This window comes from Vespula vulgaris, chromosome 17 (genome assembly GCF_905475345.1).
Source record: "Vespula vulgaris chromosome 17, iyVesVulg1.1, whole genome shotgun sequence".
Classification (NCBI taxonomy): Eukaryota; Metazoa; Arthropoda; class Insecta; order Hymenoptera; family Vespidae; genus Vespula; species Vespula vulgaris.
In genome coordinates, this window is record NC_066602.1 from 1,753,472 (window position 1) to 1,825,560 (window position 72,089).

Below are 72,089 nucleotides of genomic sequence, written 5' to 3' on the forward strand. Positions count from 1 at the left end.
TGTTATTCCATCGATTTAAATTAAATAATCATTCGATATAATTAAAAAGGGAGAAGTACTGAATTCTATATTCACGACATATACATAAAAAATATTCGTAATACTTAATTAGAGTTTTTCTTAAGTATTGGTATTTGGATGAAATAATTTGGTGCGTGACGCTAATTACCCATTTAGTATGTTATGAAAGGAATTTCGTGATAGTGGATGTCCGTAATACGTTCTCCCATATTTATCGTCAAGTACCTTCGTTTAAACCTTTCTCCAGTATCTCTCTCCATGTACGTGTGCTCTGTTGCGCGTCTATCGGCATCGGGTCGAGTGGCTTTCATTGAGTGTGCGTGTGTACGTAGAATTCCTGCCTTATTTTGATATTAAGGAAAGTATTTTTTCATTTGTTTTCCTGTCATCAGACCAAGCAAACAATAGGAGATTGGCTGTATAATTCAATAACCTATTTAGATTCATTGTTTGATAACAAGCTTACTTATTTTGTAGAACAATAGCCTATTTTTTTAGGAACTAATTGATTTGGGACCTTATAAACGATATATTAGATAATTAGAAGTGTAATGGTATTATTGTTTTGCATTCTCCAATAGGGAGTAACTTTCCGGAACAATTTATCCGTTCATATTGAAGAATCATACCAGCCGTGGTATATCGATCCGCTAAAGACAAATGAAATCATACAGCTAAATAGATAATTTAATTATACCGCTAATCGTCTTATCGCATTGTCTGCTTGGTTTGATGAGGGGAGAACTAATGAAAAAATACCATCCTTGTTTTCAAAATAAGAGAGGAGATGTACGCAATCACGCGCACTCATTTCCATCCACTTGACTGGAGCACGTAAACGCGCATGTGCACGGAGAAGGGTAGTAATAAATCGTTCAATATGATGGTGCTGAACGATAGGTAGGAGAGAAGGTATTCCTCAACGAGCAAATCGTTAAATGCCGATCAATACCCGTTGACAAGGGAATTTGTAGACATAGAGGATCATATATTTTGCAAAAAAATCACAATTTTGTCCATTATAATTTTCCATGATGTCTGTGATAAATGTTGAATCAATTCTTTTCCAACATTATCATCGCTCGCATTATGCGTGAGGTCTTTCCGTTTTTTTGTTGGATGTAATGACTATCACTCCTATCGTTTTCTTCCCGATTTTTTTTTTTTTTTCTAAGATGTCTGTATTAATGTTTGTCTTGAAGCCAAAATTCCCCTTCGATATTACTTATAGCACGAAACTTACTCGTGTTTGGAAATTTTGCCATTCTCTTAATGAAAAAGATATGAGTAAGTAAACAGGTGGGAAGACTGAAATTGTATATTACGAAATCACGAAACGATATATACCAAAAGAATATTACTTTTCTGATTTTTTGACTTATTAGTCCAGTTATCTATCTATTCCACTAGAAGTTTCAATACGAAGTGAGTTTAGCTTCGCAAATCTCTCCTCAGTTTCATGATTGCTTGTTTACTCCATCCAATATCACTGCATCGTACGAGGCGTACTCGCCTACCATTGCAGACAAGTCCTTATCGCTCTCTTTATGTGGTTTAGTGAAGCCCTCAGACCGTTGTGAACGTACTTCTTTTTCATAAAATCGACTGACATTCTTTTCGTATAACTTGGTAATTTGACCATTTCTGTTTTAACTAACTGAGTGTTTCTCTCGAAGGGGAAATACGGGAAAGAGGGGAAGGTAATATTAGGAAACCATAAATGTGACGAAAGATTTTCTCCGAATTCGTTTTTTATTATTTTTTTTACGTAGTACGAAAATTGATTGTGATATCATTATGAATAATAGAATACTATATAGAATCATTATGCATAATAGAATACTGGTAATAGAATACTATTAAGTATAAGTCAGACTTACGAAAAAAATAACAGTGCGAATTTCCTATATTAATATCCGATTAACTTCATAAGAATTAGTCTTCATAATTACAATAATTATTATTCTAATAATTAATTATATTATTAATAATTACAGTTTTATGTGATTCTTTCAATTAAAAATAGACAAATTATTGTAAGATTCTCATTAGTAAATTCCATGATACATTACACAGATAATTTCGCGGGAACATAGAGTATATATACATATAATTTCATAACTATAGGAGAGGGGAAATTATTTATCCCCATGCGTTCTAGTTAGAGAATTAGATTTTAGGAAGCTTGATCTTCTATCGTAATGGCATGGGACTAATTTAACTAGGAGAAGTCATTTCTTCCGTGACTTTCGACCCAGTAATACGCAAGGGTGTGTTATACGCGAAATAATCCCTAGCTCTCATACGTCCGAAAGACAAGCTTATAAGCAATAAAAACGGTTGAAACACCATTATAGCTAGTCAATCTATTATTCCATCAATATACTTTAAATTCAGTAGTAGCCATTTGTGTAAGATTTATTAGAAAATTTCATTTATGTATTCTAGAAATTACCGGATAATTACTCCAATTCGGGTTTCATACCATTTGGAATATTTGTGATAAATTCACTTATAAATAAAAATACTTTCTTCGATTGTATACAATGTGCCAAATGTTTGAAAAATTAATATAAAATGTACCTATGATATAGATAATATATTCTACATTACATTTTAGAATAAAAAATATATCTAATCTCTTAAATATCTTACCATTAAATAAACACAGCATTGATTGATCTTCCATTCAAACATAAATGTAAGAAGGTTCGACAACTACCGAATGAATGACGTACAGCTTCATCGCCGTCCTCCGAACGGCGGTATTTATACCCCGCACAACGCTTTGGGATGTTAACCGAGCGAAAACTATGGCACCCTCTGCGCAGGGTTATTACACTTGACGTAGATTAATCAATATATGGAAAGAATCAAGATGGTCATAATCTATGAGGAAATGAATTTCTCTGTTGATCTCTATCAATTACATGTATCATTATCCTTTTTTTCTATGCTCTTCTGTCTTTTCTATTTTCTCCTCCTTCCCTTTACAATTTGAAATTAGAAATAAATTACAGAATTCTGAAAATTGCCAAATGTTTTTTCCTGTTTTTGTCGTTAAAAATATTTATGTATAAGATTTAATTTGGAGCAAAGAATATTGTTTGACAATTTTTTTGTAATATCATTTTCATTTCTTTTTCTATTACTGAAGATAAGAATCTCTTTTTTACACATCTGTGTTTTTTTATAACGCATTAGTAAAGAGTATGGATTCATACAAAATCATTTGTCACTTTTTTTTCCTAATATCATCTTTATCTCTTCTACGTATTTTATTTGGTCACCATTTACGTAAGTCAATCAAAATTTCCTATTACGCGATTGAATGACTCGGAAAGGCTTAATTGGATATGGATTGGGGGGAAATGAATTTCTCGATGAAGATAGATTTACCGACAGATAGATTTATTGAAGGGTCGTCCGACGTTGCACGAGGAACGTGGATCATAGAGTCTTTAAATGAACCTGAGGGTGGTATATTTTGCAAAATGATTCAACACGTAGGGACGATAAAAAGCTCTACCGTTGTTCGGGAGCTCGAATTCTCATGTAAAGATTCATTCGAGGTAAATGATATGCAAGTAATACGTCCATACTTAGCATCAAATAAGTTCATACCGAACGTATTATTATTATCTGTCTTCAGGCATGTATGTACATTTGCGCCTGCGTTAGCGTTTTCAAGTGCCCGAGATGATTGTGCGATCGTATGAGGGAGTGAGATTATACCTCCTCTCGTATTATGGAAAGGAGAAAGGTATTTTTTTATTTGTTTCCCTCTCGTCAACCCAAGCGGACAATTTAATAATACGATTACTTGTATAATTTAGTTATCTACTTAGATGGAACATTTAATTATCCTATTAGGTCTTTTACAGAGCTATGTACCGCGTGACTAATTCAGTTCTCAGGTAGATTCGTAGAATTATATCGTCTACATTTTCCTAAAGATTTACTCCTGATTGGTGAATTTAAAAAGTTATCAAATTATAATTTTAGTTATACAATAATTCCTGCACTGTGTTTTTCTATTAATTCACTCGCAGCAAAATGTTATATTCTTCCAATCGGTTACTTTTCATTGCGTATAACTGAGGATAACAATAATTTTATTCTATTTCTAGTAACATGATATTCGTATTATTCTAATATATTGCTGGAATCTTTTAATTTCTCAATAAGCGCATATTAAATTTAACATGGACATAATAATTCCCTCATTATAATAGAGGTTAATTATACTTATTAATATGATTATTATTATACTTATTATTATTGTATCTATTATTATATCAAAACATAAGTTATAAATGTTGTAGAAAGACAGCCTTTTCTTGAAATTTACTTTCCTTCTAAATACACTTTTTAAATCCTACTTTCTACGTAATGCCAACACTTTTCGTCATGAAAAATATGTATGTATGAATAATTACGTACCAAAAAAAAATTCCCTCCCCCAAAAGAAGTTATGTAAAATTATATTTTTACAAAGTAAAGTGACTGAAAGCAATGGAGAGAATCAAAAGAAGTGAAAAGATTCAAAAAGGGAAATGAATGCATCTACCTAAAAAGAAATGTCCACTTTACTGTAGTAAGGATCCGAAATTATTGGGAACATTTGGAAGGAATTACTAGGGATGATACCCTCGTTAATATACGAAAAATAATTAGTGGAGACAATGCTCGCTCCAGCAATTAGAGAGCTTACTACCTATATGTATATGAATAGGCGTTTATTCCGAATGGAATCGTTCAAACATGTTTGTAGGATTTTCTGAAGAGGGATGATGGAGAATACTATAAAATCTTCTAGTCAGTCACAATAATGGAAATCATTTATATAATTTTAGAAAATATGCTCTCGGATAGATTAACCATATTTGAATTTTATATCGTTTAATATAGACGCAAGAATTTATTTTCATAGGATTTTTTCTTTTATCATGTTTTAGATAATCACATAATTCTGTATAGATATGTATGAGCTATATTCGAGACGCTACAGTATAGATCGAACTATATATTTTCGTGTTTAATACTATCATATAACTACGTTTTATAATATACCATAGAAAGCTGTTTATTATTGATTATTATTTTCCACTATATTTTCTACTGTGCACTTCCTCTTGTGTATTTTATTGTATAATGTTGAACAGAAATGAAAATGTAATTAGAGTTACCCGATTTCGGACATGTTTGTTCATACCTTTACGCGATTTAATTGTATGATCGTATGTAGAGCCAATCGTTGTGCAGCTGTTGCCTCTTCCATGATATTTTATCGTGTTTGCTCTACCTATGATACTGCCTATTGTCGAGACCAACATGTTCGTTGATTTTTTTGGTTGATACTAATTGAATTGCTGACTTGTCGGTCAGTTATAATAGAGAAACATGATTTCTTAGAATAGAGATACATGATTCAATGAGAACGAGAATGCAAATTGACAAACGGAGAAACGACTTGTCCTCGAGGGATGCATATCGCCAATCGACATGGTATCGTTTGTTTTCGTGATTAATCCTATTACTTTTCGTTTTTTGATGATCATACTTTCCGCTTGCTTGAAGCGAAAATCCGTTTCAGAGATTTTGAAGTAGATTTGGACATGTTTTTCTGATAGAAATAAAACTCTGAATGTTGACCCAAATATTTAAATATATAGTTAGGTCTCTTAGAAATTATACTAAAAGATTAATTGAACGTTTTTAATATCCTCGGAAGATTCTGAAGTATGTTTAACAAAAATATAATATCAAAGAGGTCGAAATATTTTAAGGATTACTATTTTTCCATGCTAACGTGAAAATCGTTTAATTGTAATAACTATAATGCATTAGGAAGGAGCAATTTAAAGGTACTGCAGTGTTCTCTTTGATATGTTGACATTATTTTTCAAGAAATGAGACCTATGTTGAAAAATGATTTGTACGAAATACTTATTTATTATTCGTTTCTTGAAAAATTAATAACGTGAATCGAAGAGGATTAGGCTTGGTTTGACGAGAGGAAAATAAATGAAAAAACACATTCCTTTTTATCAAAATAAGGGAGGAGATATACGGACGCACGCCCACAGTACCGCGTGCGTATTCCCGCCCACATGACCTAGTGCGCATGAGTGAACAAACGAGCACTAGTGCATGGAGAGGGGTTATAACAAATCGTTTAAGCCGAAGGTACTTGACGATACGTATAGAAGAACGCAATGTGTACATGCATTTTCATTAAATCCCAATGGAAATGAATTTCTACTACGTAATAAATTAACTCGTCCAAATACTTATATTTCTGAAAATCCTCCGTTACTGATTATTTTTAATTACATGACCTGAATATTCTGATAAACAATATGAGAACATTAAATAATATACTTCTTCTTTAAATTTTATTGAATATTATTTAAACTGATGGTATAACGATGAAACGATAGATGGACGTACCCTGAATACTAAACGCATAATTTAACAGTGTTCCCCGGATAATAATACCATTTCAATAGATAACTCCAGAGAAACACGGTATTCCCAAGAAGTAGCATTTCAATCACCGTCCAAATCACTTACTAACTCTGTGGTTCTCTCGAATAGGAAATACGTGAAAGAGAAGATGGTGATATTAGGAGACAAAGATATATGACAAGAGATTTTCTCCGAATACTTGTTTTTTATTATCGTGCAATAACGGAAATGAATTCTAGGGTAACTTAAGCAATATATATATGTTTACAAGATAAGAAGGTGCTATTTGAAGAGAGTGTTTTTAAGGAAAATGGAAGTAGATGTAACTTCCTACGAAAAAATTTTTTAACAACAGAATATTTTACAATACGAATTACATAGTACGAAAATTGTAATATCAGTACTACCAAATAATATTAGAACACTATTTTTAAGTACAACTTGAACTTACGACAGAAGAAACATTACATATTTCGTATATGATATTATGATTAATTTCAAAGAAATTAATGTTGATAATTAAAATAATTATTATTTTTGATATTATTATTAAAATGATTTGAAATTATTAATACAAATATTATTAATAATAATGAATTATATTATAAATAATTACAGTTTTACGTGCATATATCAATTAAAAAAGAGAAACATAACTGTCAATTTCATTAGAAGATGCCAAGTTTTAGGAAATAATTTCATAAGTGCATAAAGTCATTCAAGTGCAACAAATAAAAATATAACTACATAGTTACAGGAGAGGGGAAATTTTTCATCCCCAAACTAGAAAATTGAAATCTAGGAATCTTGGTCTTCTAACGAGACGACGTGGGATTAACTTAACCAGGTGAAATCATTCCTTCCACGATTTTCGATCCAGTAATACGCAAGGGTGTGTCATACGCGAAATAATCCCTTGCTCTCATACGTCCGAACGACGAGCTTTATAAGCAATAAAAACGGTTGAAACACCATTATCACTAGTCATTCTATTATTCCATCAATATACTTTAAATTCAGCAGTAGCCATTTGTATAAGATTTATTAAAAAATTTCATTTGTATATTATAGAAATTACCGGATAATTACTCCAATTTGGGTTTCATTCCATTTGGAATATTTGTGATAAATTCACTCTTCGACTGCATAAAATCTGCGAAAATATTAATAAATTATTATGAAATATATAGATATCATATAGATTTTATATTCCACATTAGATTTTAGAATGAAAAATTAATCTTATCTCTAAAATATCTTACCATTCAATAAACACAGCATTGATTGCATTTAAACATAAATGTAGAAAGGAAAATGTTTTCATAAATTAATCTCGTTGATGGTCTAGCTTGATTTGTACTATCCAAATAGGACGTATCGTCGGATGTACGGAAGTACAGAAAGTGTCAATGAAAATGTGTTTCACTTTGGATGTGCAATGTTATATAATCTGGTGGAGCGTTGTTGAACTTTTTGTATCTTCTTTGGAATTACAATTCAAATATAAGTGAATTCGGCTCCTTTGCAATACATCAAGGCTCTTGGAACTGCTTTCGTCCTCGGTTGGTTTCGTATATCTCTGAAACAATATAAAATTCATAGATTAGTTAAGCCTTACGGAAGCCATTCAATTGTTCATCTAATTGTATTATCCTCAAAAATAAATTTTGTTACATCCCTTTAAGCTATATTAAGTACCTTTTCCGAAAGGCAAGAAACAATAATTTAGATATTATTGATCACGAAAATCAGTTTCATTTCCATAATACAAAATTGAAATTTTATAATAAATCACGAACTAATCATTACTAACAAATTTACCTTATATTGATAGCTTATACAAATGACTAGTAAGAATGAAGAAATTGCTTCAACTGCCTGAATTGCTTATATAACTGATCTCTGGGACGTATGAAGTATGCACGAACGAATATTTGTTGTACCACACTCGCTCGCGTATTACTAGTTCGACAACCACCGAAGGAATGACCTGCAGCCGCATCGCCGTCCACCGAACGGCGGTACTTGTACCCCGCACGTCGCCAGCAGTTTCATAATCGATCGAACACTATGGCGCTCTGCGCAGGTTTATTATACTTGATGTAGGTTAATCAATATAGCTAAAGAACCAAGATGGTCATACGTTACGAGGAAATGAATTTCTTTCGTTTCTTTTTTCCCCTCCTTCTCTTTGCAATTTGATATTAGAAATTAATTACAGAATTCTGAAAATTGGCTAATATGTTTCTTCCTGTTATTGTCGTTAAAAATATTTATTTTTATGTGTTAATTCCGAGCAAAGAATATTGTTTGACAATTTTTTTTGTAATATTACTTTCTGTTCTTTTTCTATTACTGAAGATGAGAATCTCTTTTTTACACATCTGCCTTTTTTTATAACGCATTAGGAAAGAATATGGATTCATAGAAAATCATTTGTCACTTTTCTTTCCTAATATCAACTTCATCTCTTTAACGTATTTTATTTGGACGCCATTTACGTAAGACAATCAAAATTTCCTATTACGCGATTGAACGACTCGGAAAGGCTTAATTGGATTTGGAAATGAATTTCTTGATGAATATTAATTTATCGACAGACAGATTTATTGAAGGGTCGTCCGGCGTTGCACGCGGAACATGGATCAAAAAAACTTGAAGTGCACCTGAGGGAGGTATACTGTGCAAAATGATGCAACACGTAGGGACGATCAATAGCTCCGCCGTTGTTCGGGATATTAGTTTCAGCCAGAGAACACTTTTAAATTATGCGTCGAATATTCACTGTACGTTTGCGTGACCTTGTCAACGTTATACCAATTTTAATAATTATTTAGTATAATTCATGAAAGAAGAAACGGTAAAATCATTGTTCCATATTGGTTATCATAATATTAACGACACGGACTTAAATAATATTTATAATATTTAATATACATCTTTAGTAATATAGGAATTTGGACCAATTAATTTGCTGCATAGCACAGATTCTCATGTTCATGAATGTTTCGAGGTATAATGATTTGCAAGTGCATAATACGTTCTCACATACTTATCGTCAAGTACCTTCATACTGAACCTATTACTATTATCTCTCTCCAAAGACCTATGTTGAAATGTGATTTATACGAATTATTTATTTATTACCCGTTTTCAGGATAATTAATAATGTGAATTGAAATTGTAAAATTATTCTCTTATAAGAATACGTGTACTTAATTTTAATTTTTCTCCATTTACTTTAAATTTATTTTTTAATCCTCTCCTGTTTAATAAATTAAAACAAATATTTGTTTAAGAAAGAGGGACGAAACATTTATCTATAGTCGAGTTTACACATATCGTTACAAGGCAAATATATGAAAATATGAAATCGATATGGGATGGTACACTTTCCAGATACATATTCCTCTGCTTTTTTTCTTAATATCTTCTTTTTTGTATATAAATTTTTTGTTTGATTACGTTTTATCTTTTAATTTTCTTTATTATTTTATTTTAAATCATATGCCTGATAATTCACAAATAGATATAGATACTTCATCAATATGTTGACGAATATATAAATAAATAAGGAAATAAATATAATGATTATGTTGCTGTACTTGGTTATAGGTAATGAGAAATAAATGAATCGAGAAAGATAATATTTTCCGTGGAACTATTTCGTTTGGAACATAATATACGAAGTATTTTATAACACGAAGTATAATTGGATCATTCCTTGAAATTTTCCAATGGGAAATAAATTTTTCGGAAAAAGTATTCGTTGGTATGAAAGAACTAAATTAGTCCTTATTTATCGATCTGCAAACTAATTAATACAGCTAAAGCGTAATTGAATTACACTGGTTTTCGTATTGTCGAATTGTATGCTTCTTTTGATGAGAGCAAAACAAATGAAAAAATACTTTCCTTCTTATCCAAATAATGGGGGAGATATACGTACGCACGCCCACAGTACCGCGCGCGTATTCCCGCCCACATGGCCTAGTGCGCATGAGTGAACACTCGAGCACTGGTGCATGGAGAGAGGTAATAACAAATCCTTTAAGCCGAAGGTACTTGATACGTATGGAAGAACGCAATGTGTACATGCATTTTCATTATATTCCAATCGAAATGTATTTCCGCCACGTAAAAATTAACTCGCCCAAATTCTTATATTTCTGAGAGACTTCCAATAATCATTACTTTTAATAAATGAATATTCTGACAAACAATATGGAATATTGAACCAAACATTTCTTTTCTTTTCATTTATGTTGAATAATAATATAAACTGACGGTATAACGATGACACGGGTAGGTAAACGTACACTGCATATTTAACGCATAATTTAAAAGTGTTCCCGAGCTAACACTACCATTTAAATAAAAAATTCCAAAGCCGCACAGATATCCCAATATGTAGCGGTGCAATTACTTGATCCGCCCAAATCACTTACTCACTGTGTGGTTCTCTCGAAGAGGAAATGCGTGAAGGAGAAGATGGTGATACTAGGAAACAAAGAAATATGACAAGAGATTTTCTCCGAATATTTGTTTTTTATTATCGTGCAATAACGGAAATGAATTCTAGGGTAACTTAAGCAACATATATATGTTTACAAGATAAGAAGGTGCTATTTGAAGAGAGTGCTTTTAAGGAAAATGGAAGTAGATGTAACTTCCTACGAAAAAATTTTTCTACAACAGAATATTTTACAATACCAATTACATAGTACGAAAATTGTAATCTCAGTAATACCAAATAATATTAGAACACAATTTTTAAGTACAACTTGAACTTACGAAAGAAGAAACATTACATATTTCGTATATGATATTACGATTAAATTAAAAGAAATTAATGTTATAATTACAATATTTATTGTTTTTGCTATTATTATTAAAATAATTTGAAATTATTAATACAAAAATTATTAATAATAATGAATTATATTATAAGTAATTACAGTTTTACGTGCATATTGCAATTAAAAAAGAAAAAAATAACTGTCAATTTCGTTAGAAGATTCCAAGATTTATGAAAAAATTTTTCAAGTGCATAAGGGAAATAAAAATATAACTACATAGTTACAGGAGAGGAGAAATTTTTCATCAGTAAACTAGAAAATCAAAATCTAGGAATCTTGGTCTTCTAACGAGACGACATGGGATTAACTTAACCAGGGGAAGTCATTCCTTCCGTGATTTTCGACCCAGTAATACGCAAGTGTGTGTCATACGCGAAATAATCCCCAGCTATCATATATGTCAAACACCAGTTTTACAAATGACAGAAACGATTGAAGAACCTTTATCACTAATCATTCTATTATTCCGGTAATAGTCTTTCAATTTAGCATTATATTTGCATAAGATTTATTAAAAACTTCCATTACCACATTATAGAAAATACCAGATAATTACTGCAATTTGGGATTCATACCAATTAGAATATTTGAGACAAATTCACTTGTAAATAATAATACTTTCTTCGACTGCATATGATCTACAAAAATATTCTATAAATTATTATAAAATAAATAAATATGTTATAGACTTTATATTCCACATTACATTTTAGAATAAATAATTTATCTTATCTCTAAAATATCTTACCATTAAATAAACACAGCGTTGATTGATTTTCCATTTAAACACAAATATAAGAGGGAAAATGTTTGCATATATTAATCTCCTTGATGGTCTGGCAATTGTAATCTCCATGTTGGAAGTATCGTCTGATGTACAGAAGAACAGGTTGTGTCAATGTATATGTGTTTCACTTTGGATGTGCAATGTTGTTTTATCTGGTGGAACGTAGTTGAAATTTTTTTATCTTTTTTGGAATTACAATTCAAATATAAATCGATTCGGTTCCTTTGGATTAGATCCAAGGCTATCGGAACTGATTTCGTCTTTGGTTGGCTTAGTATATCTCTGAAACAATATAAGATTCGTAGATTAGTTAAGACTTACGGAAGCCATTCAATTGTTCATCTAATTGTAATGTCCTCAAAAATAAATTTTGTTTCATCCTTTTAAGCGATATACAGTACCTTTTCCGAAATGCAACAAACAATAATTTAGATAGTATTTATAACGAAAATCAGTTTCATTTCCATAATGTATACTTGAAATTTTATAATAAATCACAAAGTACTAACTACTAACAAATTTACCTTGTATTGATAGTATAGACAAATGACTAGTAAGATTAAGTTTCCACCGCCTAAATAACTTGTATAACTGATGTCTGACACGTATGAATCATGCACGAAAGAATATTTCTTATACCACACTCGCTTGCGTATTACTAGTTCGACAACCACCGGAGGAATGACTTGCTGCTTCACCACCATCCACCGAACGGCGGTATTTATACCCCGCCGTCGCTTGGGTTGTTAACTGAGAGACCACGAGGGCGCCCTCTGCGCAAGGTTATTACACTTGGCGTAAATTAATCAATATATGGAAAGAACCAAGTTGGTCGTACGCTTGGAGGAAATGAATTTCTTTCGTTTCTTTTTTCCACTTCTTCTCTTTACAATTTGAAATTAAAAGTAATTACAGAATTCTGAAAATTGGCAAATATATTTCTTCCTGTTATTGTCGTTAAAATATTTATGAATAAGAATTAATTTGGAACAATGAATAATGTTTGACAATTTTTTTTTTAAATTACTTTCTGTTCTTTTTCTGTTACTTAAGATAACAATCTCTTTTTTACACATCTGTCTTTTTTTATAACGCATTAATAAAGAACATGGATTCATTGAACATCATTTATCACATGTTTTCTCCTAATATCGTCTTTATCTCTTTTACGTATTTTAATTCTTTTACATAAGTCAATCAAAATATCCAACTACGCGATTGAATGACTCGGAAAGGCTTAATTCGATATGTATTGGGGGGAAATGAATTTCTCGATAAATATAGATTTATCGACAGATAGATTTATTAAAGGGTCGTCCGACGTTGCACGCGCAACATGGATCAAAGAGACTTGAAATGAAATACCTACTGAGGGAGGTATATTTTGCAAAATAATTCAGCACGTAGGGACGATCAAAAGCTACATCGTTTTTCGGGATATTAGTGTTAGCCAGGGAACACTTTTAAATTATGCGTCGAATATTCAGTGTACATTTGCGTTATCAAGTCAACGTTATACCGGTTTAAATAATTATTTTATCTATTTAGTAAACTAACAATTAAACTGGTTATCATAGTCAGTTTAAATAATTATTTAATGTAATTTAAAAGAAAAGACACGTTTAATTAAATGCTCCAAATGGATTACCATAATATTAACGATACTTACTTAAATAAAATTCATAATATTTAATGTATACCTATAGTGATATAGGGATTTGAAGCAATTAATTTGCGGCATAGCTCGAATTCTCATGTTAACGGTCGATTCGAGGTAAATGATTTGCAGGTAATACGTTCCCCCATACTTATTGTCAAATACCTTCATACTGAATAATTATTATTGTCTCTATCCATCCGTGTGTGTACTTTTGCCTGCGCGAGGGCGTATTGAAGTGGACGGGATGATTGTGCGATCCTATGGGCGTGTGTGCCTATATCTCCTTTCGTATGGAATTGAGAAAGGAATTTTTCCATTTGTTTTCCGCTCATCAAACTAAGCAGACATTTGGATAATACGATTACCTGTATACTTCAGTTATCTACTTAGATAAATGATTTAATTACCCTGTTAGGTCTTTTATAGAGCGATGTACCTCGTAAATAATTTAGTCCTTATATTCAAACGTCTACATTTTTCTAAAAATTTCCTTCCGATTGGAGAAATTAAAAAATTATCAAATTATACTCCTAATTATTCAATAATTCCTTCACTGTGTTTTTCTCGAAGCAAAATGTTAAATTCCTCCAATCGGTTATTTTTCATTGCGTATAACTGAGTATAAGAATAATTTTCTTGTATTCCTATTAACATGATATTCATATTTTTCGAATATATTGTTGGAATGTTTTCATTTCTCAATAAGAGTAATTAAAACAGTAATTTAACAAGGACATAATAACTCCCCCAACATGATAGAGGTTAATTATACTTATTAATATTATCATTATTATTGCTATTATTATTATCATATTTATTATTATATCAAAATATAAGTGATAAAGGTTGTAGAAAGACAGCCTTTTCTTGAAATTTACTTTCCTTCGAAATACACTTTTTAAATCCTACTTTCTACGTAATTCCAACACATTTCGTCAAGAAAAATATGTATGTATCAATAATTACGTACCAAAAAAAATTCCTTCCCCAAAAGAGGTTATATAAAATTAAATTTTTACAAAGTAAAGTGACTGAAAGGAATGGAGAGAATCAAAAGAAGTGAAAAGATTCAAAACGGGAAATGAATGCATCTACCTAAAAAGAAATGTCCACTTTACTGTAGTAAGGATCCGAAATTATTGGGAACATTTGGAAGGAATTACTAGGGATGATACCCTCGTTAATATACGAAAAATAATTAGTGGAAACAATGCTCGCTCCACCAATTAGAGACCTTACTACCTATATGTAGATGCAAAGCCGTTTATTCTGAATTGAGTCGATGTTCTCGTCCAAGCAAGTTTCTAGGAGATTCTGAAGAGGGTTGATCCAGAATAATATAATTGCTCCCAGTCAGTCACGATAATGAAAATCATTTATATCATTTTAGAAAATACGCACTCGGATAGATTGACCATATTTGAATTTTATATCGTTTAATATCAACGCAAGGATTTATTTTCATCGGACTTTTTTCATTTACCATGTTTTAGATAATCTCATACTTCTATATACATATATATGACCTACATTCGAGACGCTACATTACAGATCTTATTATATAATTTCGTGTTTAATACTAGGATATACCGTTTTATAACATACGATAGAAAGTTGTATAGCTCTTGATTATTATTTTACACTATATTTCACACTGTGCAATTCTTCTTCGGTATATTATTGTATAATATTGAACAGAAAAGAAAATATAATTAGTGTTACCGGATTTGTGGTATGTTTGTTTATACATTTTTACAATTTTATCGTATGATCGTATATAGAGCCGACCGTAGTGCAGCTGTTACCTCTTCCATGATGTTATACCGTGTATGCTCTCCCTATTGACTCTAATACTACCCATTGACGATTCTAACATGTGGGTTGATTTTCTTAGCTGATACTAGTTGAATTGCTGGCTTTTCGGTCAGTTAGTCAATTAGAATAGAGATACATGATTCAAGGAGAACGAGAGTACAAAGAGGCAAATGCAGAATCTTTGAGAGATACATATCGACAATGGAACCGGTATCGGATGTTTTCGTGAATAATCGTATTAGTTTCTTTTTGGAATTATCATATCTTCCGCTTGCTTGAAGCGATAGTCTGTTTCAGATGGTTTGAAAGTGATTTTGACGTATTTTTCTGATAGAAATAAAATTCTGAATATAAACTCAAATATTGTGATAAATAGATAGGAATCTTAAAAAGTATATTAAAAGATTAATTGAACGTTTTTAATATCTTCAGATGATTTTGAAGTATGTTTAACAAATATAAAATATCAAAGAGATCGAAATTTTTTAAGGACCACTTTTTTCTGTACCACCGTGTAAATCGTTTAGTTCTAATAACAATGAAATATGCGGACAGAGCAATTTAAAGTTGCACGAATCTTCACTTCGATATATTGACATTATCATTATTGACATTATTTTCCAAGAAATTCGACTTAAATGGAAATGTGACTCATCTTTATCCTCACCTTCGCATTCTTCATCCCCTGTATCATCATTCTCTTCTCCATTTTCTTCAAAATTGATTCGCAGAACTTCCTTTTTGGTATCCTTCTGAATCGCCCTGAGATTTTCCTTATCGTTCCTAATCACCCGAATGGCATTGAAATAAACATTATTACGGTACATATAATTTTCTAGCCAATTGCTATCCAAATTAACATTAGTTCGATATTCAAAAACACTGTCAACGTTATTATATATCCTTATTTTCCCTTCTCGACTGCGTTGAATCCGTCTGAGGGTGGAACAAGATGGAATCAAAGAGGATTCCGGAATGAAATCTTCTTTTCTACGAAGGAATATTTCCCCATTAGAGAAAACATTCCACTTTGACCCACGATCTGCGTGTACCGTCGGACGTCTCTTCGACGAACCTTCTGAACGCAATCGATTATATCCTCTTAACGAAGCAGCTTACCTTTGGATCCTTTGAAGGGAGATATTTCCTAGCCTCCTACCACCGTTCGAGCTTTATAAAACAATACTACATCGGGATCGAGAAGGTTCGTCGTAATGACCTTTAATAATGTTGTCTTCTTATTTCTCTTTCTGGTTATTATCGATCACCTAACGAGCACGGTATAAAAGAAGGTATTACGAGTAAGTTAGGGACAATAACGATGTTTCAAAAGGAAATGTCTTGTTATTGATTCCTGCAGGAACATTTATGGTATTCTCTAGAAGCCCTAAAAAAATTTTGGAAGACGTTGAGAATTTTAGATAATACAATTTCTCCGACCTATCTGTAATTCAATGTATGCTCTACATGACGGAGATATATGCATATGTATTTTTTTTCTCATTTTTAAAAATTCGGCCTATAATATGAATTATCCCGTCACTGTCGATGAACTGTAACGAAAAACTGAAAATTTCAAAGGAGGATTAGATACTTCTCATGCTGATCACTTCGCCGATTATACAAATTTTTATTATGGAAAAAAGAAATCGGAAAAAAATATTGTTTTTCATAAATAACATTTTTGGCCGACGTTTTTTACAGATGGAAATAAAAAAATTTGGGTAATAACGCTCACAAGATATTTTTGTTATGAGAAAATTTCAACAATATAATTAATTCCTTTTCATTTAATATTAACGCTTCATACGGCGCGATGAATTGATCGAAGCAGACGCGTTTATCACAATATGCAGTTCTGTAATGTGGATCACTAGATATAGGAGTCAATAGGAAATGTCAACATTCAGTCGAATTGAAAGAGATTGGTCCACAAATCTGTTTCCCCCCACTCTCATCTCTTACGGAACGTTCGACCACGGAATAAGAAGTTTTCATTGACTGGCGTAAACCGCTTTCAACTCAATAATACGAAAAGTAAAATAAATATAACCAATGATTTTCTGTAAATCCATATTCTTCGTCATTATGTAATAAAAAAAGTGAGAAGCTTGCTAACTTAAATAATACAAAGAAAACAAAAGGTAATTTTACGAAACTAATTTTCAAGCAATATTTCTTGCTGGATATTTATATATATTTTTAAATATTTTAAACGATAAAACAGGGAAAAATATTAATAGTCGATTATCAAAATTCTTTAGTTAATTTCTAATTGTAAATTGTAAAGAACAGAAGGTGGGAAAAAAAGAAAAGATCAGAAACAAAAAAAGAAAAATTATTTGTCCAGTTAATGGAAGTATCGTTGAGAAATTTTGCTTACTAACTTCCGACCCACGACATTTCGGCTCTTTCTTTCACATAATACGTGGTATTGATTAACTGCATAGAATATAATAACTCCTTCCACCGAGCCACGCCTCAGAAATTAGCTAGTCACCCGACATGGCGGTTTGCGGAAGAAATTCTCCTGCAGAAGTCATCCTCTCAATAATTTTTGAAGGAGTAATACGCAAGTAAATGATAAAATTATCGCATATATATTTCTTTCGTCTCAAAAGAAACTTACAAGCTGTTCAAACAGTACTAACAATTTCTTAATTCTCACTAGTCGTTTGTTCGTAATCGATATAAAGTAAATTTATCAGTAGTCATTAGTATATAATTTATTATAAAATTTCATTTCTATTGTGGTAATGAAACAGATTTTCGTAATCAATGCCATCCTAATTATTATTTTGTTGCCTTTCAGAAAAGGTACTTTATCTGACTTAAATGGGCGTAACCCAATTTACCTTTGATGGCTGCATAATTAAATGAACAATTGAACGTCTATCCTAAGTCTTAACTAATTTACGAAATTTAAATTATGTCAGAGATATACGAGACTAAACGAAGGCAAAAGCAATTCCAACAGCTCCGAAGTATTGCAAAGGATCAAAATTGAACGATATCTGGATTCTACATCCAAAAAAGATATATGGATTTCAAGTAAGCTTAATATGATCATGAAACATTTGACATCTGAATTGAAACGCTCTTCCATTGGTACTTCCTGTTTTTCCTCAAATCCGACGATTCGTTCTATTTGGATAGTAGAAATGTCGGAACATTAACGAGCGTAGGAAATGGAAACGTTTACCTCTTCAGTCTTATATTTCAATGGTAAATCAAACAGTGCTATCTTTATCGAATGTTCAGATATTTTAGAGATAATATATAATTTTTTTTTTTAAAGTATAATATGGAATATAAAATCTTATCATAAGTATATTGTAGAATAATTTATTGAATTTTTACAGAGATTTTATCATGGCGACGAAAATATTTCTATTGTTCAGCATTATTGAAGCATATTGAAGCAGAAGAGTGTTTCAAGAGGAGGTTGAAAATTCTAGCAAAGGAAGGAACATCGTTAGCTATTGTTTATGTATGCATTATGTGATTGTGAATACCTAGGAAGAGGAAAAAGAAGAAAATACATACGTGCTTGACGACGAAGTTTCGAAAGACCAATATGGCGCTGTTTTATAAAGCTTGGAACAATGGTACGAAATAATGGGAGGGATTTATCTTCTTCAAAGCATCTAATCGTGAGCAGCTTTAGCTAGAGGGTATAAGCGATTGTGCTCAAAAAGATTTGTCGATGAGCCGTCCGATGTTCCACGCGGGGTAAGGATCACAGGGGAATTAAAATGAAACTGAGGGAGGTTTATCATACAAATTAATTGAACAGACAGGGACGATCAAAAGATTCATCTTTTTTCAAAGTAATACCATTAGCAGGGGAATAATTTTAAATTATACGTGAAATAGAAAGTCCACGTAACGTCATTGTTATTCCATCGATTTAAATTAAATAACCATTCGATATAATTAAAAAGGGAGAAGTACTGAATTCTATATTCACGACATATACATAAAAAATATTCGTAATACTTAATTAGAGTTTTTCTTAAATATTGAAATTTGGACGAAATAATTTGGTGCGTAGCTCTAATTACCCATTTAGTATGATGTGAAAGAAATTTCGTGATAGAGGATGTCCGTATATGTTCTCCCATATTTATCGTCAAGTACTTTCGTTTAAACCTTTCTCCATTATCTCTCTCCATGTACGTGTGCTCTTTTGCGCGTCTATCGGCATCGGGTCGAGTGGTTTGCATTGAATGTGCGTGTGTACGTAGAACGCCTGCCTTATTTTGATAAGTAAAGTATTTTTTCATTTGTTTTCCTGTCATCAGACCAAGCAAACAATAGGAGATTGGCTGTATAATTTAATAAGCTATTTAGATTCATTGTTTAATAATAAGCTTACTTATTTTGCAGAGCAATAGCCTACATTCTTAGGAACCAATTGATTTGGAACATAATATACGAAATATTAGGTAATTAGAAGTGTAATGGTATTATTGTTTTGCATTCTCCAATAGGGAGTAACTTTCCGGAACAATTTATCCGTTCATATGGAAGAATCATACCAGCCGTGGTATATCGATCCGCTAAAGACAAATGAAATCATACAGCTAAATAGATAATTTAATTATACCGCTAATCGTATTATCGCATTGTCTGCTTGGTTTGATGAGGGGAGAACTAATGAAAAAATACCATCCTTGTTTTCAAAATAAGAGAGGAGATGTACGCAATCACGCGCACTCATTTCCATCCACTTGACTGGAGCACGTAAACGCGCATGTGCACGGAGAAGGGTAGAATAAATCGTTCAATATGATGGTGCTGAACGATAGGTAGGAGAGAAGGTATTCCTCAACGAGCAAATCGTTAAATGCCGATCAATACTTGTTAACAGGGGAATTTGTAGACATGGAGGATCATATATTTTTGCAAAAAAATCAAAATTTTGTTTTTTATAATTTTTTACGATGTCTATGATAAATGTTGGATCAATTCTTTTCCAACATTTTCATCCCCTCGCATTATGTGTGAAGTCTTTTCGTTCTTTTGTTGGATGTAATAACTATCACTCCTATCGTTTTCTTCCCGATTAGTATTTCTTTTTTCTAACATGTCTGTATTAATGTTTGTCTTTAATCCAAAATTCCCCTTCGATAATACTTATGGCACGAAACTTACTCGTGTTTGGAAATTTTGCCATTCTCTTAATGTAAAAGAAATAAGTAAGTAAACGGATTGGTAGTCTCTAATTGTATATTACGAAATCACGAAAGGATATAAGCCGAAAGAATATTACTTCTATGATTGTTTGACTTATTAGTCCAGTTATCTATCTATTCCACTAGATGTTTCGATACGAAACAAGTACAGCTTCGCAAATCTCTCCTGTGTTTCATGATTGCTTGTTCACTCCATCAAATATCACTGCATCGTTCGAGGCGTACTCGCGTACCATTGCAGACAAGTCCTTATCGCTCTCTTTAAGTGGTTTAGAGAAGCTCTCAGACCGTTATGAACGTACTTCTTTTTCGTAAAATCGACTGATATACTTTTCATATTACTTGTTTATTTGACCATTTCTTGATTAACTAACTGAGGGGTTCTCTCGGAGGGGAAATACGGTAAAGAGGGGAAGGTAATATTAGGAAACCATATATGTGACGTAAAATAATATATAATAATAATAAAATGATAAATTAATAAATATATAAATAATAAATAAAAAATAACAAAATAATAATAATGAAATAATAAATTAATAAATATATAAATAATAAATAAAAAATAAAAAAATAATAAAAAATAATATAATAATAATAAATAATAAATAATAATAATGAAATAATAAATTAATAAATATATAAATAATAAATAATAAATAATAATAATAAAATAATAAAAAACCATAAAATATAATTACGTAACTATAGGAGAGGGGAAATTTTTTATCCCCATGCGTTCTAGTTATAGAATTAGAATCTAGAAAGGTCTATTAATGTTAAGACATGGGATTTTTATCCCAACTGACATGGCGCACGCGAAATAAACCGTAGTGGTCATATGTGTCAAACAGTTTTACAAGTAGTAATATCTAGTGAAACACGATTGACTAGTAGAAAATTTCATTTCTATATTATAGTCATAAAAGTGATTCTCTGGATTCATAGCATTTTAATTATTTTGTTGCATTTAGGAGTAGTTGCTGTAGCATTTAGAAGGCTTCATCTGATTTATTTTCGGTAGTTATACGATTGAAATGAACGAATGACTTTAATAAGTCTTAACGAATCTACGAATTTGGATCTATTTTAGAGATATACGAATTAAATTATAGGCGAAAGTATTATGATATATATTATGAAGTTAAGATACTCATTAAGCACGTATAGTATGTGTATATAAATGTAGTATTACAGTTAACTGAAATAAACTTCCATATACTCTCTATTTAAGGAATTATACTGCTATGTATTTGTATTTATAAGAAAATGTTTGTTCCTTACTTCGATATATTACGATAAACTTAAATTCAATGTACATTTTCTTCGAAGAAATTATTTACGATAAGAAAATTAACTACTTTCATTTCCGTTTAAAGTTTTTCGACATGTATCTACTTAGCGAAATTGTAATCCAATCTAGTTTCCAATAAATAAACATATTAATTAAACATGTAATATAGTGATTATTCAGTATCAAACCTACCTCTATGGTAACATCATGTTGCAATCTACCAATATCAAAAGATTTAAGAACACTTAATCTATGAGCAACAGCTAACGGTGTTCTTTCTTCGGTCAGATTTTTCAACTTCTTCTTGAACCACTCTTCCGCTTTCACGGAATCAAATGTACTATCCAAATGTACACTTCAATCCAATGTACTATATTATAAAAGATGAAATTCATATAGAAAATTGGACAATATACGTGACAAGTTACTTATATCTGATCTCTTCGTACCTTGTTTATAAAAATCCAATGTTAAAGTCGATGGTTGCTATAGTAATGCCCTAGCAATGGCAACACGTTGTTTCCATACACCGGGTAATTAGGTGCTTCTCTCGTCAATTTATCTTCCATACCATTTGGAGGATTTGTAATAAATTTAATTATCAATAGAAACACTCTCGTCGACTTCGTAAAATCTGTGTAAAAATTCAATAAATTATTATAAAATATACCTATGATATAGATTTTATATTAAATAATGAAAATATCTTACCGCTCGATAAACACACCATGTATTTATTTACCATTTAGATATAAGACCACAGAGGAAAACGTTCTCGTATCCCGATCTGGTTGATGGTGGGGCATTTATACTATCCTAGTAGGACGTATCGTCGGATGTATGACAGAACAGGAAGTACCAATGTAAATATGTTTCACTTTGAATGTCGCATATTAATTAGCACGTTGAGCGTAGCTGAAATTCGTGTATCTTCTTTGGAAGTAATTACAATTCAGATATCCGTCAATTCGACTCCATTGCAATATTTCTGGGCTATTGTAACTGCTTTCGCCTCGTATATCTCCGAAATAATTAAAAATTCGTAAATTAGTTAAGACTTTTGATACAAATTCATTCATTTTAATTGTATAATTACCAGAAATAAATCAGATGATTCCTTTTATATGTTACAGCAACTTCTTCCAAACGCATTTTAATTAATAATTAAAATGGTATAGGTAAAAAAAATCATTTTCATTTCCATAATATAAAATTGGAATTTTGTAATAATTGTATACTACGATATGCTACTGATGGCTACTGATAAATTTATCTAATATCGATGGCTACTGATAAATTTATCTAATATCGATGATAAAAAAGAATAGCTAGTAAGAATAGTGAAATCGTATATACAGTTTGATTGCTTGTGAAAGTATTCTTTAGGACTTCTGAAGTATATACAGATAGCAATTATTTTTAGTATGTAAATATATGATATTCACTTACATGGTATTTTTTGAAAAGTTAACGAAAGAGTGACTTCTATAGATAACATTCAATCATTAAATTTCAATTCCTTAGCTAACAATTTCTACTCTCCTTTAGTTAGGTAGTCTTCTTTTTATATCTCAGAAGTATATGAGAGATTAACTAATGAATCTTGCAAAATTGACTATTATTCATTTCTTTTTTACTTGAAAATGTCACGTAAACTGTAATTATTATGATATAATTAACTATTATTAATAATTATTGTAATTATTAACGTTATATTGCTTTGAATTATTTGTTAATTCGTTTATGAAATTCTTAATGTTTCCTCTTCGTAAATCCAAGTTATACTTAAAAATAGTGTTATATTACTATCAGATATGAATGATACTATGTAGTTCCTTTAGTCAAATCTCTTGTAAAAAAATTTCTTCGTCGGAAGTTATATTTATTTCCATATTCCTTGAAAACATTGTTTTCAAATATTACCTTTTCTTTTTGTATAGAAATACATATTGCTTAAGTTAACAAAGACATCCTTTTGTTTATTACGCAGTAGTAATATAAAATATGATTTCAGATAAAATCTTTACTCATTTTTTTTTTTTTTTCGTAATATTACTTTCTTCCCTTTTACGTATTTCTTCTCCGGGACAACGTCAGATTTATTTAATGATCATGGAGGAATCACTGTTTCCATCTTTTTGAGAAACTCATGTTTCTCTGAAGGTTTTTATTGAAACGACACAAGAATATAAATCAAAAAATCGTCCAATTACTAAGTTATATGAAAAGAATATCAGTCGATTTTACGAAAAAGAACATGGGAAGAACTTTCACGACAGTCTGAGCCTTTGGTTGATCCGCTTAAGGAAAGTATTAAGAAGAATTTGTATATATAGTGAAATTTAATGAAATAAACAACCGATCCTAAAACTGGAGAAAGAAATTTTCAAAGCTAAAATCAGTTCTTATTGAAGCTTCGAAGAGTATAGATAGATCCCTGGACTAATAAGTCAGAAAATCAGAAAATTAATATTCTTCGGATATATATCATTTCGTAATTTCGTAAAACATAATTACCCAACAACCCATTTATTTACTCATTCTTTTTTTTTTATTAGGAGAATGGCAAAGTGTACAAACGACTGAGTCTCATGATATAAAACATAAGTAGTGAAGAGGAATTCCGAAAAGACAAGTATCTGGAAGAAGAAAGAATAAATATAAATCCGGAAGAAAAGGATAGCAGTGATAGTGATACCACCGAATATGAAAACGAAGAAATCTCATAGGTGATGATAAGAATGAAAATGCTACAAAGTTTATCATAGATATCATAGAAAATTATAATGGATAATATTTTGTACAGAAATATGCTTCTCAATATCTACAAATTCATATAAATCAAATATCATTACAATATATTAGTTACTTTCACAGTTATGGTATATTATATTATGTAAGTCGAAGGATCATCTTTGCGCAACAAATTACCATCGATTTGCTGATAACTAACGTCCGAGAAGTTGCCGAGCAAACAGAGTTATTACGTTTTACGTATTTATTATGGTGGGAATGACGATCCTTGACGAAATTATTATGGCGCTGTTTTAGAAAGCTTTCTTCGAATGGTGGTACGAGGAGACGGAATATATTTTATTGAAAGGATTCAAAGGTAAGCGGCTTTAGATAGAGGATATAATGGAGTGTTGTGGAAGAGATTAGTCGAATGGCTGTTTGCCGTTGCAAACGGAATCTGGATTAAAAAGGGACTGAAATGGTACTCAGGCAGCTTTATCATTGAAAATGATCAAAGCTGCATATACGATCAAAGTTTTCACCGTTCTTCGGGATAATAGTATTAGCCCGGAAACACTTTTAAATTATGCGTTAATATGTAGTGTACGTTTATCTCGCCGTGTCATCCTTTATATCGTCAGTTTATATTATTATTCAACATAATTAAAAAGAGAAGAAGTGTTTGGTTCTATGTCCCAAATTGTTTGTCAGAATATTCACGTCATTTGCTTAAAAATAATATATAATGAACGTTTTTCAGAAATATAGGTATTTGGCCGAATTAATTTACTACGTAGCGCAAATACCTGTCGATTGGGATTTAATTAAAATGCATGTACGTATTACTTTCTTCTATAAGTATCGTCAAGTACTTCCCTGTTGAAGGATTTGTTATTATCTCTCTCCAAGCAACTGCGCTCTTGTATTCGCTCATGTGCGCTAGGTTCTGTAGGCGGGAATACGTGCGCGATTCTGAGAGCATACGTACGTATATCTCCTCCCTTATTTTGACAAGAAGAAAGGTATTTTTTCATTTGTTTTGCTCTCATTAAACCAAGCAGAGAATTCGATAATACAATTAGCAGTGTATTTTAATTATCTATTTAGATGCATTATTTAATTTGCAGATTGATTTCATCACGACTAATTTAGTTCTTTCATACGAACGAATACTTCTTTCTAAAAATTTATTCCCGATTGGAAAATTTCAAAAAATGGTCCTATTATACTTCGAGTTATCAAATACTTCTTATATTATGATCCAAATTAAATTTTTCCTCGGAAAGTATTGTCTTTCTCGATTCGTTTATTTCTCATTACGTATAACCGAGTATAGCAACGACTTCATTATATTTCTAGTAACATAATATTTCTTATTTACTTAGTATTATTCAAATGTTATACTCGGATGGTTAAATATCTGAATAAGCGTACATATAATAATCATTTATATAATACTTCCCCCAAAATAGTAGAGATCTGTAATATTTCTTTCTAGTCATCGTTATTCGATCAATCGATTTACATCGCACAAATCATAAGTTATAAATATTGTAGGAAGAGATTTTCTTTGAGATTACCATTCCTTTTAAATACAATATTCTGAATTCTACTTTCTTGGTAATGTCAACATTCTCTTCGCACAAAATAAATAAATATGAATAATTAAATGCCAAAACAATTTTCCTCCTCGAAAAGAAGATAAACGCAATTCGATTTTTACATAGTGAAATGATCGAAAAGATATGAGTATGGAGAACCACATGGGGAATCAAATGGAGAAAAAAGAATCAAAAAGAAAAAAAAGAAATAAAAGCAAAAAGAAATTTCCCGTTTATAATAATTTCGATTCAAAATTATTGAAAACATTGTGAAGAGATAATCGGGGATGTTACCCTCGTGAATATATGGAAAAGAGGGTGTTAAACGAAACAACGCATGCTCGAGTCAATATAAGAGATGTTCCGAGCCATCCGCGGAAGTTGATTAAACCATTTACGAGCAAGTTCCTGTGAGTGTCCAAGTAATATTCAAAACAGGAACGATTCAGAATAATATATAATCTCCTGGATAGTATCTAGAAGATTTTAAAGAACACATTATCAGTTAGTAAAATCCTATTTGAATTTTATACCGTTTAATATTAAATTTTTTTATTGCATCTTATACAATTTTGTGTTCAATACTACAATATACTGTTTTATTATATACTATAGAAAGTTGTATAATATTTTATTATTATTTTACTATATATTACACCGTGCAGTTTTTCTTGGGTATATTATTGTATAATATTAAACAGAGGAAATATTATAATTCGAGTTATTTGCACTAAAATTTAGTGAAATATTTGGAATAATATAAATATCACTTGGAATGTTAATATTTGAGTCTCCTTTTCTAATTATCGGGTTTTATAAAACTTTGTTTCGATCTATCAATCGTAATGCATTATTAAGTATTAACTGTTTTCTTGCAGATAGTCCTGCAAGATATAATTATTAATTTATAATATTATATTTATAATATTAGTTTATAATATTAATTTATAATATTAGTTTATATAGTTTCTCTTTTATCCACTACGATTATGATTGGAATTTTCTTTATTTTTTTTAAACGTAACTACATATATGAATACACACACACACACATATCTCTCTTCGTACTGTGTACTTTCTATGTACTAAAGTCTAATGTTTATGTACATATTTATTTATATATTTGTTTACAAATTAATAAACTATCTCTATCTTTCTTTCTGTTACAGGATATAGTTTTCGTTGCGAATTGCTACACACATTGCTAAAAGTTGACATTCCTCATATACACGTCGAGAAGATTCGAGCGAACCGAGAACTTCAAGGAATTCGAGAAAATTCCAGAAACCATTAAAAAATAATAATAATGGGTATTATATACGTCCATTCCTGGCAAACTGCTGTAAGTAATTTTTCATTTTCTTGATAAGCGACGAGTAATAATTGTAATAATGAAATTTGTGAAAATTCTGCTTTTAATTTCTAATTTGATCGTATTATAGTGTTATTTCTATAGAATTATAACCATAGAGATCGTTTTCCCGTAAATGCACATCCTAATACCATATCATGATGCATAAAACCAAAGAACTCTAAAACTTCGGATCGTAATGATACTTACATCCGTGTATTGTTAAGGAAATTTAGTAAAATATTTGCAAGAATATAAAAATACCTTGGAATGTTACCATTTAACAGTCTCTTATTTTAATCAATTAGGGTAATCACAAAAGTGTATTTCATTCGATCAATAGTGATATGTTATGACGGGTTAAAAGTTGTCATGGGTACCACCCTCCAAAATCTTTAACAATAATAATTTGTTTAATTACGTTTATTCAGAAAGAGATACAACTATTTTCACTAGTTCACTACATTTTTTTACAAATATCTTAGAGAAAAACTTACATAATATTCTTTCTTATTTGCACGTACGTGAATGAAATTTTCTTCATTGTTTGCAGGAGGCAGCGAGAAAACTTCGATGTTTACTCATCGAAGTACAAAGAACTGATTGTGTAACCGTCGAAACCAATCATGTATTAACTTTACATGTTGGTAACGACGACCATTTATACAATATTCAAGTCTAATAGAAAATAAATGAAAATTATCTGATATCCCGTCGGTGTTCCGTGGCATGCAATGTTTGACGGAATTTATTATTGTTTAAACAGTAATTTATTTAACTCTTTCTACATCTATATCGTTTAAATGAATCTAAAATTATCAAAAGAATTAAGTTTGAAGTTTGCACCTTTAGAAAGAGAGAACAACCATCAGTTATTCAAAAGCTCTCGTTTTCTTGACATTAGACGCAGTGACACAATTCAGATGCAAATACCCCAAGATTTAAATTATAAATTATTGAAATGTTCATTTAAAATTATCTTATGTTTCTCGAGCGTTACGTTTTTCGTAAAGTTTAAGCGAATATACAATCCATTAAATATTACGATCATGAAAATAATTCATCTATCGATTATACATTATTTCTATTACGACATCAAGTTGAAGTGTTATAAAGGTTACTATAATAATAATAATATTCAGTTTATCGAATTACTAAGAAAAATGATACAAATTCTTCGTTCTTTCCGTAGAAAAGTGAAAAGCACCAAATGATTTATATTTTGATATTCTTCCGTATTTACCCTTTGCGTTCGGCATTAGTTAGCAACAACACGACGACAATTCGTAGCGCAAGATATCCAAAATAGAATATAGTATAACATATTATATAATTTCACTATGGAACCAGTGGTATTTAATTTATATTAGATCAATAGATGAACACAAAAAAAAAATGCAAATATGATTTATCTTATCGAAAGCATCTTGTTTAAGACGATATATGTGAGATATATTTCATTAATGCGATCGATTAGGGTAGATATCATATATAATTTTGGATTTTCACTTTTCTGGTTTTTCGAAGAACTTGCATGGAAGACTACCAGATTCTGGATCAACATCTTGTAATGTTTTTCAAAGAATACAATAAATTCAAGTATCAAATCGAAGTTTTTCTACCATTTATTTCTATCCCTACTTACTACTGTCTATTATATTATCCCTACTGTACTATTTTTCTACATTAACGAGATATTATGTCATTCACGGTAATCTCATCACAATGCTACCAATTATTTTGAATCGAAACTACCGTAAATGGTAAATTTTTTTTTTATTCTAATCCTTGTTCTCTGTTTGATTTTTTCTGTGCTTTTAATTCCTCCTATCGACCATTCTACATAATCATATCTTTTCGGTCATTATACTTTGTAAAAATCTAATTTTCTTCATCTCCTTTTGGGAGAGTGAACATTTTTTCGTATTTAATTATTCATATTTATTTATTTTTCGTAGAGAGAACGATATTACTTAGAAAGTAGAATTCAAAAGATTCTATTCATAAGGAAAGATTATTTCATGGAAAGGCTATCTTCCTACAATTTAACATTACATTTACATTTTTAACTTATGCTATAAGCCATATCGATCGGTTATTCGAATAACGATAAATAAAAAAAAAATATGATAGATTTCTACTATGTTAGGCGATATATTATATAAGTGTTATATCATATACTTCTTGAGAAATTAAATCATTCGGATAATGCATCCGAAAAATACAAATATTATTTTACTAGAAATATAATAAAATCACTGCTATACTCGGTTATAGGTAATAAAAAATAAACGATTGCAGAAATATAATATTTTCATAGGAACTAACCAGTTTAGACCATAATATACGCAATATTATATACGCAATATAATATAATTGGATCTTTAAGTTCCTTTAAATTTTTCGATCGGAAATAAATTTTTAGGAAAATCTACTTGTTCCTATGAAAACATTGAATCAATAACGTGATGTATTACTTTGCAAAAGACCTAACCAGCTAATTAAATGATACAGTTAAATAGGTAATTGAGTTATGCAGCTAATCATATTATCCAATTGTCTGCTCGCTTTGATGAGGGGAAGATAAATGAAAACATTCCATTCATATTTTCAAAGTGAAATAACATGTGTCCGTTTTCACGTACGTAGAACGACATACATATTCCCATCCACATGCTAGCGCCCCTGAGCACACACGAGACACACGTTCATGAAGAGAGGTAATAATAATTCGTTTAATCTGAGGGTACTTGACGATGCGTATGGAAGAACGTAATACATACATGCATTTTCAATAAAACCCAATCAAATCATATTAACAAGAGAAATCGATTTACACAGCAAAATAATTCGTACAAATTCCGATATTACTAAAAAACGTACATTAAATGTTATAAATATTTTTTTAGTAGATATCGTCAATATTATGATGAATAATTTGAAACATTGAACCCAAAATTTCTTCTATTTATAATTAGATAGAATAATTACTCAATCTAAATTGATGAAATAATGATAACACTATGACGTAAACATGGAATTAACACTTCTCGTATAACTAGCGTTATTATCTTGAAAGCGGTGAATTTGTATATCGTTCTCGTAGGTTTAATCATGTTCTCAGTTCCATCTCAATTTCACTTTGATTCATGTTTCACATGCTACATCAATGGACAACCCTTCAACGGTCTCTTTGATTAAAATCGATTTTACCCTCTAGCTAAAGCTCCCTATCTATGGGTCCATTGAAAACGGTTTATTCCGTCTAATTATATCACTATTCAAACGAATGATGTTATGTCCAATTAGAAGGGATTGTTGGAGAAATTCGTTTCCGTCCCAAACCATGTCCTTTTCGGCCTTTTCAGCCCTTCGGGCAAGTAAGAGGAAATTTTAATTGACCTGTGTAAATCACATTCCAATTAAATACATAAAAGAGAAAGAGATGATATAAAAAAAAAAGAAAATGAATATGTCGAAAGATTTTCTCTGAATTCATATTCCTTATTATTGCGTAATAAAGAAAAAGAAATGATAGTTTCAAGAGATAAAAAAAAAAAGAAATTCTTATTGATAGTCATTTTTAAACAAACAAATAAAAAAAAAATTAATTGTCAATCGTGAACATTCTTTAGTTAATTTCGAATTATAAACTGTAAAGAAAAAAAAAGAAAAAAAGAAAGGGAAAAGTGATAGAACATATTTTCTTATAAAAACACCAAAATTTTATCCCTTATAATTTTCTACGAAATCTATGATTAGTTTTGAAGTAATTCTTTTGCAACATTTTCATCTCACCTATGAGATCTTTTCATTTTCTTGCTAGATAATATAATTATCAGTACTATCGTTTTCTTCCGAATTAATATTTATTTTTTCTAACGTGGCTGTATAAATGGAATTCTTTTTCACTACTTATATCTTATATTACGAGACTTGTGCGTATTTGGACACTTTGCCGTCTTCGTAATAAGAAAAAAAAAATGGATAAATAAATGAAATGGAGATAATTGCATTTTACGAAATCACGGAATGATACATAACAATAATATAATAATTTCCTGTTTTCTTAACAATGTAATCAAGGGATCTATTTATACTACTCGAAGCTTCAATACGAACTGATTGCACCTTTGAAAATCTCTCCAATTATGATTGCTTGTTATGATTGCTTGTTTTCTTCATCAAATTTCACTATATATACAGGTTCTTCTTACAACCCTCCTTAAGCGGATTAGGGAAGGGCTCAGACTGTCGTGAAAGCACTTCCCATCCTCTCTTTCGTAAAATCGATTGATATTCTTTTCATATAACTTAGTAATTAGACGATTTTATAATTTGTGTTATTATGCTCTTTCAACAGAAAATTTCAGAGAAATATGTATTTTTCAAAAAGTTACGATAGAAACAGAGGTTCCTCCATAATTATTAAATAATTGATAAATGAGGTCTTCCTGGAAAAGAAATACGTAAAGGGAAAGAAGGTAATATTACGATAAAAAAATAAATAGGAGAAAAGATTTTATCTGAAGCCATATATTTTATTACTATTGCGTAATAAAGAAAAGGAAGTCTTTGTTAACATAAGCAATAGGTATTTGTTTACAAGAAGGAAAAGTAATATTTGGAAAAAATGTTTTCAAGGAATGCAGAAGTAGATATAACTGCCGACAAAGAAATTTTTTTATGAGAGAAGATTTTACAAAAGGAATTACATAGTACGAAAATAGTAGTATTATTCATATCTAATAGTAATGTAACACTATTTCTAAGTATAACTCGGATTTACGAAAGGGAAATATAAAAATTTTCGTACGTGAATTAATTTAAATACTTTCATAGCAATTAATTCAATATAACGTTAATAATTACAATAATCATTAATAATAATACATTATAACATAATGTAAGTAATGATAATTACAGTTTTACATGACAATTTCAAGTTAGAAGACCAAACTTTCTGGATTTTCATTCTCTAATTAGAACGCAGGAGGACGAGAAAAGTAGAATCTCTACTGTAATTATGTAGTTATATTTGTATATAATATATGTAAATGAAAAATCATCTCATAAATCTTGGAATCTTCTAATGAGAATCTTACAATAATGCGTCACTTTTTTAATTTAAATAATCACATAAAACCATAATTATTTATAATAAAATTAATTATTACTAATAATTATTGTAATAATAATTCCAACAATAATAATTATTGTAATTATCAAAACTAATTCCTATGAAATTGATCGTAAATTCACATACGAAATTTGTAATATTTCCTCTTTCGTAAGTCCAAGTTATACTTAAAAATAGTGTTCTAATTGATATTGGTGATATAGGAATTTTCGTACTATGTAATTCTTATTGTAAAATCTTCTTTGTTAGAAAAATTTTTTCGTCGAAAGTTATATCTACTGCCATATTGCTTGAAAACATTTTCTCCAAATATTACTTCCTTTTCTTGTAAACAAATGCATATTGCTCAAGTTATCGAAGATAGCATTTTCGCTATTCCATAATAATAAAAAACGAATTCGGAGAAAATCTTTCGTCACATTTATGGTTTCCTAATATTACCTTTCCCTCTTTCCCGTATTTCCCCTCCGAGAGAGCCATCCAGTTAGTTAATCAAGAAATGATCAATAAACAAGTTATGTGAAAAGAATATCAGTCGATTTTACGAAAAAGAAGTACGTTCACAACGGTCTGAGAGCTTCTCTAAACCACTTAAAGAGAGCGATAAGGACTTGTCTGCAATGGTACGCGAGTACGCCTCGAACGATGCAGTGATATTTGATGGAGTGAACAAGCAATCATGAAACACAGGAGAGATTTGCGAAGCTGTACTCGTTTCGTATCGAAACTTCTAGTGGAATAGATAGATAACTGGACTAATAAGCCAAAAAATCAGAAACGTAATATTCTTTTGGTATATATCGTTTCGTGATTTCGTAATATACAATTTCAGTCTTCCAACCTGTTTACTTACTCATTTCTTTTTCATTAAGAGAATATCCAAACACGAGTGAGTTTCGTGTCATAAGTAATACTGAAGAGGAATTCCAGATAGATATTTATACAGATACGTTAGAAAAAATAAATATTAATCCGAAAGAAAACGATAACAGTGGTAATGATAACATCCAACAAAAAAACGGAAAGAACTCATATATAATGCAAGGGATGATGATGTTGGAAGAGAATTGATTCAACATTTATCATAGACATCGTAAAAAATTATAAAGAACAAAATTTTGATTTTTTTGCAAAAATATATGATCCTCCATGTCTACAAATTCCCCTGTTAACAAGTATTGATCGGAATTTAACGATCTGCGCATACGCAATACCTTCTCTCCCACCTATCGTCCAGACCATGGTTTTAATCGATTTATTATTACCTCTCCCCGTGCACGTGCGCGCTTACGTGCGCCGGTTCAAGTGGGGGAGAATGAGTGCACGTGACAGCGTACATCTTCTCTCTTATTTCGAAAAAAAGGAGGGTATTTATTCATTGCTTTTCGTTTCATTAAACTAAGCAGACATTTCGATAATACGATGGGCGGTATAATTCAATCATCTATTTAGTTATATTATTTAATTATCTAGTTAAGTCTTTTGCAGATCGATGTAGCACGCCTGACTTAACTCTTCTACATGAACGAGTATATTATACTAGAAATGTACTCCCTATTGAAGAATGCAAAACAATAAACCCATTATATTTCTAGTTACGTAATATTTCGTATATTGTGTTTCAAATCAATTTGTTCCTAAGAAAATAGTCCATTGCTCTGCAAGATAAGAAACCCTGTTATGAAACGATGAATCTAAATAGGCAAGTAAATTATATCAGTAATCTCCGATTATCTGCTTGGTCTGATGATAAAAAAACAAATAAAAACATACTTTCCTTATTGTCAATATAAGACAGCAGTTGTACGTATACACGCAGTACAGCGATCAATAATCCTGCCCACTCGAACTGGCGCAGACAGATGCGCACCAGACCACACGGAGATGGAGAGAGATAATAATGAAAGGTTTAAAACGAAGGTACTTGACGGTAAGTATGAGGGAACGTTTTAATGACAGGTAATTCGTGCTATAAACCAAAATACTTCGTCCAAATTTCAATTTTTACGATAGCGAAAAACGCTAATTAAATACTACTTAAATATTTTTTTATGTCTTGAATATTATGATAAACAATTTAAAATATAAAATTCAGCATTTCTCCTTTTTTAATTATATCGAACTTAATTTAAATCGATGGAGAAACGATGATGTGAAGGTGGATTTTCTATTCCACATATAATTTAAAAGTATTCCCCTGCTAACGTTATTACTTTGAAAAACGCTGAATCTTTTGATCGTCCTTGTAAGTTATATTATTTTGTACGATAAACCTCCCTTAGTTTCATCTCAATTCCCCTTTGAGCCTTACCCTTCGTGGAACGTTGGACGACCCTTCAATAAATCATTCTGAGTTCAATCCCTCATACCCTCCAAGCCGTTCACGTTTGGATCCTTTAAAAACGATAAGTCCCTCCCATTTCCTCGTACCACCATTCCAAACTTTATAAAACAGCGCCATATTGGTCTTTCGAAACTTCATCGTCAAGCAAAAATGTTTTTTCTTCTTTTTCCTCTTCCTAGGTATTCCCAATCAAATAATGCATGCATGAACAATAGCTAACAATGTTCCTTCCTTGATTAGAATTTTCAACTGTTTCTTGAAGCACTCTTCTGCTTCCAGGATCTAATACGCTATATAAAAGATGATATTAATACAAAAAATTGAATAAGATACGTGACGAGTTATTTATATCTGATCTCTTCGTACCTCGTTTAATAAAATTAAATATTGAAGTTGATTGTTGCTATATTAATGCTCTAGGAATAGCAACACGTTGTTTCCATGAACTGGATAATTAGGTGTCTCTCTCACCAACTTGGTATTCATATCACTAAGATTTGTAATAAATTCATGAGCAGCATCACCTTCCTCCGCCGTTTTTATGATCTGACAAATTAAATGACGAATGACATGTAACGCAAAATTCTATGAAAAAGTATTGAAATTTTTATTCATACATTATTATTCATCTCCTCTCTTTCATGGAGCATCTTATTTCCCATATCTAATATTCTTCATTACAAAGTTGAAAAATATATGAATTCTTGATTTATATGCACTAATACAATACCTTTAGGATAGCTAGAGTTAAGAGACCTAATATCCCGTTCATCAATAGAAATATTCTAGTCGCCATGATAAAATCTGTGTAAAAAGTCAATAAATCATTATAAAACATATCTATGATACAGATTTTATATTCCATATTATACTTTAAAATAAAAAATGTATATATTATCTCTAAAATATCTTAACGTTCGATAAAGATAGCACTGATTGATTTACCATTTAAATCTAAAACTGAAGAGGTAAACGTTTTCATTTCCTACTCTTGCTGACGGTCGGACATTTCTACTATCCAAGTAGAACGAATCATAGGATTTAAGGAAGAACAGGAAGTACCAATGGAAGCGTGTTTCATTTCGGATGTCGACTGTTTAATGATTACGTTGAGCGTAGTTGAAATCCATGTATCTTCTTCAGACGTAATTAAAATTTAGATATCGGTCAATTTTACTCCTTTGCAAACTTCTGGGCTATTAGAACCGCTTTCGCTTTCGTTTAGTCTTGTACATCTCTGACATAATTTAAAATTCGTAGATTAGTTAAGACGTAAGATAGACGTTCAATTGTTCATTTAAATTGTGTCATCAAAGGTAAATCCGGTTACGCCCTTTTAAGCCATATAAAGTATCTTCTCCGAAAAGCAACAAAATAATAATTAGGATGGCATTGATCACGAAAATCAGTTTCATTTCCATAATATAGAATCGAAATTTTATAACAAATCACATACTAATGACTACTGATAAATTTACCTTATATTGATAACGAACAAAAGACTACTGAGTATGAAGAAATTATTTATACCATTTGGACTGCTTGGGACATATGAAATATATACGCGATAATTCAACACTTACTTGCGTATTACTCGTTCAAAAGTTATTGAAAGGATGACTTCCACAGACGAGATCCTTCTGCAAATCGGCTTGTTGGATAACAGAGTTAATTCCCGAAGCAGAGCTCGGTGGAAGGGGTTATTATATTCTATGCAGTTAATCAATACCATGTGTTATGTGATAGAAAGAGCCGAAATATCGTAGGTAAGAAAGAAGTAAATTTCTCAATGATACTTCCATTATCTGGACAAATCATTTTTCTTTTTTTCTTTCCGTTCTTTTCTTTTTTTTTCCATCCTTTTTTCTTTACGATTCGCAATTAGAAATTAACTAAAAAATTTTGATAAACGGCTATAAATATTTTTCCTGTTTTTATCGTTAAAAATATTTATCAATAAGTATTAATTTGAAGGAAGAAATATTCCTTGAAAAATTGTTTAGTAATTAGGAATTAATGACAAAGAATATAAATTCATAGAAAATCATTCGTTATATTAATGTTTCTCTTTGCGTAATTCATTTCAATGCGCTTTACACGAGTCAATCAAAACTTTCTATTCCGCGGTCGAAAGAACCGAAAAGGATATGAGTGGGGGAAAACTGAATTGTCCACCAATCCTTTTTAATTCGACTTACTATTGCCTTTTCCTATTAACTACCATATGAAATAATTCACATTGCCGAAATGCATATTGTAATAAACGCTTCTGCTTCGATTAATTCATCGCGCCCTATCAAGGGTTAATATTAAATAAAAAGGAATTAATTTTATCGTTGAAACTTTCACATAACAAAAATATCTTGTCAACGTTATTACCCATATTTGAATTTCCATCTGTCAAACGTCCGCCAAAAAAAACAATATTTTTTTCCGATTTCTTCTTTTCATAACAAAAATTTATATAATCGGCGAAGTGATCAGCATGAGAAATATCTAATCCTCCTTTGAAATTTTCAGTATTTCCATAAAGTTCATCGACAGTGACGTGATACTTTATATTATACGTCGAATTTGAAAAAATGAAAAAAAATATATAAATCCATATATCTCATGCATGGAGAACACAATTGGAATTACATCGGGCCGAGATATTATATTATTTAAGTTTATCAACACTTTCAAAATTTTTCTAGTGCTTCTAGGGAATAATATAAGTCATTGTGCTGGAAACAATAACGAGGCATTTTCTTTTGAAACAACGTCCAAATAGTTGTCTTTAATTTTCCTGTGACACCCTGTTTAATATCGTGTTCCTCAAATGATTGATATTAATCAGAAAGAGAAATAAGAAGACAAAATTTATAATGGCCATGACGACGAACGTTCTCGAAACCAATATAGTATTGTTTCACTAAGCTAGGTTCAAAGGGTGGTACGAGGCTAGGGAATATATCCCTTCAAAGGATCGAAAGGTAAGCAGTTTCGGAAAGAGGATATAATCGATTGCGTCTGGAAGGTTCGTCGAAGGGACATCCACCAGTGCATACAGGTCGTGGTCAAAGTGGAATGTTTTCTCTAATGAGAAAATATTCCTTCGTAGAAAAGCAGATTTCATTGCTGAATCTTTTTGGATCCTATCTTCTTCCACCCTCTGAAGGATTCAACGCAGTCGAGAAGGAAAAATGAAGATTAATAATAACGTTATCAGTGTTCTTGGATATCGAATTAATGTTAATTAAAATATCAATTAATTAGAAAATTATATATACTGTAATAATATTTATTTCAATGCCATGGGTGAAATTGGGAACGATAAAGAAAATCTTAGAGCGATTAACGATGATTCCAAGAAGGAAGATCTGCGAATCGATGTTGAAGATGAAGAAGAAGAAAAAGGAGATGCAGGAGATGCAGTAGACGATGAATATGAAGGTAAGAGTAAAGATTATGAGTCCACGCTTGTTTAAAAAATCGAAATGAATAAAGTAGATTTAATTTTTAAAATGATTAAATCTGTAAGGACGTTTGAAAGATTTATCGATTTGTTCCACCTTTACGTCACCTTGTCATCATCCCATAAAATTAATCCCGAAGTAATCGTTCGATTAAATTCAAAAATAAAAAATAAATGTTGAATTAATTTTCTAAATTGCTCGTTATAATATTCACATCGTGTGCTTAAAAAATATTCAGAAGATTTAATTTACGTTTTAGAGTAATATGGTAATCTCAACGAACTAATTTGCTACGTAGCCAATATTCTTTTGTTAGTACGTTTTTATAGGGATTTAAAGAAAATGCATGTACGGATTACGATCTCCCCTACGTATCGTCAAGTACCTTCGTATTAAACGATTCGTTATTATTTCTCTCCACCCGTGAGTACCCTTATGAACGCTTGAATGAATCAGTTCAAGTGGACGGGAATGAGTGCGCGGTTTTACGAGTGTACATCTCCCGTTTGATTTTAAAAACAGGTAAAAATATTTTTTCATTTATTTTCCATTTATCAAACGATACAGACAAATACGATGTAGAACTCAATAATCTATTTAAATCCACCATTTAAATACTCTGTTACATTTTTTGCAGAGCGATGGGCGTGTCCACTGACTTAATTATTCCGCTCGAGCGAGTACATTTTCCTAAGAATATTCTCCCCATTGTAGAATGATCCAACAGTCTAATTATCTAATATTTCGTATATTATATTCTAAATTAATCAATTCCTAAGAAGATATTTTATTTCTCAATTTTTATTTGAGAATTTTTTATTTCTATTACGTATAATCGAGCACAGTAACGATTTTATTATATTTCTAGTAACATAATATTTTTAGTTTTCGAATGTATTATCCTTATGATTTTTTTTCTGAATAGGAGCACATAGAATCTAACACCTTCATAATCTTCCCCAAACATAGAGATTTATTCTACTTCTTTCTAGGCATCGTTACTGGATCAACCGATCTACATCGCATGAATCATAATTTATAAATATTGTAGGAAGAGATTTTCCATGAAATTACCATTCCTTTTAAATACAATATTCTGAATTCTACTTTCTTGGTAATGTCAATATTCTCTTCAAAATGAAAAAAAATAAATTAATATGAATAATTAAATGCCAACAAAAATTTTCTTCCTATAAACATAATTCGATTTTTATAATGTGAAATGATCGAGAAAGTATGAGTATGGAGAAGGACGAACAGGGGAATCAAAAAAAAAAAAAAAGAAATATAAAAATAACAAGAAAATTCCTTTTATAGTAATATCTCTCCAAAAATATTGGTAACATTGTGAAGAGATGATCAGGAATATATGAAAAAGAAGGTGTTGATCGAAACAGCGCATGCTCGAATCAATATAAGACGCTAGTTATCCGCGCAAGTTGAATAAACCGTTTATTCTGTTTCGAACCGTCCTACAAGCAAGTTCTTGGGGATTTCAAAATAAGGCCGATTTAAAGTAATATATAAACTCCTAATCAGTCGCGTTATCTAGAAGATTTTAAAGAATACGCTATCGTTTAGTTAAATTCTATTTGAATTTTATACCATTTAATATTAACGCATTATACTGTATTTTATACAATTTTGTGTTGAATACTACGATATACCGTTTTATAATATACCATAGAAAGTTGTATAATATTTTACTATTATTTTACTATATATTACACCGTGCAGTTTTTCTTGGGTATATTATTGTATGATATTAAACAGAGGAAATAGTATAATTCGAGTTATTTGAACTAAAATTCAGTGAATTATTTGAAATAGTATAAATATCTTTTGGAATCGAAATATTTGACGGTCTGCTTTTTTAATTATCGGATTGTTATAAAACTGTGTTTGGATCTATCAATCGTAATGCATTATTAAATATTAACTGTTTTCTTACAGATATTCCGGCAAGGCGTAACTATAAATCGAATTAAAACTATTTTCGCTAGTTACTTGGTAAGTTCATTACTTTCTGTTAAAAATTGATTTATATATTTTCTCTTTTATCTATTATATTTATGAATAGAATTTTCTTTAATCTTTTTAGATGGTAAACTGATTCGATATATACGTAAATGTATGTATGTATATACATATATATATATATATATATGTGTATATATATATATATCTTTCTCCGTACCGTGTACTTTCTATGTACTATAGTTTAATATTTATATACATATTTATTTATATATTGGTCTACTAATTGATAAACTATTCATATCTTTCTGAGAGTCACTACGGATATAAATAAAGCACGGATGTAAAATTAAAAAGAAAATTAAAAAAATAAATTAAAATGAAAAATTAAGTGAATATTAAAGAAAAAAGGAAACATTGAGAAAAAAAGTGAACGAATAAAATTATTGAGGAGAAAGTGTGTATTGGGAAAAGGAATCCGTTGATATCAATTTCATATTTTAATATATTTGTGTGGAATAAATAGAACCTCGATTTTTGATAAACATTTGCTTCTTCTGAATATCAAGACAAAATTTAACAAAAAAAGAAAAAACTAAAAGTTATTCGACGAAAGTTGAAGCAATTTATGTTTAATCGAAACGACAACGTGTCCAGAGCGACAAAACTCCAAGAAAGAAAAGACGATCAGTATACAAATCGTAGTACTTGAAAACTGGCCGCTCATTTGAAATTGATTTTAGGTATTGCCGGAAATATTCTTCATATTCTTGGTAAGTTAAATCATACTTGAATTTTATAATGTCTAACGCGAGAATTCATTTTCATAAGATCTTGTTCTTTATATTCCATGCTATAGACAATAGGATAATTTTATATACCTATCTATGAGTTATATTAGAGACGCTATGTTACGCACTATTTTATACAATTTCATATCCAACACTGTCATATATTGTTTTATAGTAGATTATAAAAAATTACATGGTTTCTTATTATTTTTTCATTCTATGTTTAACTTATTTTTATTATCATTATACACTATATTTTACGTGTAATTTGTCTTTGACTTATTGTATTATTTAGAATTGTTGTATAATATTAAACCGAGGAGAAAGTTTAATAAGGGTTATCGGAATTAGGATATTTCTTTTTAGACATTTATACGATCCAATCGGATAATCGTATATGGAGCCAACTGTTGCATATGTGTTTGATATTTCGTGATATTATTCCGTATTTGCTATTTCGTATTTGCTATTCCGTATTTGATACTATCGATTGACGAGTCAAACATACCAGTTGATTTGTTGAAACCAGTTATATTGCTTGTTTGCCGATCAGTTAATCAATTAGAATAGAGATATATGATTCCATCCTTTTCTAATTATCGGGTTGTTATAAAAATGTTTCAATCTATGAATCGTAATGCCTCATTAAGTACTACTTGTTTTCTTACAGATAGTTTTAAAAGTTGTAATTATAAATAGAGGCAGAATTATATTCGCTAATATTTAGTAAGTTCATTACATCCTGTTTAAAATTAATTTATATATTTTCTCTTTTATCTGCTACGTTTATGAATGGAATTTTCTTTATTCTTTTCAATCGAAGGGCGGATTCGATATATACGTTATTACATATATGTATACACATACGTATATATATATATATATATATATATATATATATATATATATTTTATATTTATACTATATTGTATATATATATATATATATTTACAATGCACTGGTTACTTTATATATATCAAAGGCTAATTATGAGCTTATTTATTTATATATTTATCTACTATTTCGTGAATTATCTGTAAATTTTTAAAAATTGAGAAGGATATAAATAGATATAAGTTGAAAAAGAAAATTGAAAGATAAGAAAGTGAAAAAAGAAATTTAAATTAAAGAAGAAAAGAAGCGAACAAGTGTGTATTTGGAAAGTAAATCAGTTGATATAGAATTCATATTTTCAAATATTTGTTTAGGATGGATCATTAGAAATTCGATTTTTAATAAATATTTACTTCTTCCGAAGATGAAGACAAAATTTAACGAAAAAAAAAAGAAAAAAATTAAAAGCTGATCGACAAAACTTTGAGCAATTTATTTTTAATCGAGGCAACATCGTGTCCAGACAAAACTCTAAGAAAGAAAAGATGATTAGCATATAAATCGTAGTACCTGAACATTGGCTACATAATTGGATTCGATAATGGAATTCGTTGATATTTTTCTTTATGTTCTTGATAAATTACATCTTATTTAAGTTTTTGAATAACTAACACGAAGATTCATTTTCATAAGATTTTGTTCTTTATATTGCATGCTATAGACAATAGGATAATTTTATATATCTATCTATGAGTTTATATTACTGACGTTATGTTATGCCCTATTTTATACAAGTTCATATCCAATACTACGATAATATGTTTTATAATAGATTATAGAAAATTGCATAGTTTCTTATTATTTTTTCATGCTATGGTTAACTTATTTTTATTATTATTAGATACTATATTTTACGTGTGATTTATCTTTTACTTGTTGCATAATTTTGAATTATTGTATGAAATTAAACCGAGGAGAAAGCCTAATTAGGGTTATCGGAATTAGGATATTTCTTTTTAGACATTTATACGAACCAATCGGATAATCGTATATGAAGCCAACTGTTGCACATCTTTTTGCTATTTCGTAATATTATTCCGTATTTGCTATCTCGATGATACTACCTATTGACAAGTCAAACATACTAGTTGATTTGCTTGACTGAAACTAGTTGAATTGCTTGTTTGCCAGTCAACTAATCAATTAAAATAGAGATACATGATTCCACGATAAGAATATAAAGAGACGAACGGAACAATTTGTCTTCGAGAAACACATATCCGCAACCGAAATGATTTCGTTTGCTTCTGTGATAAAATCTATTAGTTTTCGTTTTTCGATTATTAAACCATTCGTTTGCTTGAAACGAAAGTCCGTTTCAAAAAGTTTCAAGATGATTTTGACATTTTTTCTGATAAAAATAAAATTCTGAATATGGACTCAAATTTTTAAATAAATAATTAGGATGCTGAGAAAGTTTACTAAAAGATTAATCGAATATTTTTAATATTTTCGAAGATTCTGTAGTATGTTTAACAAAAATAAAATAGCAAATGGATCAAAATTTTTTAAGGATCAATATTTTTTAATGTCAATGTGAAAATCGTTTAATTGTAATAATTATAAAGTATTCAGAAGGAGTAATTTAAAGATGTTCAAATGTTCATATGTTTGATATTTCCTGTTGACATTATTTTTATTGACATTATCTTTCATGTAATGAAGTTTCTCGGAAAAATAAATAAGACAGGTCTATCGAAATAATAGTATTGATCGTTGTTTATATCAGTATATGTGTACGTACTTATTTATAATTTTTTGTTCGTGGATGATTGTGATAGTTATTCCTTGTCACGTAGTAATTATTTCAAACGATCGAATCGACGGAGGAAATATAAAAATTTGCATAAAGTGAAATAAAAAGCGATTGAGATGTGCTTCATTGTTTGCTATGCAACTGTCTTCAACTATCGAAAATGTCTTGAATAAATTGAAATCTGGTAAAGAATAATAATGTTTTACTTTCAGGGAATAAAAAGTGTAGAAATGATATAAAGTGTTAAATTAATATTTCTTTTTATTCCCAGGATATAATTTTCGATGCGAGGTCACCACACAGATTGCTAAAAATTGATATTCCTTGTATACACGTCGAAAAAAGTCGAGCGTAAAATTCAAAGGACCATTAAAAAAAAATAATAATGGGTATAATATACGTCCATTCCTGGCAAACTGCTGTAAGTAATTTTTCATTTTCTTGATTAACGACGAGTAATAATTATAATAATAAAATTTCTATAAAATTATAACCATAAATGCACATCCTAATCCCATATCATGATGCATAAAACCAAGGAACTCTAAAACTTCGGATCGTAATGATACTTACATCCGTGTATTATTAAGGAAATTTAGTAAAATATTTGCAATAATATAAAAATACCTTGGAATGTTACCATTTAACAGTCTCTTATTTTAATCAATTAGGGTAATTACAAAAGTATATTTCATTCGATCAATAGTGATATGTTATGACGGGTTAAAAGTTGTCATGGATCCCACCTTCCAAAACCTTTAACAATAATAATTTGTTTAATTACGTTTATTCATAGAAAGAGATACAAATATTTTCGCTAGTTCATTACATTTTTTACAAATACCTTAGAGAAAAACTTACATAATATTCTTTCTTATTTGCACGTACGTGAATGAAATTTTCTTCATTGTTTGCAGGAGGCAGCAAGAAAACTTCGATGTTTATTCATCGAAGTACAAAGAACTGATTCTATAACCGTCGAAACCAATCATGTATTATCTTTACATGTTGGTAACGACGACCGTTTATACAATATTCAAGTCTAATAAAAAATAAATGAAAATTATCTAATATCCCATTGGTGTTTCATGGCGTGTTACGTTTAACGGAATGTATTATTGTTAAAACAGCGGTTTATTTAACTTCTCGTATATCTATTTGGTTGAAATGAATTTAAAATTACCGAAAGTATTAAGTTTAAAGTTTTTATCTTTAGAAAGAGAGAGCAACTATCAAAATCATTCAAAGATTCGTTTTTTGACATTACACGTAGCGACGCAATTCAAATGCAACCATCCCGAGATCAAAATTATAAATGATTGAAATTTTAGGTTAAAATTATTTTATGTTAGTCGCTTACATTACGATCTTCGTAATATTTAAGCGAATATACCATATTACGTTTAAATATTACGAGCATGAAAATAATTCATCTATCGATAATATATTATTTCTAATACGACATTAAGTTGAAGTCTTATAAAAGTTACTATAATTATAATAATATTCAGTTTATCCAATTACCAAGAAGAATGATACAAATCCTTCGTTCTTTAAGTAAAATGATAAAAAACACCCTTTGCACTCGGCTTCCTCTTGGATGATATCTTGCAACAACATGACGTCATTTCGTCGCGCAAATGTGGTATATCGTGTAACATATTATATACTTTCACTTTGGTATCAAGGAATGTGTTATAGTGGTATTTGATTTATATGAATTTATTGACAAATTTTTTTTTTTTTAATAGAATCGAAATTTTATACCATGTAATTTTTTACGATATTTATGTCAAGTTTTGTTGCAATTCTTGTACACTATTTTCATCGTTATCATTATCTATGAGATTTCTTCATTTTTCTGATAAACTTTCTGAGAGCTCGTTCGAATGCAAGGGATTAAAAAGGAAAATAAAACATGAATTAAAATCCAACAAGTAATTGATATTAAAAGAAAAATAGTCGTTACAAAATAGACTTAAAAAAAAAGCAAACAGATATGTATTTAGAAAATGTATCATATTTTTCATCAATTTCATATTTTTGTATGCATGGGTTAAATGTAAACTCGATTTTTGATTTATATTTACTGTTCTCTTAATTTTTTCAGAAATTCAATTCTTACTTTTTCAAAACTTCATTAATCACGCTCGGAAAAAAAATTAAATAAGCAGAAAGTTTCATTTTTTAAATGAATTCTCAATACATATTTGTTTGCTTTTCTCTTTCATGTTCTTTTTTTTTTAATTAAAATTTTTTCTTTTATTTTAATTTATCGTTTAAACTTCTTTTTGATTTTATTTTTACTTATATATCTAAAAATGTACACGCCAAAATAAATAGTTTATCAACATGTAAACAATTATATGAATAAGTATGTATGCAAACACGATTAAATTTTAGTATATAGTAAGATATATATATATATGCATATATATATACATATATACAGTGTGTGTGTATGTGTGTTTAAATGTTTAATTGTTTAAACGCACACACGTACACACGTATACACACATACATGAAACGTATATATAAGAAGAAACATTATGTAAAATTATCGTGAAATTGATTTTTAACAATATGTAATGAACGTATAAACGACTGGCGAAGATAGTTCTATGGCCCTCTATTAATAATTATATCTTACACAACTGACTACATAAAAACAATTACTCCTGACTAATGCATTCAGATTGATAGACAGAAACAAAAAAAAATCGATCTTCCCAAGACCGTCTGGTTTAAAATGATATATATGATATACATTCCATTATCGCAACTGATTGAGGGCATATATATTATATTGGATTTTCTCTCTTTTGAGTCTTTTAAGAATATGCATGGAATATTGTAATGGAATATTGTAATGGAATATTGTAATGGAATATTGTAATGGAATATTGTAATGGAATATTGTAATGGAACATTGCATGGAATCTTGTAATCTCTTTCAATATATACAATAAATTCAAATATCTAATCAAGATTTTTCTACAATTTATTTCTATCCTTACTATTTTTCATACATACATGACAATGCTACCAATAATTTTGAATCGAAACTACCGTAAATGGTAAATTTTTTTTTTTTATTTTTATCCTTCTCTCTTTTTGATTCTTTCTCTACTTTTGATTCCTCCTATCGATCATTCTCCATAACCATATGTTTTCGATCATTTTACTTTGTAAAAATCTAATTTTATTTATCTCCTTTTGAGGGAGTGAACATTTTTTCGTATTTACTTATTCATATTTATTTATTTTTCATGAAGAGAACATTGACATTACTTAAAAAGTAGAATTCAGAAGATTCTATTCAGAAGAAAAGGTTGTTTCATGGAAAGGCTATCTTCTTACAACATTTTTAACTTATGCTTTGAGTCATGTCGATCGGCTAGTCGAATAACGATAAATAAAAAAAAAGTATGATAGATTTCTATTATGTTAAGCGATGTATTATATAAGTGTTATATCATATGCTTCTTGAGAAATTAAATCATTCGGATAATGCATTCGAAAAATACAAATATTATTTTACTAGAAATATAATAAAATCACTGCTATACTCGGTTATAGATAATAAAAAATAAACGATTGCAGAAATATAATATTTTCATATGAACTAACTAGTTTAGAACATAATATACGCAATATTTTCTATATTATTTAATTGAATCATTCCTTTAAGTTCTTCGATCGGTAATACATTTTTAGAAAAATCTACTCGTTCGTATGAAAGAATTGCATCAGTAACATGGTGCATTGCTTTACAAAAGACGTAATCGACTAATTAAATGATGCAGTTAAATAGGTAATTAAATATGCAGCTAACCGTATTATGCAATCGTCTGCTCGGTTTGATAACAAGTAAACAAATGAAAAAATTCACTTCTTATTTTTAACATGAGACAACAAGTCTCCGTACAAACGCACACAGAACCGCCCACATATTCCCGTCCATATGCTAGTACACTTGAGTACACACGAGACACACGTTCATGGAAAGAGGTAATAACAATTCATTTATTCTGAAGATACTTGACGATACGTAAGGAAAAACGTAATACATACATGCATTTTCAATAAAACCCAATCAAATCATATCAACAAAAGAATTCTATTTACACAGCAAATTAATTCGTTCAAATTTCGATATTACTGAAAAACGTACATTAAATGTTATAAATATTTTTTCAGTAGATATCGTAAATATTATGATAAATAATTTAAAACATTAAACTCAAAATTTCTTCTATTTATAATTAAATAGAATAATTACTCAATTTAAATTGATGGAATAATGATAACACTATGACGTAAATATGGACTTAACTTTTCTCGTATAACTTAAATGTATTCCCAGGCTAACATTATTATCTCGAAAGCGGTGAAACTTTATACCGTTCTCGTAGGTTTAATTACGTTAGAAAATAAACGTTCCTCAGTTCCATTTCAATTCCACTTTGATTCATGTTTCACGTTCAACGTCGGATAACTTTTCAACGTCCTTTTTGATTAAAGTCGATAATACCATTTAACTAAAGTTTCCCATGTATGGATCCTTTGAAGAATGTATATTACATCTCTTCGTATTACCATTCGAACAAATGATGTTATGTCGAATTAAAAGGGATTTGTCGAGAAATTCATTTCTTCCCAAGCCATATTCTTTTTGACTGACGTAATAAAAAATTTTAATAGACCTGCCTAAAGCGCATTTAAATGAAATACGTAAAAGAGAAAAAGATGATATAATGAAAAAAAAAAAAACGAATATGGCGAAAGGTTTTTTCTGAATCCATATTCCTTATTATTGCGTAATAAAAGAAAAGAAATGATATTGTCGAAAGGTGGAAAAGAATCGGAAAATTTAATTCTTATTGATAGTTATTCTTAAGCGTACAAATAAGAAAAAAATTGTCAATCGTCAACACTCTTTAGTTAACTTCAAATTGTAAACTTTAAAGAAAAGAAGAAAAGAAAAAGAAAGAAAAATAATATGTCGAATTGAAAGAGATTGTTAGAGAAGTTTATTTCCTCTGAATTAGTTTCATTTGCGATCTTGCCGTCCGTGAAAGTAATCAATACGTAAAAGTATCAGCAAATCGATGGCTATTTGTTGCGCAAACGCAGTCGTACGATTTACATAATGTTATATATCATAACTTTGAAACCAACTAATGTATTAAAATGATATTTGATTTATATGTACTTGTAGATATAGAGGATCATATATATTTTTGCAAAAAAAAATCAAAATTTTGTCCTTCATAATTTTTTACGATGTCTATGATAAAAGTTGAAGCAATTCTCTTCCAACGTTTTCATCCCTCGCATTATGTATGAGATCTCTCCGTTTTCTTCTTGGATGGCATCACTATCACTGCTATCGTTTCCTTCCCCATTAATATTTATTTTTTCTGACGTATCTCCGTATAAATGTCTATTTGAAATTCCCCTTCGGTATTACTTATGATACAAAACTCACTCATGTTTGGAAATTTTGCCATTCTCTTAATGAAAAAGAAGTAAATAAGTAAACGGATTTGTAGTCTCAAATTGTATATTACGAAATCACAAAACGGTATATACCAAAAGAATATTACGTTTCTAATTTTCTGACTTATTAGTCCAGGGATCTATCTATACTACTCGAAGTTTTAATACGAAGTGAGTTCAGCTTTGAAAATCCTTAACTAACTTTGTTAGAAACTCTCTTAAATAACTTTGTTAATCTCTTAACCAGTTTTTGATTACTTGTTTATTTCATCAAATATCAGTATATCGTACGAGGCATGGAATTTTGGCTTGATCTTCCATAATCATTAATTAGTGATTTTTTTCCTGCATTACTTTCCACAATGAGCTATTTCAAGCATGGTTCGATGTCGTTCCGTTTTAATAGCAATTCGCAGATAGAAATTCGATCTATTAAATTTTTCATTATTAAATCATGTGACACGCAAACATCGGATTTTTTTTCTAATCAGTCTTCTTCAAATGGTTTAAAATTTTGTTTTGTGATCAATCACTTACATCATAACTTTCATATCAAAAACGTTTGAACCAGTTACGTACGACATTCGCTAATACTGCATCGATCCCTAAATATCACAAATTTGTTTAACCGCTCGAGTCGCTTTCTCCACTTTTTGTAATAAAACTTCAAAATATATCGCATTTCTTCTTTATTTTCACGCATTATCAAAACGTAATAAATTTTAAATAAATAAACGAATAATCATGATCCTTCTAAAAATACTCAAAGATATATCACCTTTTAAGCGCGCACCATTATTGCCAAATTTATTGATTAATATTATCAGAATTATACCAGAATAATGTCATCGGCCAGTAGAATACGAAGAAACATTTTTTCTGAATTAACTCAATATAAATAACGAATTAAGAAATAAAGTAGAACGATAATTAAGTTCCAACCATTTTTATAAATTATAATGTTATGCTTTTGTATTAATCTTTACTGTTAATTTTATTCCTGCTTATTTGCGCCAATATCATTCATGTATATAATTAAAAATTAGAGAAAATCATGATTAAATAATAATAATAATGTCTCTTACCAACGAGTTCTTAGCAAATTTAAAAAGTAATAATGATTCCAATCGAAGAACCAAAACTTACGTTTTTAAAACGGAACGAAATTAAAATATTCTTGAAACGACTCATTATAAACAATAATGTACGAAAAAGACCATGATCGAAGGAAGAAGAATGAACCGTTGCCATCCGGTCAAACTATTGATAATAATTTCTACTCTCGATAATTGGAACCGATTTACTGTTGCATTAAATCTTTCCTCAATTTAATTTTTTAATTAAACTTTTCTTAATATTTTAATCAATAACATCGTTAATTATTATCATTATTTTATGGAAATTAACTCGAATTATTACAAATATCAAGGATCAAGAATTTTTTATGTCCATTTGATATGTACAATATTATTTGAATTAGAAAAATTCTTACAAACTCTAATTTGACAACTATCAAAATCATATATTTTCATATTCACTTACGATCACCGCAACATTGCACGATGTCATTACCTAATATCGATATATACTTAACGTAGTTATACTACGTTATCGACAGTCGATACAATTATATGTTATCGACGATCACAACTATAATTTTGTTATCGACATGAATTTGAATACAATAACTTTTTACATATGTTAGTGAATAACATAATGGTGAATAAGTGACAGGTTCAAAAAGAGAATGAATTATTTCAAGTTAATGATAAGTGTGTAATAAATATTGCTTTCGGAATACATTGCACCTTATTTCTTTTTATATCAACTCTGATTAATTTTTTCTGGTATTTTGACCTTTGCTTTTTATGTCGGGCTGAGCTCATAGATAAACCTCGTCTTTTTTGTTTGTCAGACAATCGTTAATAATACGAATGATGAGAATTAATTGGTAGTTCGAGTTATTAAGTCTTCTTGGAGACGTGTCGAACATGAATTATTTGACTGGTGAAACCGATCGTTTAATTAATAATGATGTCTTTTTATCAACTGCTCCTAGTCCTTCAGAGATACGTACTCGTGAAACTAGAACTGGTTAGTTATGGTTGTTTTTTTTATCATTAATAAAGATTTTCCTCCAGAAGGATATATTTATATCTATATTTTCTATTACAGGGTCTAGCGTTTTAGGTACAATATTTTTGATCGTAAATGCCACTCTAGGAGCAGGACTTTTAAATTTTCCACAAGCCTTCGATAAGGCAGGTGGTATCGTCGCTTCTATAACCATTCAATTGGGATTTCTAATATTTATTACGGCTGCTCTTATCGTCTTAGCAAATTGTAGCGATATTACAAACTCTACAACTATACAGAATACATTGGCAATTTTGTGCGGACCGAGTGCTCTTTTTCTCTGTGCACTATGCGTAGCTGTATATAGTTTTGGATGTTGTCTGACATTTTTAATTATTATCGGCGACCAATTAGATAGAGTTTTAGCTACTTATTATGGAACAGATTACTGTCACACTTGGTAAGTATATAACGTAATTGTCTATTAAATTAAATTTTACACGAGGAATAGAATTTATATTACAATCGATGTTTCAGGTACATGTCTAGACAGTTTGTCACTGCTGCAATTAGTTTTGCCTTCATATTTCCATTATGCTTTTTTAAGCGATTGGATGCATTAAGTTATGCTAGTTCTATCGGTTGTATAACCATTCTATACGTAGTCTGCTTAATAAGTTACAAAAATTTTACAAAGACTACTGCTACAATTGTGAAAATATGGCCTGACAATATATACGAAACATTACATATAATTCCCATCATATGTTTTGCATATCAGGTTTGTTACATCATTGTTCTTACCTCACGAGGATGTATCGACTTTCATTATTATTCATTAATATCGAAATATAAAAAAAATAAGAATAATACGTTTTATTTTTTCCTTTCTTCCAATAGAGCCACATGACTGCAATACCGATGTATGCCTGTATGAAAGAACGACAACTTGGAAAATTTACGATATCTGCTGTAATTAGCATGATTATTTGTCTTACCGTTTATACAATAGTTGGCATTCTTGGATATGCAACATTTGGAACAGGGAAAGTACCTAGTGACATACTTCAAGGATACTCGGATAAAAGTACAATAGTTACTCTAGCCATCGTTTCAATCGCCATAAAAAACTTTACAACATATCCAATCGTTTTATATTGTGGTCGAGATGCAATTCTCTCTCTGCTTAGCACATTCGTCGATGAGAACGTTAAAATGAGAAGCTTCATTACATCCGTTTGGTTTATAGCGTCATTAATTATAGCCATATTGGTACCAGATATATCTCCGGTTATTAATTTATTAGGTGCATTATCGGCTACATTTATTTTTATATTGCCAGGAATATGCCTTCTTCAAAGTACTCTCATCAAAGATCCTGAATTGTATTTGAATAAGGATCGTTTGCTTATTCTCTTAGCAATCACGATTACTGCGATAGGTGCTTTTGTCTGTGGTATAGTATCCATCGAAGCACTTAAAGATTTGAAGAAACCATTGGCTGAACAACCACTCGTAACAGGTTTCAGAATACGATTTGGAGAAAGTTTATGTTCTTAATTATTTTTAAGTATAAAATTAATATTATCAAATCTATTGAAAAAATTAAGACGTCAGAGAAAGACTGATGATGTAGATATTTGTTTATTTTTATACTATGCGCCACATGCCAAATGATAATTGTAAGAAATGATTTTTTTATGAAGAAACTAACTCTTTCCTATATAGCAACATTCAAATTCTGCATCTGTGTTATTTCATATATTGTAATGAAAGATGTATCGGATAAATAAACTGTTATTTTATTATAATATTTTATACATTTACCTGTTACATGTTAGCTTTTGTTAGAATTTAATTTCAATTGTACTTAATTTCAAATTTTTAAATATACTTTTTATAACACAGTGTACATAATTTTGATAATGTCTCTAGGAATGGATCAAGATTCTTTGGTGTTTGTCAGTTCCACAGAAAAGTCGTGTAAAGTATTACCATAAAGATCGATAACTTTACTTATTGTCGCTTTGCAAAAAAAGCATTCTCTTGTGTTGAGAAGGTGACGATCGATACAAAAGCGACAAGTTTCGTGATTACAAGGTTTAAACTTTGCACTTATTGGGAAGGCATAACAAATAGTACAAGTGTTTTCATCATCTATTAATAGTCTTGAATCTGGTAAGAGATCACGACAATAATCTAAATAATTTATCATTGCTCTGACTCGACTAATTTCTTCATCGGTTACATAATTTTCATCTAAAATTACAAAAGAAGCATGTAATAGCGCGACATAATTATTTAATATTAAAAATTATTCAAAAATCATTTAATTACTCAAGAATTATACTTACAATTTAAAAATGAGAATGGCTTTAATCTTTTTTCTTTTTCCTTTGGAGTTTTCATATTACTTTCCCCTAATACGAAGTACAAAGAACTGATTTGAAAACTGGGTTCAATCAATAACGTACGTGTAACTTTAGGTACTTCCGCTGATGGTCTTGCTGAATAATAAATGAAAAATAAATTGTCTGGAATATTACATTATATTGTACTTTCATACTTACGTGTAAATTCTGCCATGTCTTCTTTAAGTAATGCCAACAATATTCCGATAACTGCGGTGAGTATTGGAAAATGATCTATCAATTCTAAATCTGGAATTTCCAATAGTACAACTTGTTGAAAGCAACTGGTTTGAGAACTCATCCTGTTTAATATTTGACATAGTAACTAAAATAACAACAAAGATTTCATTATGCGACATAATTTTCTCTCCAAGTCATTACACGAGAAATTAATATAAGAAATAAGAATAAAATAATGAGATATGATACGTACTTGACATAATCTAGATAATAAATTTTCTCTAGAAGACTGACTAAGGTCGATAAATATATCCGGTGCTACTGTGCATAACATTTCTAAAACTCTTAGTAATGCGACACTCAAATCGAAGCAAGTAGCACAAATTTTGAGTTGTCTGGACTCGATGAATACTCTTTCGGGTCTTGATGAAATATTATGAATTTCTTGTATCATACCGATAAATTCTGAGAAAGCCCAATTTAATTGATTCAACAAAGAATTTAAGAATTGTATAGTATTTTGAGGTTTCCCTAATAATCCATCCCTTACATGCAGTTGATATATTAGAGAAGGATAAGGTTCTGAAATATTAATAATGGATGAAAACATAATAAATTAGAGACCGTGAAGAATGAAGAAAGGACGCACTTAACAGCTGATGATGCATAGGTTCTTGTTGTAATAACTTTGGTCCGACCTTTCGACATAAATGTGGACTTTTTTCATAACGAAATGCAAATCCGTGACCTTGCCAAAATCTCATAAGGATCCAGTTCGATTGAGCCCATGATCTATTTTCAAAAGGTCTTAATAGATTTGCGACTACCTTCAGTCTATTTTGCAGCGATACATTTTCTAGCGCCTCGAGTGTAATAGGATTGGATATGAATCCAGCAAATGTTAACATTAGCGTCTCTTTCGAATTTGTATTCACAATTCGTGGATCGAGATAATGGAAACAAAGGAATTCAGCAATATCCAATAACATTTCCTGATAATCTGGTATCGTCTCGATGGGCATAGTAGGATGAATATGATTACGTATGCTAATGCATAAATCAGAAAGTGTTTCAAGATAAAAATCAGGTACAAAACTGAACATGTTTCCTTCTCCGCTTGCTTTTTGTAACGTTAATGTCAGTACTCTTAACAACCAACCCAGTTCTCCTAGCTTTTCTTCTGAAAATACTGCAGCACGAATCCAAGCCATTTGTCTTGACTGTTCGGATAATTTTTTATTGAACACATCTATCGAACGTAACAACTCTTCTTGAATTAAATGAGAGGTCTCGTCCTCGTAATTCCTAATATAATCCAATCTTTTTTTAGCTTCAGCAAGAGCAGCTACAAATTCAGAAATGCTATCCTTAAGATTAGCAAGTTTCGCTACTTGTTTCCTCGCTGCCGCGTGATAAAACAATATAATGCCATCTAATAATTCTAACAAAGACACAGCAGCATCTAATGGACCTAAACGCAGTGGCGTTCTATCCTCTCTGCTAAAATATCCCATTCTTTCCACTAACATTGTACTTCCTTGCGCTGATGCATTAACATTAATCATGCGAGCAAACGCAGGTATAACGACTGGTAAATCCGACAGTCTTGCGAGGAATGGTGGATCTTGCGGTTGTTCCATAGAAAGGATCACTTCGTGATCTGGACCCAAAATTTGAAGCAATTCTTTTTTGAAGGTCTTATTCAAATGAGATAACACTCCTCCCAATCTATCAATTCCAGAGTAATTGATTGATCCATCGTAGAATAACCTATGAGATATTGATATATCCATCGACTTTTTTCTTTTTCTTTTTTGCTTTCTACAGATAATTAAATACAATTGACTGCAGAAGTAAAATTTCTGTCAACTTACTTGCACGGTACAAAAACGGGGCTGACCCCAATTTCATCGTTCCATAAATATTTGAACGCAGACAAAAGTCGATAAAAGCAACAGAGACTAAGAACCAACGGAGTCTGGAGATGCGGCGTTGTCTGGAGGAATACTGTGACTGAATATTTGGAATTAAATGTAATCCTTAGGAAAGAATTAATGTAACAACGCCTTATACTTACACGAGTCGTTGTGAGATTTTCATGAACGAAACGTTTGAATTTTCTTAGAAAAATAGTCCTCGATGTAGGTCTATTGGCAGTACCATCAGAATTATCAAGTAGAGTCATTAATAACCAGAGTTGTATACTTTCTAATTCTGTAATAATAAAAATCAAGATCACAACATAACGAATGTATAACGACAGAAACAAAGAAAGCATTTAAAAACACACATACCCTCTACTGAGTCTTTAATATTTTCACATGCTTCTATGTATGCACCTTTCCTTACAGCAATAGATGGATCAGTAGGATCGGTTTCCCACCAAGGCTGCTGAACTACATTTGCTAGACCAATGTCGTCCATTGGTTTAATATGAACAAAATTTGCAAATCTCACACGATCGAAAAGCAGGTACTTTAGAAAGTGTTGCCGAGTCGTTGTATGTAGACAAAATTGTATCAATAGTATTAAACTATTATACTGATTCGAATATTCAAGGAAAAAGGAAACGTGCCTGAACGTCGAATAAAGATAGAGGAGCGTACTGTCTAAACAAGATCTCATCTCTCGTTCCTCGAGAAAAGTCCATAGAAGATCTAAGCAAGTCATTAATCTTACTTTACTTTCACGAAATTTCAACGAATCCCTTGCTCCGTATTTTTGTATTCCAGAAATTTCGTGTAAAAAAGGAATGAACACACCTTCGACGATATATGGAATGGTAAGCAAAGGACCAATATGCATTAAGATGGTTTGTGCAATGCACATGAGAAATGCATGTACTGTCATTGATCTATCAGCCAACGAAACATTTGTATTTTTTAAACTAACTATGTAATCTATGACATGGGTAAACCATTGAAATAAAAATGTAGCTTGTATAACTTGTGATTCTGGTGGAGCTTGAATAGCTTGATAACCTTCTAAGGGATATCTTAAAGGAGTGCCTCCAAAAAAAGCTGTGACATTTTCAGTAAACGTCAAGCTTACAGTCGGAAAGTAAGCAATACCAGGACCCATAGATATATTTTCAAATGCTCTGCCAAGATGTCTTCCATTTCTATAAAAATCTATCGTTCCATCATCCATGTTTAACGTACATCCTATAATATCTCCTGTAAGCCATGATTCTCCATATTTAGTAGGTATCACGTTCCATTTTCTTACACGATGGCCATCATATGCATAAGAGTTAACAGTATCTCCTATCGGAAATTATCAAAAATTAAGAGAAGATGAAAAAAATTTCACAATATCGTTCGCAATATTCTTTGATTAATCATTAAGAAAAACCTTAATTGAATTGCTGGACTATATTAATTATACGTACCAACTCCACACTCCATATCGTATTTACATCGTGAAGTTCCCCAGCCTACTTGCATTACACCTTTAGAACCAAGCTGAAGCTCATACATCCATTTTCCTTTGTAAAGTGCCGTATTAGCCCTCATTGTACAAAAATTTCCTTGAGCAATAATACTCGATCTATCTGGCGAAACAATGAATAGACCAGTATGCGCGTTAACATCAAACTTGACAGTTTTAGGCCCTATACGACCCTCTCTATCGTCTGTCAACTTTTCTGCAGAAGCATACTTAGATAATGTATCTTTAATGAAAACCTTCACCATATCCAAACTTTCTGAAGTACTGAAAAAAATTATTACAAAGCATCGCGTAAATATATAAGAAATTGAAATAAAAGAGAGATCAAAGAGAAGAATTATATTTCGATATAACCAATGTTACAGGTTACCTCAAAAACTTTACGTTGGATGTTCTAGATTTAGCTTTTGTCATTTCTATGACATCATTAACTCCAAAAATATTTTGTATGACTTCCTCTGCCTCCATATTCTAGATAATTGTCAAGTATCAAAATTAGCATTGAATGGTAAACGTGAAATAATGATTTTTCTAAGAATAGAAGAAATCTTTTTAGATACGAGAACAAAATGATTTTCGGCCAAAGTTAAACCAGATAATAAAGGTACACATCGCGCCGACACAATTTCTGTTGACAATTTCTTCGTGGTATATGTCAAAGTAAATATCTATTTAAATCAATTGATTCGTGTACAAACACATCGTGCCATTATTATTCTCTCTTATGACATTGGCGGCAATTATTACTGAATTTTCTTCTAAATTTCGATATATCAAACAGCTGACCTTTTTTTCTTTTCTTTTTTCTCATATAAACGTAATAACTCTATTATAGATACCAGACAAGAATAAGCGAATAAAAGCACAATGTTCGATAAACTGGAAAAGAATTAAAAAATCGACGGTTAATATATATGCGCATGAGCACATTTCTGTCACTTTTGACACAAAGCGGCATGTCTATCAGCTGATATATCAGCTGACTTATCGACGGAGCGCGCTGTCACTTATTCAACCGTGACCGACCGTAAATGTGCGCGAATTTTAAATCTCATTCTTTGACAGTAGCGAAAAATAACGAATATTACGAGCCTTTATTTCTTCATGTTTCTTATCCTTTTTCTTCTCTGAAACTTATCGAATAATCAATGTAACAAATACTTTGAAAGAACAAAATATTCATTTCTTTTCATAAACCAAAACAGGGATTTTAAGGAATAAAATAGCTTAATGGATGTTTACTCGATCGAATGTTACAGAGCCTATAAGTTCCTTTATTCATATTATTGTGATATCATTAGCCTTATAACAGAAAATCATCGAGATATTAGGCATTTATACTTTCTTAAAATCACCGATATAAAGATGTAACTTTTTTTTCTTTTCTTTTTCTTGTTTTGTTAAAAATTACATATTCAATTACAATTAATCGAGAGAAAGAGAAAGAGATCACAAAGAGGAACACAGAGAACAGGGGGAGGGTGATTAAAAGTATTAATTACTTATACTTCAGTCTCCATTGGTAAAGAGATTAAAAGTATAGTCAACGACGACACTTTAAAACTGGACAATTATTATACACAACTTTGAATAATTCACAAAGGGATAAAGGAGAGAAGATTGTGTATTCACAAACTTTGGCATTATCTTATTGCGGTGGGTATAATAATAATTGCAATTTTTCCTTCGTTATCTCAATATCATACAGATCGTCAGATGATGATAATAATAATAATAATAATAATAGCAATAATAATAATAATAATAATAATAATAGTAATAATAATAATAATAATAATAATATAATAAAATAAACTAGTTACACAAGTTATTTAATCATTACCTTTTATAATATATCTCGGTGAGGAGACTAGGATGTTAATGAAATCCACCGTCGATTCTTCCAGAGAATATTAAGATGATTATGTGAAGAAAAATGTATAATCAATATATATATATATATACCGATATACAGGTTATCTACAATAAAACGCCCTGTTTAGTTTTTGCATCAGAGTGTTTCACTATAGACACACTGTATATGTATATATGTAATGTCGTTTACACTGATATCGATTTAGTTAAGTGTATGAATGTATGTATGCGTGTATGTATATATGTTAGATGTTACTTTATTCGCGAATACATTTTTCCCAATAATATGTATACGAATAGCTGAAAAATGCGACGTGATTAAGATGAAAAGGCGTTAACATATTATTAGTCTCTTATGTATGTATGTGTATGTATGTGTGTGTCCTTTCTTATATTTTCATTTAATTCTCTCTATCTCTCTCAATGTTAGAATTCAATATAAATACTTCAGATGCTGCGATACGCATTTGTCTCTCTTTCTCTCATTGTTAAATACGTTATTATTGTAAATACTTATTATTATTATATTTATTGATTTTTTTTTTCTTTTCTTTTCTTTCTTTCTTTCTTTCTTTCTTTCTTTCTTCCTTCTTGAATATATCGAACATTGCTGCGGCATTAGTACCTATAATTAAGGCGTACGCAATATATATGTAAATATATGTGTTGTGTGTGTATATCTATATATATATATATATATATATATATATATATATATATATACAGAATGTGTACAATGAACATCCAAGTTTTGTTATAAAAAACAAAAGAAATTAGGACCTTTCATTTTAAACACCCTGTATATATATATATATACATATATAATATACACACCTGTACACATGTATACGCGTACGTAACTACACACTCATACATACACGTATACTTGTACATATATGATATATATTTATTAACTATTAGATACTGGCACGTGTAAAATCACTGTATTGATATCACTCCAGTATCATTTATCTCACTCATTTTTCCTCTTACTCTTATTTTCTCTCTCTCTCTCTCTCTCTCTCTCTCTCTCTCTCTCTCTCTTTCTCTCTCTACTAATTATGTATATACTGTGAACAAGAAGCTCGCAACGTTAAATATAGCTTCTTCGGATAAAACTCATATTCGTTTGCGCATTAAAGGAACATCGAACGTGTTTATAATAATCACAAATATGATCATTAAATCGTTAAGAGGAGGTTCTTGGATATGCTGATATTTCGCGATTTAAAAATAAATTACATACATCGTTTAATCATAGATTATTCTCATCTCGACTAAGTAAACTTTTTATCTTCTTCTTCTTCTTCTTCTTCTTCAACTTCTACATGAAATTATTTATATTCGATGCATCGTCCTATTTCTCTCCTTTTCTTTTTCGTTCACGGCTTCTTCTCTTCTCTTCTTTCATCTGTGTCAAATATCTTTTTCTTTCTCTTTTTATTTCCTCGCGTTTTTTATTCTCTTTCTCTCTCGTTTGATGACTAGAAACGCTCCCTTATTTTATTTTATTTTATTTTACTTTACTTTATTTTATTTTTTATTGTATTGTATTGTATTGTATTTGTATTTGTATTTGTATTTGTAATTGTAATTGTATTTGTATTTGTATTTTATTTTATTTTATTTCTTGTTTATTTGGTAAAAAAATTATATGCGAAAATGGAAAAGATTCAGTAGAAAAAATAAACTCACGCCCATAGGACGGTAGCGGCCCGTTCTACCTAAGCAAAAAGCTTTCAATGTGAGAATTCTTTTTCCCTTTTCCATTTCATCTCTTTTTCTTCAAAAGATCATTCAAAGCTAAACGATAAAATAATGTAAGAATCAATGTATCATAAATCTCATATGCCTCGAGATAAAACGGACCGTGCTATCGGCCACAGACGATTTTTCTTCTTTTCTTTTTCTTCGTCGTTCTCGTTTTCTTCCTTTTTCTTCTTCTTTTTGTATTTTTTTTTTCTTTTTCTTTTTTTCTTTTCTCTCGAGAAACTCACGAAGTAATACATAAGTTCTTGCGATGTGATGGGCGGAGTGACTGGTCGATGTGGGAGAAGATAATGATGATAATGATGATGATGATAATGATGATGATCGCAGATCGGATTTATATCTAAATCGAACAAGTTAATCGATATTATTATTATTTTTTATTATATATATATTATTTTATTATATTATTATTATTGTTGTTGTTATTATTATTATTATTATTAATTATTATTATGATTACTTGCGTATATCTTCAATTAGCTTGTTCGGCACTCTGAGCCTGCTTTTCGATCTTCCTCGCGAGTTCTGGACTCATGTGAGGATGTGGGAAAGGTAAAACTGGTTTTCGAAGAATTGTTGGCTTGACTTTGACCTGAGGCTTGAACGAAGATACTTGGCTACCACCCGTCAAATGCATATCCGCGAACTTAGCGACGATTTTTGGCGTTGATCTAGGTGGTAATGGCGAACGAAGCGCCAGAGAATCCGAGATTTGATTGGTACTGGCTGATCTTACAATCTCCTCCGTTCCTTCCATGTCGGCAGACTCCAAATGATCCGCTGTTTCAAGACGTTTCAATTTCGAACCTTCCGGATTAGTCTTGGTATTCTTTTTCAACGTACACTGATTCTGTTTAGCAAAACGTTCGGCAGCAGTACTCATGTCTGGTGATTCAGGACCACCTGTTGGTGAAGTTGCTGCTTCGGTGGTTCTAGTAGGTAAAACAATACTAGTTTCGTCGTCGGAACTACTTAAACTACTAGACGAAGCAGACTTTTTACTTGCGTCCTGTGCCGACAATGGTAAATCCATAACGAGATCAGGTGTTTGTTTCTGTCGCATTTCTCGAAATTCCTGTGAACTACGATAAGATTTGGAAGAAGTTGTAGTGGTGTTGCCACCTGGTGGTATAGGGGGATTTAATTGGGTTTGAGAGGTTGCTCTTCTTTGCCAGAGTTCTCGATTAGCTGAGAAAGTTGTTTGTTCGTGTTGTATATCCTCTTCAGTAGATTGTCCACCACTACCACCACCAGGAAAAGTACAACCATTGCTCGAGGAATTTTGAGAATTACATTGATTATGACTGTCCGAACCTGTTGTCACTGTCACCGTCACTGTTGACTCCCCTACACTTTGTGATTTCCAATGATGTTGTTTTCTACCAGCTCCTCGACTTTTCATCCCGCTTTCGTTACCTTGTCCACCACCTCCAATTCCTCCTCCAGCTTCTTCGGTTTCTTCCATCCGTTCTTGTGCAATCGTTGACAAATCAATCGAGTTCGACACTAGAAGATTTTCTGAAATGATCTCATTTTCAGGAGTCGATACTTTGGTCAACTTCACCGATGTTGTGGATTCCTGAAAATAATTTTAATCGAGTTAATCCAACGTTCTTTTCCTCTCTTCTTCTCTTTCTCTCTTAAAAATTTATCTTATTTCCCTTCTTTTCCTAACAGTGATTATTAATCAATCGATTTCTCATAATAGTTCCATATTATTCACCAGTTAAATACGATACTATTGACAAGATAGCGAACGATATTCAACGAAGCAGAAGAAAAGGGGATGCAATAATGATTAGCTTCGATGTTCGATAACGATTAATTTCAATGGAAAATTTCATTTTTCATGATTAAATAGTCGATGTAGTGTATTTAACGAAATTGAAGGAATGATCTACATGCACGTGTAAAAGGATATCCAGAGAAAGCATATATGCTGCTATGAGTGATCAATAATGAATGATGAATGATGAAGGATGAATGATAAATGATGAATGTAGTGCAATGAAATATTGTTTTAAAGCAGGATCAAAAAACTGCTCGTAAAACTGTTGGCTAAATGAGAGAGATGCTAAACGACACAAAACTACAAGCATCTATTCTAAGCGCATCGAATATGAGAATAGATACCTAGGGCTCTCCCTATCTTTCACCATGATGGATGTTGGTGGTGGTAGGATGTTAGCTGAAAGGGAGAGACACTTGCTGTTTTTTTTGTTTTTACTCACCTAATTGTAAAGAATATCCCATTGGAAAAGTAGATCCTCTCAGTCGAAGTGCAATTGAATCATCAAACTCCTTCAAAACCAAACGAATAAACAGAAAGAAGAAACACAAAACTACTAAACCACACAACAAAACACACTCTTTTCGTCAGCAGTTTTATCGAACAGTTTATACGTATATATAGATATATATATACACACATATATACATATATATATATATATATATATATACATACACATATATATATATCTGCTTTGTATTTTTCTCTCACACACTCTACGTATTTGCACACGATTTACTTTGTCGTCAACAATTAAAGGGCTGACGTTAAACGTATATCTGGAAAAACAGGAACCAACCCAACTATTAAATACATTCCAAATGTTGTCGAACGGAATAACAAAAGAGACAAATAAAAATGACATAATAACGTTGCACGATGCACTTTTGTATGCACAATGCACGTTCTCTCTCTCTCTCTCTCTATGTATGTATGTAATGTAGTATGTATACGATGCACGAAAAACAAAGGGCACAGGCGGCACAAAAGAGACAGAGACGAAGGCACATGCAGCAACGAACAGTGTATATATTTCTATTTTATATATTTACAAAATATATATATATACATATATATATATATGTATGTATGTATGCATGTATGTATGTATCGTACAAATGATGTATAGATCATATTTATCTATTATATATTTCTGATAAATTAAATCTTATATCTATCGATAACTTTATCAAGTTTTTTTCTGCCTTTCATTAAATCCCATTTCTTTTCAACAATTTGCCTTTCGACGAGTTTGAGAAAACAAAAAAAAAAAAAAAGAAAAAAGAGAAAGAGAAATGTATTATCCAAGAAACAGATAAACAAGAAAACAACAACCTTCTAATCTCAATCGATGTGAGAGTGAGTGAAGAAAAACTTTGGTCTCTTTCGTCTCGATCTTCTCGATAAGAAACGAAGCAATGCGTGTTTTCATGGATGCTGTGCATAGGCTGCGATAGGCTCGTGTTTTACGAATCATACGACGTATGTGCATTCAAGAAATAACAGAATCGCAGAAATATCATCGACGAACAATGCACTCGAAGGAGAGAAAGAGAAAAAGAATTCAAGAAAAAAAATATATATATAAAATAAAAAAAAATATACAAAGAAATATCAGGACAAATATTTCTAGTACGATAGCCATGCACTTGTGCCTAGAGCTTACGATCCATTTGTCTTTTACGTGTATGTGTTGTGCAAAACACGTACGCACGTACATGTAATAAAAAGAGACATACACAGTTATGACAAAAGCAGAGAAACCGATAACGAACAAGGAAACTAATTAGAGCTATTGTGTAGCTAAACGGTTGTTTCCAATACCTCTCGACTGATGATAGGTTGAGCCGAAGAGATGCAGGGCACATGTGTAACAACAGTTGCTGGTACGATACCACTGCTAGTACTATTATTTTCTCCCGACATCGTGTTCGTTGTAAGAGATATATCTGATACAGGAGTCGAAGACCATGCGTTCGACGTACCAGTTGAACTCATCATCAATGGTGAATTGTTGTTAGGTAGAACACTGTCCGCTGAACTGGAAGCTCTTCGTCTCATGGATTCTTCACTGGATGATTTCAATAATTCTTTCTCTCGTTCTTCATCTCTGTCAAACGAACGATATTAACTTCTAATCTATTATTTAAGATAAATGTTAACAAGACACAAAGCCTTACTTTATTTTCAACATGATATATTTATCAGGTATTAATCCTTCTCTGCCAGCTAATGAGCCTCGCCACCAGTCGTTGCTAACTTGTGTAAATAAAGTTAGAGTATCACCCTTTTTAAAGCTGAGTTCTCTCTCCGATCTAGCGTTGAAATCGAACTGTGCTGTTGCTTCCAAATTTTCTGATTCTGCATTTGAATGTTTTCTTATCAGATGTACGTGTGATCTTTATATATATTTACATTAATTTAGTACTGACCATCTTCCGATGGATAAACTTCAGAATCCATGTCCTCTTGAACCTGATCTGTTGGCGAGTCACCGACGTCCCTGATATTATAAGAGAAAAAAAAAACAGTATGAAGTCACCAACATTTTATCCAAGTAATATGTTAAATCTATAATAATATGTATACTAACGCGTCGTCTGGTTCTCTGCTGATGTATTTTTCATATTGAGTACCACCTATGTCTTCTGGAAATATTTCCTCGCAGAAGGTAATAATATTCTTGATCAATTCGTTCACTTGATTTTGATACTGAACTTGATCCTTATCCTCTGGGACAGGTACTAGAGTTGGACCAAAACAGATGGCTAAGTTGTAAGGATCCATCATATTTTCATCTGAGAATTCTGAAAGACTAGAGAACACAAAATGTTTGTAAATCATCTATGTGGTTCGAACAAGATTCAGACATTTTAATTTTGTTTCACTTACTGATTGAGGAAAGCAAAAAGATAACGCATTACTATCACCACTGGTCTTGGAAGACTTGCTATTAATTCCTTCATCTTGTTAACAAATTCTTGCTTCGATTCTAATTGTGCCAATTCCATAAGATGCTCAAAATAAATGATAGGGAACAATGGTTCTCTTAGTTCTCTCAAATAAAGCTTCAAGACACCAGCAACGCTATTAATATCGGAAGCATCTGTTACATCTGCCAAAGGATCTTCACCTCTTTCGAACCATTCTCTAAAGTTATTGATTTCCACCTGAGAACCGGATACTCGAAATATTCCTTGATGATGTAAGCCGTAAAGGTTGATAACCCTTATACAACTCTTCATGATCAAAGGTATTTCTTGATTCGTGCTTTCCAAATATTCCTCTAAAGAACCACCAAATAATTTTGGTTGGCCGTTCATCTGTAAACGTCCGATTCGTTTCCTACGTGCTTGTTTTTGTTTAGTAGTAGAAATGGATGGATTTGGACTAGCCGTAGAACCATCCAATAGACTTTGACGTATATATTCCTGCTTTGCGTCCAATCTGGCTATTCTTGATGTTCCAAGAAGGTACTCTCTGAATTTCTGCAAGTATATACGTTATAACGTGCGAATCAAATATGATCATAAATGATTCTTTTAAATTATTTATGATCTAAAAGTCATCTATATATCCGAATAAAGATATTTAAAAGAAATATATTCAATCTTACGGTAAGATAAAATTCTTCTGTCTCTTGTCTATCAGCTCTCAATTTAATCTGTAAAGTTTCCGGTGGTCTAGACGTTGGTACTGCATTTTCACCGAAATATCTCGAGCAGTCATAATCTTTGGCGGTTAACATTTCAAGGAGACTCGCCTCCGCCGTTTCTAAAGTCTTCCATACTTCCTCTGACTCCGTTCTAAGAGACGTAACCCTCTGTTGCAATTGAGTTAATCGCTGTTCCATTTCCAAGTGTAGCACCTTTTGTAATTCAGGCTCGGGAGTCTATATAACAAAATGAGAATAAAACTTCGTGAAAATCTTCGGCATGAGAGGAATAATCAAAATATAATAAAAGAATTTTTATACCTCGTCTCCACGTTGGCCTTGAAATTCAAACTTTTTAGGAATCATAAAAGCAGCATGATGAGATTCCAAGAACCTTTGCTTGTCCGCTCTCGAATCTAATGCACCCACGCATGCAGCCAATTGCTCTGCACCAGTTTGTAACGAACGTTGCCTACCCTCTTCCGCACTACAATGCATTAACAGTGCTCTAGCGATGCAATTGTGGAAGCCAAAGTCCATACACTGTAGAAAAGATTTTACAACTTTCGTATTAAACATTTCAATCTGTCAACGCATTATATCTATTCTTATCTTTATAACAAATACAATCTGTGCATTTATGAAATATTTATATAACTGAAATGTTTTCAAATAAATAAATATATAAAGATATATATAATAATTCATCATTTATTAAACTCACATCTATGAGATCTGACAGATCATCAACGAAATACTTGGTAATTGTCGTATTGGAAGCTTCCAAGCATAATATATACTCGTTTCTTGCTTTCAAAGCTTTCAATTTGGCTTCTTGATACTTGCTCTTTCTCTGAAACATCAAACCGATGTTAGAAATCTTAGATTAAAGAAGCTTGTAAATGTATTAAGATGTGATAACAATTTGTATAGGCTGAATAGTTTCTGTTTCTGTTTCTATTTCTATTTCTATCTCTCTCTCTCTCTCTCTCTCTCTCTCTCTCTCTCTCTCCTTCTTTCTTTTTTTTTTTTTAGATTATCGTTTCTACAACGATAGAATTACATATGGTATAGACGTAGATGAATAGAGGGGAGATAGAGAAAAGGTGGGGAGAGCCAGCACACATGCTGTTAATCCTTGTTTTTCTTCTCTCTTCCTTTCTCTATCCTACTCTTTCTAAACCGTTAGAACCATCTGTCTTATCGCTATGGTCACATTAAGAAAGAAAAAGAGGGAGAATTCTCTCATTTATTTTTCTAACCGGCAGCTTGCCTGGCTATTGCAAGAAAACGGTAGACACAAGTCGCTCGTTTTAAATCTTCGAGCATCTGCTAACACAGATCAACAAAGAGAGAAAGGGCGAGCAAGAGAGAGAGAGAAAGGGCGAGCGAGCAAGCGAGCGAAAGAGAAAGAGAGAGAGAGAGAGAGAGAGAGAGAGAGAGAGAGAGAGAGAGAGAGAGAGAAACATGGCTATTCTTCAACCTCTACATTTTTAATCTTTTTTTTTCATGATCTGTATACCATAACAAATTCATGATTTATAATACAGTGAGTAAAGAAAGATCTTAAAGATAAAGAACTTTTCTGATGGATCCCAATAAAGATTAAAAAGTCATGACAATAGACAATACATTTTAAATCTTTCATTTATAATCCATATATCACAACAAATTCATGGTTTATAATTTAATAAAGAGGAAATGAAAATCTAGAAAATAAAAAAGTTTTTTAATGAATCCCCATAAAGATTAAAAACTCATGACAATGGAAGATTAATAGTTAGAATATTTTCATCGATAACAAGATTCCTAGAGGTAGATGTTCTCAAGTACACTTGAGTTGTTTTCAAGCTTGTTGAATATGTAGACTAAGTAGAGAGGGGTCTGAAACTTGTAGTTACCTTGTTCACCTCTTTTTCGATGAGCTTGTACTTTTTGCTTCTAGCTAATTTTTCTGGTGGTGCATTAGCAACCTCTAGCTTACTACGCTGTTGCTCAGCTACACGTAACTTAGTTTCGGCTTGTCTTGACTCTGCTTGATAAGCCTGATAAGTCTTCATTGTTGTATGTAATTCGTGAAGAACTCTGAGTATTTCTTCGTGTGTTTCATAGCCAATCTCACGACACTTAAACATTTACATAATATATATATATGTGTGTGTGAATTATAAAAATTAGATAATTCAATTACTTGGTTAAATAAATGAGTAGATAAATAAATAAATAAATAAATGCTTACTCGTTTGTATATCCTTTGAACGTCTTCCATTACTTGATTAAGCCTACCGACAAGATGTGTGCTATAGACTTCTGAAAGGGCAGCATGATCTCTACTTAAAGATTTCGTCTCATTTACAAGCTGTTGCCAGCAAGCATAGCTGGAGAAAAGGGGCCACTGTTCACGTCTAAAAAAAAACCAAGGCTCAGATAACTACGAAAACATATTGGGAAGTCTACGTTAAAAGAATAAGGAAGTAAAAATGTTTTTGTCTTCTTCACAACAAATATTGATTTACTTATTATCTTAGCTTACTTTTGCTTTTGCTCCTTGTGTCTTAATTGTATACTCCTAGCCATTTTGTCAAGAGACTTGCTGTAATCCAACTCCAACTCTGCCCTTCTGCGAAAGAAGTCTTGCAGTTCGGCTACAAGGGCAACTTGTGCCTCCATCCTTACGTCGAGACATCTCAACTGTTCGTTCAGTTGCAGCCGTATATCTGCAGGAAAGAAAGAAAAAAGAAAGAAGATATGAGGTAGGGGAAAAAGAGTGTAGTAGTACGTTAATCGTTTCGGTCTACCGCAGGTTGCGGTGTATGTGTGCGTATGTGTGCGTTGGATGTGTTTCGAATTTCAAGAAAGAATCTGAAACTTTTCCAAAACTTATTTGTATTCCTAAAAATCTCTTCTTTCCTTTATTTGATAATTTTTTTACAACGATTACTTCGACCCTTTAACAATGTTTTATGTAATTCAAAATGATTGATAAGAAAATCCAAAATTTCTACAAATCTTTTAGATAGACTTGAAATTTCATTTCCATTAAATTAAAGAATAGAATACATATTAACAGTTTCTCTTTAAATCCAGACAGTTTAGAAAACGTAGAGAGAAACATCGTTCGAGTTTTATCGGCGACACGTCGCCTGGGACAATAACGCTTGCTTGGTTGAGAGAAGGGAGGACTGACGAGAACGAACGAAGGATAGGAAAGAGAGAAAAGTCGAAGAGAGGCGGGACAGAATAATAATGGCCATGAACGAAGAGGAACAAATGTCCTTTCCAAGATGGCTACACCTCCTTCCACCCCGAGATTCATTATTCTTTTTCCCCCCTTTACCCTTCATTTCTCTTCCTTTATATTCTAATCCTAGAAATATCTAAGTCTAGAAATACCAACTCCATTCTTTCCTTTTCCTACATTTTCACAAACAATTAAAACAACGTCTCTTTGTCTCTTCATTTCTCTTTTCTTTTCAAAATAAACGGCAGATATAAATGATTTATCTTACTTATCAAATCGTTGCAGCAAATATATATATATACTGGGTTGGCCAATAAGTAATATTAAAATCTGCAGTATTTTATATTTAATATTAAAAAAAACCAAATTTATATTCGATTGGAAAATTATATTTAAATTTAAATAAACTACACAGTATATATGCTAAATGTGTATACGTTTGTATTGTGTTGTTTATATACACATGATAATTTAATAAAATATAAATGAAGTCTAAAATCAAATTTAAATGAATTAATTAATGATTACATTAGATAATAATACTATAGTATTATAAGTTAAGTATAATTATAATAATAAAATGATAATATAATATAAATAAATAAATGACTAAATGTGTGTAATATATTACTAGTTGCATCCATATAAAACTTTCATCATTCAAATCAGCAACATAAGCGGATGACTAACCAACCCGATAGGGGTACCGTGTCGCGTTACACACACATATACAATTCATTTACCCTTATTTCGTGTGTCTCCCCGGCACCTATCCGGTCGTCGCCTACGAACACGTATATACTGTCGTGTTTTTGGCCTGGCGAGGGAGGACAGAGGTCAAAGATCTCGCCACAGTCTGTGCCCCTTCGAATGAATCACGCCCGGAAATATAAGCCGATCGATGTGCGGCTACTCTCTCTACTTACATTAGAAGAAGAAAAAAAGAAAAATACCGCCCCTTTGCGTTTTTACTCATCTTCCTCCATTATTTTTTAAGGATAGAAGAATACTAACATATTCGTTAAAATAAATCCAAACGAATATTGTAGATCTACATCCAAATGATTTTCAATTTTTTATTTTCTTTTAATCTTATTTTTCTTAATCATTTTATATATTTGTATATATTATTTATATTATTTTATTTATATTAATCATTATATATATATATATATTTATTACACAGACCACGCTAAAAGTTTTTAGATGGGCCGCAAAATCTTACGTGATTTTAAAAATCAATTATTTCTTTTATAAATACACGTATACATACGTGTATACACATTTACATATGTATGTAAGAAGAAGAAAAAGAGTTCGTTCTTTCGAACGAAAACGATAATTAGTAACACGTGAAAAGAATCGCTACGAGCCTAAACACACACGCATACACAATATACACTTCTTCTTTCAAACATACTCTCTATTTATAACTATACTTTATGTCTTAAGATCTTTATATATGTATCTCATATATACATAGAAAAAGAAAAAGAGAGGAGATCCTGGTCCACGTAAATGAATAATATTCTTTTTTATGTTACTCGATTTCATTTCAGTTTTTTTCTTTTCTTTTTCTTTTTCTTTTTCAACTTCATTATATATTCCTTTTATTCAAATTTTTCAATATCTTCTTTATATATACAATTAAAAATAATTTTGTTATAAAACGATCGAAACGAAAAAAAGAGTAAGAGATATAGAAAGAGACAAATAGAAAGATTCTCATTCCATCATAATCATTTATGTGATAAAGATTTATTTCGATTTGTTCAATTCTTAGAGAAAAAAAATCTTTAAAAAAGATCGATTGCATAGATTTCTACATGTCGTTAACCGAGGATAAATTTAAACAACACATTATCATTGACTCTTCGAAGCCCTATCGGAGATGATTATTCATGGCTGAGGAAGTCTCGCTTTGTTATACAGAAAGAGAGAGAAAGAGAGAGAGAGAGGAGGTGAAGAGGGTGGAAAGTTT

The 72,089-nt window shown here is 30.8% G+C and overlaps 3 protein-coding genes and 7 long non-coding RNA genes across 19 annotated transcripts in view; 4 read left to right on the top strand and 6 right to left on the bottom strand.

Moving 5' to 3' along the window:
* LOC127070001 (uncharacterized) overlaps nucleotides 1-2,559 on the top strand; it is a 4,002-nt gene extending 1,443 nt beyond the window's left edge. The window contains exon 3 of the long non-coding RNA XR_007783923.1: nucleotides 1-2,559. This exon is cut by the window's left edge and continues 533 nt beyond it. This is a non-coding gene — a long non-coding RNA (uncharacterized LOC127070001).
* A 4,118-nt stretch (nucleotides 2,560-6,677) lies between these two features.
* LOC127069996 (uncharacterized) lies at nucleotides 6,678-8,492 on the bottom strand. Its single transcript, XR_007783910.1, has 3 exons — nucleotides 8,314-8,492; nucleotides 7,755-8,071; nucleotides 6,678-7,645 (listed from the first exon to the last, which is right to left on the bottom strand). It is a non-coding gene; the product is annotated as an uncharacterized LOC127069996 (long non-coding RNA).
* Nucleotides 8,493-11,020: 2,528 nt separating this feature from the next.
* Nucleotides 11,021-12,844, bottom strand: LOC127069991 (uncharacterized). Its single transcript, XR_007783904.1, has 3 exons — nucleotides 12,663-12,844; nucleotides 12,100-12,420; nucleotides 11,021-11,989 (listed from the first exon to the last, which is right to left on the bottom strand). It is a non-coding gene; the product is annotated as an uncharacterized LOC127069991 (long non-coding RNA).
* Nucleotides 12,845-17,742: 4,898 nt separating this feature from the next.
* Nucleotides 17,743-22,269, top strand: LOC127069989 (uncharacterized). The gene is made up of 4 exons (XR_007783902.1): nucleotides 17,743-17,757; nucleotides 18,064-18,189; nucleotides 18,426-18,838; nucleotides 18,976-22,269. It is a non-coding gene; the product is annotated as an uncharacterized LOC127069989 (long non-coding RNA).
* Nucleotides 22,270-22,326: 57 nt separating this feature from the next.
* Nucleotides 22,327-23,337, bottom strand: LOC127070006 (uncharacterized). Its single transcript, XR_007783934.1, has 3 exons — nucleotides 22,817-23,337; nucleotides 22,555-22,739; nucleotides 22,327-22,475 (listed from the first exon to the last, which is right to left on the bottom strand). It is a non-coding gene; the product is annotated as an uncharacterized LOC127070006 (long non-coding RNA).
* Nucleotides 23,338-28,201: 4,864 nt separating this feature from the next.
* Nucleotides 28,202-37,023, bottom strand: LOC127069979 (uncharacterized). 2 transcript variants are annotated; one of them, XR_007783846.1, is made up of 6 exons: nucleotides 36,861-37,023; nucleotides 36,223-36,514; nucleotides 36,008-36,081; nucleotides 35,644-35,823; nucleotides 35,245-35,567; nucleotides 28,202-31,195 (listed from the first exon to the last, which is right to left on the bottom strand). It is a non-coding gene; the product is annotated as an uncharacterized LOC127069979 (long non-coding RNA). The 2 variants fall into 2 exon arrangements; XR_007783847.1 differs by lacking the exon at nucleotides 36,861-37,023 and adding an exon at nucleotides 36,756-36,770 and having other exon boundaries at nucleotides 36,223-36,631.
* Nucleotides 37,024-38,066: 1,043 nt separating this feature from the next.
* Nucleotides 38,067-47,140, top strand: LOC127069983 (uncharacterized). Of its 4 annotated transcripts, XR_007783884.1 has the most exons (7): nucleotides 38,067-38,712; nucleotides 39,065-39,257; nucleotides 39,373-40,251; nucleotides 40,689-40,745; nucleotides 40,837-41,485; nucleotides 44,425-44,574; nucleotides 45,071-47,140. It is a non-coding gene; the product is annotated as an uncharacterized LOC127069983 (long non-coding RNA). The 4 variants fall into 4 exon arrangements; XR_007783885.1 differs by lacking the exon at nucleotides 39,373-40,251 and having other exon boundaries at nucleotides 38,220-38,712; XR_007783883.1 differs by lacking the exons at nucleotides 39,065-39,257; nucleotides 39,373-40,251 and having other exon boundaries at nucleotides 38,230-38,712.
* A 4,215-nt stretch (nucleotides 47,141-51,355) lies between these two features.
* LOC127070047 (putative sodium-coupled neutral amino acid transporter 7) lies at nucleotides 51,356-53,542 on the top strand. Of its 2 annotated transcripts, XM_051007847.1 has the most exons (5): nucleotides 51,358-51,502; nucleotides 51,571-51,749; nucleotides 51,831-52,191; nucleotides 52,269-52,512; nucleotides 52,632-53,542. In XM_051007847.1, the coding sequence occupies exons 2-5, from the start codon at nucleotides 51,647-51,649 to the stop codon at nucleotides 53,289-53,291; spliced, it is 1,368 nt and encodes a 455-aa protein (XP_050863804.1). In that variant the 5' UTR covers nucleotides 51,358-51,502; nucleotides 51,571-51,646; the 3' UTR covers nucleotides 53,292-53,542. The 2 variants fall into 2 exon arrangements, with proteins under 2 accessions (XP_050863803.1, XP_050863804.1); XM_051007846.1 differs by having other exon boundaries at nucleotides 51,356-51,749.
* LOC127070043 (E3 ubiquitin-protein ligase RNF123-like) lies at nucleotides 53,511-58,886 on the bottom strand. The gene is made up of 10 exons (XM_051007841.1): nucleotides 58,143-58,886; nucleotides 57,714-58,036; nucleotides 56,617-57,588; nucleotides 56,400-56,536; nucleotides 56,197-56,318; nucleotides 54,972-56,092; nucleotides 54,576-54,904; nucleotides 54,302-54,467; nucleotides 54,086-54,238; nucleotides 53,511-53,990 (listed from the first exon to the last, which is right to left on the bottom strand). The coding sequence occupies exons 1-10, from the start codon at nucleotides 58,238-58,240 to the stop codon at nucleotides 53,674-53,676; spliced, it is 3,738 nt and encodes a 1,245-aa protein (XP_050863798.1). The 5' UTR covers nucleotides 58,241-58,886; the 3' UTR covers nucleotides 53,511-53,673.
* Nucleotides 58,887-59,025: 139 nt separating this feature from the next.
* Nucleotides 59,026-72,089, bottom strand: part of LOC127070042 (SLIT-ROBO Rho GTPase-activating protein 1-like) — a 25,548-nt gene continuing 12,484 nt past the window's right edge. For 4 of the 5 annotated variants that reach the window (XM_051007836.1, XM_051007837.1, XM_051007839.1 and 1 more), the window contains 12 exons: nucleotides 69,401-69,584; nucleotides 69,107-69,272; nucleotides 68,769-68,993; nucleotides 67,592-67,720; nucleotides 67,189-67,410; nucleotides 66,829-67,104; nucleotides 66,105-66,700; nucleotides 65,806-66,027; nucleotides 65,645-65,715; nucleotides 65,393-65,573; nucleotides 65,037-65,322; nucleotides 59,026-62,999 (listed from right to left, as the gene is read on the bottom strand). In XM_051007836.1, the coding sequence (XP_050863793.1) occupies nucleotides 61,893-62,999; nucleotides 65,037-65,322; nucleotides 65,393-65,573; nucleotides 65,645-65,715; nucleotides 65,806-66,027; nucleotides 66,105-66,700; nucleotides 66,829-67,104; nucleotides 67,189-67,410; nucleotides 67,592-67,720; nucleotides 68,769-68,993; nucleotides 69,107-69,272; nucleotides 69,401-69,584 (3,665 nt within the window). In that variant the 3' untranslated portion in view covers nucleotides 59,026-61,892. The remainder of the gene's footprint in view (nucleotides 63,000-65,036; nucleotides 65,323-65,392; nucleotides 65,574-65,644; nucleotides 65,716-65,805; nucleotides 66,028-66,104; nucleotides 66,701-66,828; nucleotides 67,105-67,188; nucleotides 67,411-67,591; nucleotides 67,721-68,768; nucleotides 68,994-69,106; nucleotides 69,273-69,400; nucleotides 69,585-72,089) is intronic. The other variant, XM_051007838.1, reaches the window with a different exon arrangement.

Excerpts from the sequence above, each read along its gene's own strand:
- LOC127070047 (XM_051007846.1), top strand. The coding sequence starts at position 51,647 with ATGAATTATTTGACTGGTGAAACCGATCGTTTAATTAATAATGATGTC. Across the intron at positions 51,750-51,830 it reads TACTCGTGAAACTAGAACTG|GGTCTAGCGTTTTAGGTACA; the intron begins GTTAGTTATGGT and ends TTTCTATTACAG. Across the intron at positions 52,513-52,631 it reads TCATATGTTTTGCATATCAG|AGCCACATGACTGCAATACC; the intron begins GTTTGTTACATC and ends TTCTTCCAATAG.
- LOC127070043 (XM_051007841.1), bottom strand. The coding sequence starts at position 58,240 with ATGGAGGCAGAGGAAGTCATACAAAATATTTTTGGAGTTAATGATGTC. Across the intron at positions 56,537-56,616 it reads TATTAAAGACTCAGTAGAGG|AATTAGAAAGTATACAACTC; the intron begins GTATGTGTGTTT and ends TTATTATTACAG. Across the intron at positions 53,991-54,085 it reads GCCATTCTCATTTTTAAATT|ATGAAAATTATGTAACCGAT; the intron begins GTAAGTATAATT and ends TTGTAATTTTAG.